This window comes from Misgurnus anguillicaudatus, chromosome 23 (assembly GCF_027580225.2).
Source record: "Misgurnus anguillicaudatus chromosome 23, ASM2758022v2, whole genome shotgun sequence".
Classification (NCBI taxonomy): Eukaryota; Metazoa; Chordata; class Actinopteri; order Cypriniformes; family Cobitidae; genus Misgurnus; species Misgurnus anguillicaudatus.
Window position 1 is genome coordinate 35,456,506 of NC_073359.2, and position 72,089 is coordinate 35,528,594.

At 35.5% G+C, this 72,089-nt stretch overlaps 2 protein-coding genes, 1 long non-coding RNA gene and 1 pseudogene across 3 annotated transcripts in view; 2 read left to right on the top strand and 2 right to left on the bottom strand.

Annotated features, from left to right (window-relative positions):
• Positions 1 to 5,084: 5,084 nt before the first annotated feature.
• Positions 5,085 to 9,772, bottom strand: LOC141359536 (pregnancy-specific glycoprotein 22-like). Its single transcript, XM_073862150.1, has 6 exons — positions 9,614 to 9,772; positions 8,769 to 9,098; positions 8,511 to 8,555; positions 6,862 to 7,191; positions 6,644 to 6,664; positions 5,085 to 5,952 (listed from the first exon to the last, which is right to left on the bottom strand). Exons 1-6 carry the CDS (start codon positions 9,654 to 9,656, stop codon positions 5,597 to 5,599), a joined length of 1,125 nt encoding a protein of 374 aa, XP_073718251.1. The 5' UTR covers positions 9,657 to 9,772; the 3' UTR covers positions 5,085 to 5,596.
• An 8,680-nt stretch (positions 9,773 to 18,452) lies between these two features.
• LOC129453610 (contactin-3-like) lies at positions 18,453 to 24,120 on the top strand. Its single transcript, XM_073862123.1, has 6 exons — positions 18,453 to 18,551; positions 18,628 to 18,699; positions 20,325 to 20,529; positions 22,487 to 22,602; positions 22,766 to 23,068; positions 23,181 to 24,120. The coding sequence occupies exons 2-6, from the start codon at positions 18,657 to 18,659 to the stop codon at positions 23,264 to 23,266; spliced, it is 753 nt and encodes a 250-aa protein (XP_073718224.1). The 5' UTR covers positions 18,453 to 18,551; positions 18,628 to 18,656; the 3' UTR covers positions 23,267 to 24,120.
• A 33,946-nt stretch (positions 24,121 to 58,066) lies between these two features.
• On the bottom strand, positions 58,067 to 58,183 carry LOC129454356 (5S ribosomal RNA; annotated as a pseudogene).
• A 7,352-nt stretch (positions 58,184 to 65,535) lies between these two features.
• LOC129453609 (uncharacterized) overlaps positions 65,536 to 72,089 on the top strand; it is a 14,275-nt gene continuing 7,721 nt past the window's right edge. Inside the window, exon 1 of the long non-coding RNA XR_012365938.1 lies at positions 65,536 to 65,641. This is a non-coding gene — a long non-coding RNA (uncharacterized lncRNA). The remainder of the gene's footprint in view (positions 65,642 to 72,089) is intronic.

Here is a 72,089-nt window from a genome sequence, read left to right on the forward strand (position 1 = left end):
TTAGTGTCACCTAACGGTATGTTATATGTGCACCCTCTTGTGTTCTGAAAGAGAATTACACAGATAAAATGGGGAGCTATCTAGAAGGGATACCAGGTTTGAAAACCACACTCGGGACGGCCAACGCGGTTCTATGAGGAACAGCTGCGCCTATGCCGCTGGACCCTCTCCAGAACTCCTGGGAGCAGAGCAATTAGGGAAAAACACACCAGAGGCCCTCAGGCCCTTTCTGTGTCGGGCATCTAGCCCGAGAGGGACTGGGTGAAAGAGAGAAAACCAAAGAGTACAATGTGAATTCTTCTGAATTGAAAACAGCTCAGCTTTTCGTTGGCTGAACCTGAACCACGTGTGGGAAAAGTCTTCATTCCCTGAGCTCAACGCCTGCCTCAACAGAACGTCTACTCCATGTGGACTTACATAGATTTTGACCTTATAGTCTTCCATAGCCACTTCCCAGCCTTAGAGGGATGCATCTGTCGTAAACCTGATGTGATGACCCTGGGCCCAAATATTGGCTTTCTTGGGAAAGGAACCATGGTTTCTTGCATAATACTAAGGCACAAATCATCTGCGTGTGACTTTGATCATGAGAACGAGTAGGAGACAACCGTGCCTGCAGTCCTTGAAATCATAGAAACACTGATCATTAATCCACAGACCTCAATCTGCTCCTGACTGTTAAAGAAAACACGACAAAAACTAATGAACCAAAAAAACTGAACCGGTCAAACGTACCAAAGCAGATGTTAAAATGAGGAAAAAGAGATGTGAGAGAAAGGTCAGATGAAGATCTGGGTGGAACATTAACTGAAAAACTGAGACGACTGAACCTCTCACCTTTATTTTAGTTTATATGTTTGTGGTCAATGTCAGTTTTTAATCTCCACAGATCTTGTCGTGTTGTTTGTCACTGAATATTTTATCACTCTGAAGTCCTGCATGTTTCTCAGTAATTGTGAAACTGTGACTTTTATCACTATAAACACTTCGTGCCACCATGAGTTTAATCATTAAATATAAATGACAGTTTTATTGAAATTATATTTTGTCTTTTTGATCATAAAGACTTTTACAGCATCTTTATCTTTAATAAAACTAATAATTGTGTTCAGTTATAATTTAATCAGATATGTTTAATTCTTAAGTATTTTTATAAGTTTGTTGTACTTTAGTAGTTTATCATACAAGAGCTTTAACACATGCAATATCACACTGTCAATCATTTACATGAATACATTTGACAGAAAGGATAAACTGAAGGCTGCATCTGTCACGATGGGCAGGGGCGGACTGGCCATCGGGAGTTCCGGGAGCAATCCCGAACGGCCGGTCCATTTCAGGCCGAACCGGCCGGAGGTCAAAAAGTTTTTTTTTTTTAATCCCTAACCAGGCGCTCAGCTGCAGCGGAACGCTGTGTCTGTTTCAGACCGGGCCAAACCAATTCTTCAAATCTTGAGGGGGGATAAGAGCGGCCCCTCCCAACTTGGACTGATTCTCGTTTTTCCTCACATCCGATTGGCTCAAAGGCGCCGATCAAAAGAGGCAGCTAAATGCGCCAAATTAACAGACCTTTTTCGCAGTTAAAAGGACGCTGTGGCAGGAAGTGCAGATGAGGAAGGACCAGCAGCATGGACAGGACAGGTGCACAATTAGTGATGCATCTATTATACACTGAAATCATTTATATTTGCATTTAAATATAGGCATATATAAGCGCGAATACAACCCCGACAGGCTTATCAGGACCCCACGCAAAGCGGAGCTTGAATCAGCTGTACGGTGTTGTATTCGCTATAAGAACCGCCTCGCTCTACATTATCCCGCTTATGAAATTGATGAAATAGCCTGCGTGCACATTTTGGCAACAGGAGTGGTGTTGTTCCCCAGTGGTTTTAACGTGTTAGCAACTCAGTAAGTTTATCAAAACAGTTTCCCAGCATCAAAATGTCTGGTAATTGCGTTTGGTTGCACTAATAATATACTTTATATTTGGCCATCTGCTAACGTCTTCTATTCACTCCACTATAGTACACGGATCTGGTAGCTGTGTTGAAAAACTTGATAAAGTCAACTTTTAAATATAACTTTCTCTGTCTGTGTTGCTTCACTGCTGATTCTTGCCATACTTCCATTGCCAACATGCGCGTTCATACGTTTCCACGTCATCATTGTGTTCAAACAGTAAAATGGTCTAAGGAATCCCTGTATGTCTGTATATTAGCTGTTAAGGTCACTGATGGAGAGAGACAGGTTGATGATGACCCTTGCAGTCATATTGATGAGGAAGAGGAAGGAAAGCAGAACAAGAGGAGGAGGAGAATGGAACCAGTACAAAAACAGTGATGGGGCAGTGTGCAGGGCTGGGTAGGCAATCATATTACCCTGCTGGAAAAACCAGCAAGACCAGCATATGTTGTGTTTTGGTGCTTTTATGCTGGTGACCACCAGCTAAACCAGCATCAAACCAGCATAGACCAGCATAATTCCCATGCTGGTTTGATGCTGTTTTTTCAGCAGGGTAGGCATATCAATCAACCAATCAATCAAAGGTTTATTAAGGACACACAAATAGAAAAATACAGTACAATATTACATATTTACATATAGGATAAAATGCAATAGTTCCACTTACTAGATTATAACCTGACTAAAGCACAGATTGAATTAAAAAAAAGGAATTATTCTTAGTCATATTTATTACTGATGTTCTTTCATGCACATGTAGCTGTACAATCAGTAAGCAGAGGCAGGGTCCAGCACAGGGGAAGTGGAGTCAGGGAGAGTTGAAAGTGAGTACGTACACACACAATCTCTATTTTATGGGACTGTATTGTAGTTTTTGATTATCTGAGTGGGTATGTGTGAGTATTTGTAACAATTTTATCACTCCAACTGACTGTACACATGACATGCTGGTAGTTAGCAGTATACTGTGACTTATGTGTTCGAGATTGGGTTTTGCTGACCTGGTTGTGTTTAGTGCAGTGGTGACTTGCTTATACAACCTGAGGAGGCAGGTGTTATCCTAAAGTTTCTTTAAGGTCTTCAGCATAATCTGATTCTCTTTATACCATAAAAACACTACTAGAATTAAAATAACTGCAAAAAATCCTGCTCGTGCACCAAGGGCACTCGCGTAAAAGGCCTCTCCATCTTAAAGTCCCCTCCATCTTAAAGTCCCGGGCTGAATTTCAGTCCCAGTACGTCCCTGACGATGGGTTACAGGAATCAGGACACACACGCAGGGTTCACATGAAATAAATAACATTTAATATAAAACAGGAAACAAAACACGAGTAACATCCAAGACAGGAAGAGACAGTGAAGTAATGACAATGATCCGGCAAGTGCACATACAACAGGCAGGGGTATATATACAAACAGACTAACGATACACAGGTGTGATGAGGCAGGTAATTAATCAATGACAGTCCAGGTGACAACAATTGGAACAGAGACAAGACATGAGACGGATTAACCGTGACAGCATCCGCCGGAGGTCACATATGAAGCAGTGTCGGCGCCAGTGAATACAGAATGAGGGGGCCTCCTGTTTCAGTGGGGGGGCACCTGGTTCATCTTATTATTATTTTTTTATCTCCACCGGGCCACGCTCCCTAGGGCCCGCTCGTGGCGCCGACACTGATATGAAAGCTGCATACGTCATCACGCCTGGTTTATTTAATGAGCATTACATTCGCAAGTTATAAGCATATAACAACAATTACGATTAACTAAGAATAATTGTCAACTTTATAATTGTTAATATTCTGAAATAAGACAGTCTTAATGAACTATATGTGACCTAGAACCTCCAGAGGCTGCAGTCTTCGGATTGAGAAATGGCCATAGTTCATTTAAATATGAATTTGTGTCAAAGCATCAGTGAAGTGAAACCGCACTACTGGATTTACTGCCATCTTCTGGATTGTGTTTGTATTGAAACAAATTGATAATTTTGGCAGATGAGCGGCTTCAGGACCCTGTTTTTCAGTGACATTGCCACACCTACATTAGACTTTATCAGGGGCAGCTGGTGCTTTCTTAAGAGTTTGTCTGCTTATACATAAAAACATGACAGCTTTTAATGAATGTAAAACATAAAGGAATGAGCAAACATTCAGGAGTGTGACACAAACATATAAACCTAAACAATAACTGATAACTAAAAGAAACAAACGTTAACAAGACACAACTGGACAAAGAACTCCAAAACACAACAGGTAGTGCCATAAAAATTCAAAATGAAAAACAAAACCATAAACTAAACTGGTTTCAGTAATGTGGGCAAAACTCAAAAAATAATGAACCACATCCAACATGAAGCTGTCTGACAGAGATAGGGGTGACTATAAGTGCCATTTTCCCAGGACACATCATTTCAGGTGCATCTTCCGGAAGTTGTATTTGATGACCTCATACATCATCGAGGTTCTCACATTTTAGTTAAAAACAAAAACAGTCATTGTAGTTTCATTCTTACCTTAACTTAAAACAATAAACCTCAATGATGATGCAACGATGAAGACACACCCGAAATCCTGGCCTGGTACGTATGGTCACCCTAGACAGAGATGTGCGGATACTAACTGTATCAAAAATAACAAAACCACAGCTTCACAAATCACTTCAGAATTAAATGTGCACCACAACTCTCATGTTTTATCATCTTCACCTTAATATTATGTTAATGGCCATAAACCAATATTCTATACTGTAACAAAGAGTGAACACAAAGCAGAATGAAGATAAATGAGATAAAGGAAGTGAAATCACACATCTTCAATAAACACAACAATGGAAAAAAGAGACGTCTGGTCAACAGGACCTGTAGTATTTACTATAATAAACTGTACTAAAGTGTATTATACTGAAGTGCATTATAGTTTAAAGTGGTATTATTAACTATAGTCAATTAATAAACTGTACTGTAGTGTGCTGTAATGTTTAGTATAGTAAAGTTAAAAAACACTACACTATTGGAAATTTATTATAGTTTACTAGATTTAGAGAAAGATATCTGAGAGGAACTTTTCTTACAAAAAATGAACTCCATCTTATTAAATTAAATCACAATGGCATAATGAAATTAAGAATCAATTTAATTATAGTTTTATTCAAAATAACACAATACTACATATAAATATAATGAATATCATCTTCTGATGTCTCACATTTACTGCAGTTTCCTCATCTCACCACTAGAGGTCACAATCACACAATTAATCGTGAATTTATTAACCTATTCATATCCAGAGATTTAATATTAAATATACAACAAACATTGTGTTGGTGTGGTGAAAACTCAAACTGATAAAATACATTAACATTCAGGATCACAACAAACTCAACAAAACCACTAAATGATATAATACATAAATGAAATGAAAACACATAAAATACATTATTGGTAAGGTAAGAGAGGAGTTTGATCTGTTTTAATGGTGTAAAATGTGTAAACGACTTCTGTTATTTCAGATGTCTGTAAGAAAACACAAAAGAGATAAACTCAATCATGAGAATTACGCGCATTTAAATAAATAGCTTATCGATTTATTGCTACTGCAGCACCGAATATAAATATAAATAGCAAATATCAACAATGTTCAGTATGGTACTCACCATAAACAGTAACATTGAATCTCTTCATTGTCTCTTGATGTCCATTAATATTATATAGTGTATAAAGTTCAGTGTGTTCAGATCTGATGTTTATGATGGTGAGATCTCCAGTTTGATTGTTCATCTTCAGTCTGTCTATGATTCTCTGAGTCTTATCATTATTATCATATATAGGATTGAGGTGAAGTTTTCTCTTGATTCTGGCAACGCGGATCTTTTCAAACATCCACTCAATCTTATCATCTCTCTGTATTTCAGTAATATCAGTGTGTAGAGTAACAGAATCTCCCTCCATCACTGACACTGACTTCACTTCAGCACCAAACACACCTGAACACAAAAAATGATTAATCAAATAATCTTTAATGTATTAATTATTTACAAAATGGTTTATGACTTTTCATACTATAGTCACAGCGTGTACAAATACCAAGTCATGTAAGACAAAGCCATCTTTTGACCGTATACATACTGAAAACTATATTCTCAGAAGGCGATGCACTTGGGTGGAGTGATGTATACTGTTAAAAGATAACTGTGTCTCATATGACCTTGTTATTTGTACATGCTGTGACTATACAAATCACAACATATAAATAGGAAAATGTTGGCATTATTTTGTCACTTATTGGGAGCAGTATGCTAGCTGGAGCCATTTACTTCCAGTCTTTGTGCTAAGCTAAGCTATCGGAGGGTGTGTCAGCCAGAGTTACGGCACGCACAGAAATAAAAAAGATATGTATGGACTTATCTAACTCTGGGGGATACAGTGAATAATCAAAAGAGCCCCAAAAAGTTGGTGTGTTTTTTTTAAAGTTACAATTATGGTGATCCGTGTTTGTTTTAGCATGACTCTTGATTTTTAGCTTGTTTGTTTTATTTATGACTGCTATCACTTTGTGTGTTTAAAACATGTTTGTTGTGGCCAAATAATAAACAGTAGTGCAATTCTAGGATATAATGTCAAACAACACCATCTAAAAAACAGTGTGTGATGCTGATGGATTTTGTGGAGACTCACCAATACTGACAGTAGGAACAGCTGACAAATATAAAGAGAAACACAGAGAAGTGAATAAATGATCTGTTAATAAAAGGTTTGTTTTGTTTAAAAGTGTGAGATGTTTATTGTTTATTGTGATTTTGAAAAACAAAAATAAAGTCATTGTGAAATATTAGTAAAAGAGTTAAAAGGTATTTATTTCAACAGATCCTTAAATTATTCAGTACTGCACTCACCATTAACAGTAACATGGAATCTCTTGATTGTCTCTTGATTTCCTATCATATATAGTGTATAAAGTCCAGTGTGTTGAGTTGTGATGTTTGTGATGATGAGATCTGCAGTTTGATTGTTCAGCTTCACTCTGTCTCTGAATCTTTGAGTCTCATGAATATCTTTATATATAAGATTGATGTTGACTGATCTTTTGATTCTGGCGATGCGGATTTCTTCAAACCTCCACTCGATCTCATCATCTTTACTCTGTAGTTCAGTAATATCAGTGTGTAGAGTAACAGAATCTCCCTCCATCACTGACACTGACTTCACTTCAGCACCAAACACACCTGAACACACAAATCGATTAATCAAATAAACTCTTTAATGTCATTCCAAAGAATTTTGAAACAATGTACTTAAAAATTAACCAGTGTCTTATTTAAACAAACAAACATCAAGAATCAGAGTATAAATCTCAACAATGGTGACAAATAAAATAGTCAAAATGTTCATGATTTTTTTTCATGCCACAGTGCATTCTGGGAGTTCTGGATGAGATTTGTAATTTGTTGATTCCGTGCATGCATTGTAGCATAAAGCTTTTCATTTTATTGTCACCATTGTTGAGATCCATACTCGGATTCTTGATGTTGGTGTGTCTAAATTAGACAACAGTTAATTTTTAATGGTACAGCATTTCAAAATTCTTTAGAATGATAAACTGATATAATATAACATTATTGAAAGAAAAAATACTTCTGAGTAAGCAAACACTAATAAATAATTAGTTTAGATGGTGTTGTTTGACATTATCTCCTAACCACCACCATAGAATTGCACTACTGTTTCTTTTTTGGCTACAACAAATATGACAAAGTTAAAGCAGTCATAAAAAACAAACAAGCTATAAATCAACAGCCAAGAGTCCAATTTAAACAAACACAGATCACCATAATGGTGACTTTAAACAAAACAAAGCCAAGATCTAAACCTAAGTTAATAAATAACTACAAGATGTAAAATGCGAATTAGGTTACAAATAGAGATGGTGATAGAGAGTTTGTAGCTTTAAACACTGCTTTGGTGTTACATTTTAACAAATCATTTACTTAACATTTATAATAAAACTGACCCAAAATTATTGAAACACAGTAGCCACTGATTCATATGTTCATTTTTAGATCAACACCCCATAGTGGTGAACCATCAGAGTTTCGTTTCTAAATGTTTTGAGACATAACAAAGCCTCATTTGCTAAAATCACAGCCACTTTGAAACACACTTCGATCCAAAGATTTGTAAAGGTTTCGAAGCCTCACAAAGCGAAAGCGACCATCACTAACTGTGACTGTCAAAAAGTGTTTGTGTTTGCTTGTTCTGTTCATCATTTATACCATCAGTATACCATCATTCATCAACTCTGTGTTTGGATCAGTGTTACGTTTAATAAACCACCAGTTTGCTTTTACCTCCTTGTCTTTGTATTGTAGCACATAATATAATTCACGTAGTTGTTTTAGATGTTTGTGACTGGTGCTTTTTGACACCCAAATATTTTAAGGACAGAATATTTAAAGAAAAACAACAGGGCTAAAACATCTTTAGTTGCTAACAGCTGGTTATATTTGGTGTTAAGTGTTATACAACATGAACACATTGTTTATACCTGATGGATTTTGTGTTGACTCAGTAATGCTGAGAGTAGAAGAAACTGAAAAAGATTAAGAAAATGTGCATAATCAACTGTTAACAAAAATATTGTTTTGTTTGTCAGCACAAGATGTAAGAGTTTATTGTGATTTTTGAAAACTAAAAATAAAGTGAAATATTATTAGTTGTATAGTTTTGACAAAGAGTTTGGAATTTTATTCAAAACTGAATACAAATAGCAAATATCAACAACTTTTAGTAATATTGTACTCACCATAAACAGTAACATTGAATCTCTTGACTGCCGGTTTATTTCCTATATAAATATATAGTTGATAAAGTCCAGTGTGTTGAGTTGTGATGTTTGCAATGGTAAGATCTGCAGTTTGATTGTTCATCTTCAATCTGTCTCTGAATCTCTGAGTCTTATCATTATCATAATATATAGGATAGATGTCGAATGATCTCTTGATTCTGGCGATGCGGATTTCTTTAAACCACCACTCGATCTTATATTTACTCTGTATTTCAGTAATATCAGCGTATAGAGTAACAGAATCTCCCTCCATCACAAACACTGACTTCACTTCATCACCAAACACACCTGATGACACAAATAGAATAATCAAATTACTCTTAAATGCTTTAATTATTTACAAAAAGTTTTACTTTTGACACTATAGTCACAAGTTGTGTGCTAAAGGTTACAATTATGGTGATCCGTGTTTGTTTTAGTAGGAATATTGACTCTTAGGTTTTTTGATTATTCATTTTATTTATGACTGATATCACTTTGTGTGTTTAAAACATGTTTGTTGTGGCCAAAAAGAAAGAGTAGTGCAATTTTGCACTAATAATAACTAATAGTTAACATGCACTAATAAACTGCTAACTTTCACTGTAACTATACAAAGTATTGATTAAAAACAGCAGTAACTTTTTTGTAGTGACTGACTCAAGTACCAGTTAATATTAACACTTTATAAGTTTAATAATTTATTCAGTTAGTTTGTGATTATCTGTGCCCACTGTAGTAAAGTTTACTTTGTTGTTTAAATGGATCATTTGAATATTCACACAACAAAACAAAAAAGAAAAGAAGAAACAAGGTTAACTTACCAACCAGAGTCCACAAACACAATACAAGAGATGTATAAAACATTTTCTTAATATTTAACACTAAAACCCTCCACACACATTAAAAGACTAAAAGTGAACTGAAATAAACACAATACAAATGTGGTGTTACTCCAGTTAAGGACCACCTAATAAAACATCATGCTGTTTCTTGACCAAAGTTTACAGGGGGTGGAGCATTTTCAGCACACAATTAGTGTCAATAAATACAAAGTTTATAGAAGTGACGTCCTAAACAAAACATAAACTATTATATATAGCCTACAATAAACACAATACAATTATACATTATGTAAAAATTGTGTAGAAATAATAAAGTTTGTTTGGATTTACTACTAAGTGTATTATTCCTGACATAACCATAGTTTTGGCATATTGATTACCATTCATGCACGCATGGTTTCAGTTAAACAAGCTTAAAACAAACAGATATTACAGTCACTGTCTTCAACAATGTGCTGCTCATCATCATCATACATTTATTCTGATATTTAGAAAAAAATTGTATAACACATTTTACTAAAATTGACAATTATGTGTTTGTATTTTAATGTCACTGTTCTTACAGGAGTTCTGTCATTTTCACTTCTAAGTGATTTAAAACATAAGAATTTTATTAGATGTACTGCTTGTTTTCATTTTTTAAGTTAAGTTTCAGATGGGCTGGTGTTTTTACACCTTTTTCTCTACACATTCACACATTTCTATCAATAAATCGGTAAAAGTTTTTGTCACGCGAGTTCCTTTGCTTCAGTTTGCTGTTTTATTTCAGCATACAGTACAGACGTTGAACACATTAACCACAAATAAGCAGCAAAAGTTAATCTTTCTTTGCTTCTATTTTGTATTTCTTTAATGTAAGCCTGGCAAACTTCAACATGTTTCATAATGATCCATATACATTTTGCACACTTGGCAGATCTTTGAGAGTGGTTAACTTAAAATAAATAACAGTAGAACTAACAGAGGCACAGCACTGCATGTTGAATGTTTGTTAATCATTGTGGTAATAAGGTTGTTGACCCAACAGACTCCATAAATTTGTTACAATGTTGTTAATGATAAAAACAAAGTTGTGACTGCTGAGTTAGCGCTTTATGCTAGTTAATGCTATATGCTAGTTAATGCTATATGCTAGTTAATTCTATATACTAGTTAATGCTATATGCTAGTTAATGCTATATGCTAACGTTTAGGCAGAAGTTCTACTCTTGACAATAAAATTAGTTTTGCAGGTCCATACTAAAAAAAAAACACAAACTTACCACTCAGAAACGTCCATTAATAAACTCCAAACAATTGATTATTCCTCGAAATCTGATAGAGACTCAAACATAACATCTGTCTACACACACACAGAGCTACTGAAGAAGAAACAGCCAATCAGAGCAGAGCTCAACATTATTATGTTCTCAACATTATTTCATTATAAAGACAAATCCTAGAGTTATAAATGGACATGAAAAACTGACCCTGGATCATTTTTGCACGTAATAAAGACACAAACCTTCTGTGTTGGTATCAGAGAACAATTTTTTACAGATTATTAACATGCATTCTTTAGCACTTTTAAAGGATTTTCTCTCTCTTTGTACAGGAATTTTACGACTTCCAGAGAACGTTTACATATGTCACAAATGATGAATGTGGGTTCCTTATAAAACATCTCAAACATGCTTTACATGTAAAGACATGCACTGCAAAATCCCGGGAGTTAAATTAACACTGCTCAGTGTTTATATAGGTCCACTCTCCAGAGTGCCAAAAAAGCAACACCGGAGAGAGCCAAAAGCAGCAATCTGTGACTTTATCCTCTCTATCACCATCTCTGTTTGAAAACTTAAATTGCATTTTAGATCTTACTTGTAGAGTTATTTCCTTAACTTAGGATTAGATGTTGTCTGTTTCGTTTAAAGTCACCATTATTGTGATCAGTGGTTGTTTTAGTTGGACTCTTGAGTCTTAGTCTCAGCTTTTCAGCTCTTTTTTTGGCTCTTATAATTGCATGTTTTAAAAACATGTTTTGTGGCCAAAGAGGAGGCACTAGTGCATTTCCATGATTATAATGGTTGTTAGGATATACTTTCAAATAACATTCTTAAAAAGTAATTTATTTAGTGTCTTCTTACTAGAAGTGTTTATTTCTGTCAATAATATGATATTGTAGTATGAAATCCATCTCATAGCAGTTTTTCATTCTGAACCATTTTTAAACACTGACACTTACAGATTAACTGCAGTCTAGTGTAGACACTTAAACATCAAGAATCAGAGTATGAATCACAATGATGGTGACAATAAAGTGAAAAGCTTCATGCTGCAATGCATGCTGGGTATTAACACATTACAAATCTCATCCAGAACTCCCATAATGCACTGCGGCATGAATAAATAATGAACTTTTTTACCATATTCTTTGTCACCATTGTTGAGATTCATACTCCGATTCTTGATGTCTTTGTATCTACATTGTTCAGCGGTTAATGTTTTTGTGCACACTGTCAAAATCCTTCAGAATGTCAAACTGCTATGAGAGTTCAGGACCTTAAACTGTAGTGATTTATTATTAATAGAAAATGATGCTTTTGATGAGGGAGGAAAAAACTATATTAATAAATCTGTTCATTAAAAGATTATGTTTGACATTTTGTTTTATTCAATCACACAGTAACCTTTTCTTTGCTATAACAATGTGTTTTAAACACACTAAGATATAGCAGTTAGAAAAAACTAACAAGCTAATAGTCAAGAGTCAAGTCCAACTAAAACAACCACTGATCACAATAATGGTGACTTTAAATGAAACAGCCAACATCTAATCCTAAGATAAGAAAATATCTCTACAAGTAAGATGTAAAATGCAATTTTAGGTTTCAAACAGAGATGGTGATAGAGAGGATAAAGTCACAGATTGCTGCTTTTAACTCTCTCTGGTGTTACTTTTTTAACACTCTGGGGAGTGGACCTATATAAACACTGAGCAGTGTTAATTTAACTCCCGGGATTTTGCAGTGTGGGAGGGCTGCGGGAAAGATTTTTTGAAGTCTTTCGAAATCGCTCATTCCTACCGTTTTTTTCTCAGATTGAAGTCTGGCTTGATCGTAATAACATAATGGATCGTGTGTTATTCTACTGTTTTGTATTGGTCTTGGATGGTGAGTAAGATATAAAAGACAAGAATTTTATAAAGGTTATATGTGTTACAAAAGTGTTTTCATTGTACCCGCTGAGGCATTGTATCTCTGCGATAAAGCGGGAAATGGAAATATCCCTTATTAAAATTAACCATGGTTTTACTGCAGGTACAAAAAAACATTTATGAGCCAGTCTGTGTTTGGGGTTTGGCTCAGTTTTGATAAATTTTCCTACATCTTTATTAGGTCAGATAATAAACTCAACATCAATCTATATATACAGGTTATACACACAATCATATTGAAGACTCTTTAATTCTTTGCTGTTTTTACCTCTCCACAATGAGTCATATTTTGTATTCTGGTTCATGAACACGCTTGATCTTTGTGGGCTTAAGATTGATCAGTTCAATCGGTTTACTCTGGTTCACTTCTTGTGTTACAGTCATTACGTTTAGAGTTAAATTCAAGTTTAATTTATTACTTAAAAAACATGGCAATAAATAAACGGTTTGAAGTATATTAGGCTTCAGATCCAGATCCTGTCCATGATGAGAGATTTAGAGGCAGACTGAATATGCATGTGTCTGGATCTCTCTACATCATGAAGTTCAAAACTGAAGACTCTGGACAATATGATGTAAACATCAAAAGCAGCAATCACATCATTCACAAGAGATTCAGTCTTAGTGAATGTGTGCATTTAAATGTGTGCTCTGTGTGATGTGAAATCAAGACACGTGTGTATTTGCTAAGATATCAAACAGAGGATCATGTGAAGATGTCTTCTTTGACTATTGCAGGATCCAGTTCAAGGTCCCACCAGGTGATGATTGGTCCAGGATTATTTGTAGTAGTGATCATGTTGGTGATAGTCCTGCTATATTATGCTATAGGAGGTGTAAGTAACATGAATATAGAAATATGTTATATTTAATTCAATTATACTTTTATAAATAAAATAAACAAGCATACAATAAATCCCTCTGTACAACTACAGCCAGACTATTGAAATGTTGCTCACCTCACACTTCTGGCCATGTGTGTTAGTGTAGAACGGGGCTAGTTGTCACATTGTCTCCAAATGAAAGATTGAACTGTAAGTGTGTTTGTTGGATTTAGGAGTTTTACATTGTGTCAAAACATGCAGCTATAGGCGGCTTAATTACATGTCGATTGTGACAGCATGCCCCACTATAAAGATAACATGATAAATAAGCTTTTCCTGGGGCACTTCAAGCTCAAACCAGTGCACAATGTTTTGATGTTTCCGGATTGACAACATGGGTTTAAGATGTTTTCTCTTGTTTGGTGGGTGTGTCAAAAATGCCAGCCCAATCAGCAGCAACATGATATAAACCAAGAGGTATTAAAGAGACAATGAGTCCAAATAAAGTCGTTTACAAATGTGTTATCTTTTATTCTGGACAGCAAGGGCAGTGACTGTAACATTGAGCATATTTTACAATATTAAACCCGTATTTATTATTGACTTCTAAGCCTCTGTAGTTACAATTCTTACATCATCAAAACAGGGTGTTCAACGCACCACCGTTTCTGTTTTAAAAATGTTTTCTAACACTGAAGAAATGTCAACATAATAATGTACCAATACCACAAAGAAATAAGAAATGGATTTTACAATAAATGAAAATCAGTCTGTAAGGTAGATTTTAATTTACAATGCTGTATATGAATTTTATGTGATGCAATGAAGCTCTTTACATTATAGTGCAAAACATTTACAACATACAATCATGAATCAAAATGTGAAAACTGATCACATGACTGCTAACAGCTGTTATTCTCTTTCTGTTTTCTTGTAGAAAAATGAAAGAATGAGATCCATGAACATTAAAATTAAGTCGACCTCCAACAGCAATGGTGCAGAGTAACTAAATACTTTTTTTCAAATAGTTGAGATTATAAAATGTGATATAATCATTTGCTTTTGGTGGCTTACACTGTGTGCATGAAAAATAAAGCAGTCAAAATCAATACTCAGTTCCCATTAGGGTTGCAAAGGGGCAGAAAGTTTTCGGTAATTTGAGAAATATATACAAAATATGTATGCATGATGACACACATATATATATTGCATGTTTAAGAAGGACACTCACATAATATTGTATCAGCTGTTTATTACAGTAGTATGGCACATTGAAGAAGATTGCAGCACAGAAGAGCTCGAAGACAAAGAACAAGAAAAAGGATTTATAGAAGAATATTAAAAATGTTCCTGGGAAGTGTAATGTTTTAGGGAAATCTGGCAACGTGTCTATAAAAGAATTAAGTTAATTAGATTCTGAACCCATTCCAAATCTTCGGTCAGCCTAAAGCGTTTGCTTTGATTTGGGTTGTTCGCTTGAATTTTTCTTTTTTACTTGATTTTGGAAAATATCTAATTTTAAAACTACCAAATTGTATTGATAAAATTATTTTTATTAAAGACAAGAACAGGCCTGCTGCTTCTTCACTGCAAAAAAAGACTCTTATTTTTTTGTCTTGTTTTCAATACAAAATCTAAAAATTCTTAAATCAATATGCATTTTCTCAATGAGCAAAAGAATAAGTCTAGCTTTTAGACAAAAATATAAAATTTAAGTGATTTTGTGCATAAAACAAGCAAAAAAAATCTGCCAATGGGGTAAGCAAATTTTTTTTAGAATTTTTCTTGAATTTAGTGTTTAAGAAAAATTTTCAAAAAAAAATTCTTACCCCATTGGCAGATTTTTTGCTTGATTTATCCACAAAATCACATAAATTAGATATTTTTAGTCTAAAAACTAGACTTATTTTCTTGGGTCATTTTGCTCATCAAGAAAAAGCATCTTAATTTAAGAATTTTTAGATATTTTTACTGAAAACAAGACAAAAATACTAAGAATTTTTTTTCTTGTAAATTATTTTTTGCAGTGCAATTCATAACAATTTATAGTTGCAGAATACTGAAGTATACATTGAACCATCTGTTGGCTCAAATGTCGGAAAACCAATCGGCCTGGTGAAGAGTCCTTATGTCTTTTCCGGCGCTCACTGATGACGTTTTAGCGTTACGTAATTTAGGTAGATTTATCTGACTCCAAAAGAAAAAATCTCGTTATTCATTATATGAATCAAATAAATAATTGTGGGATTTGGAGAAATGTTTCTATTTTAAATCATTATTATTAACTCGTTCAATTGATTCTCAATTGTTGCTTAGAATGCTTGCATCAGCAGCTGCAGGTTCATAATCACAAACTCGACCATGCAACCAGACCTCATATTTTATGTAAGTAGATACGCCAATGTTCAACTCTGGTTTTGTCAGATAAGTTGCCAAGTAATTAAAGGCAGTCAATCCACCAATGCTTAACCCTGTAGCTAAAATCAAGTCTTTGTCAAACAAATGATGTCAGAACAAATGAATAAAATGAAAAGACAGACGACGCACCAAATTTAGCCCTATTGATTAAGAGTAAGTTGTTCATCAGAGCAAATAAATAAAATGAAAAGGCAGACATACGCCTACTATTTCCTGATCTTATATTTTATAATATAATTTATTAACCAGGTAGGAAAATCATAATTCACATTCCAGTTCAAATACAAAGCATAAATTAATAAACAGTTGTAATCAAATAACATTGCATACCTGGTAAAACAGTGTAGGAGATCTGGCTACAGACTCTTCATGTAAAATAAAAAAACACAACAAAAGGCACAACTTCATGAGGTTCATTTCTACTAATCATAATTCTTGAATCATCGATAGCAGAAAGTTGAAGACAAAGTTCAGACTCGATAGGTGGTAATGCGGGCTCGTTCATCTCAACCACTAGTGGCCACTATATTTTGAAATTGCAGCGAGTACTCCACAGCCGAAGATGTGCGTAAATATAAGTGCAAAGAGTAAATCTCCATAGTAACTTAATGTCAGTGCTAAATTTAGACAAGATAACTGGAAAATCCCAACTTAATCCCTTATCTTGCTTTTGGGCAATATCCCTCACAAGTTAGCCTTCTCAGAGTTTTTTTTCAAAATAAAAGTAAATCAGGTTTAAATGTCAGGAGTTCCTGTCGGGACGAAAGTAAAACTTGTTACTTTTGTCCCGCTGCTTATACTGTTGCATTGCTACCCAGTCTCACGAGGTTTCATGATTTAGTCACGTAATTTTTTTATTCTTTTTTTTGTGATATTATTACAAAATTTCGCGTTTTTTCGTGATCGTATAACAAATTCCTGTTTTCGTGTGATTGTCGCGTATTGGTTGCTCGGCTGCTTTTTCCTATTTTTAAACCATTGTCGCTTTGGTCTAGGGTTAGATTTGGTGCTTGCATTGAAATGTTACTTTATATATTGGTTCATACTATTTTTTTCAGATTTTTTAGTCGCCTGGAGTTAGGGTTATGGTGTGTTTACACCAACCGCGTTTCAGGCGTCAAAAACGCGTCTACCGCGCCTGGGTAATAATAATAATAATAATAATAATACATTTTATTTATAATGCACTTTACATCACAGATCTCAAAGTGCTACAGGGTAGGGATGTCATGTTATGTAAATCTAACCCTAAACCGAAGCGACAATGGTAAGAAAATAGGACAAAACAGTTGAGTAACAAGTACGTGATAATCACACGAAAACTGGAATTCGTTTACGAAAAACATGGAAATTTGTGATAATGCCACGAAGAAAGTTATCTAAAAATGATGTGACTGTATAGCCAAATTTCGTGAGACTGGGCTGTGAATTATGTTGAATCCTGTTTGATATCCCAAACAGGATATCCCAAAACAGGATCCCAAACAGTGTCACCAGATGGAATTCCAAATACCTCTTTGGTGGACTAGAAGTCTTTTATAGAGTAGGAACGTCTCATCCTGATGCCAGATGGATTCGGCCCAGAGCATCGCTTTGACAGTGAGTAACAAGATGATAAAGGTAATCTTGCTGCAATCTGTTGGGAAACAAGTTGGTTGCATTTCAAACATCAATGAACATTGTAATAGAAAACCCTTACATTCCTCGACTGTGCCAGAGTACTGTTACTACTGTACGGTAGCACATTGTCCGTTGCTGTGACTTGTGTGTGTGTGTGGGTTGAAGTTCCTTGTAAGCAGAAGCTTGAAAAAACATGTTAGGCACTTTTATTGGTTCGGTCTTCTGTCATGTAAAGAAGACTAAACAAGTATCTCCTATTTGGATCTTTAATCTCCTCTTATTAATGACATACATAAACATGTTAACCAAATAATTTGCTCTGTGAAGAGATCCTTTTCAAAGATGAGGTAAATTAAGAACCAACCCGACGTCAGACCTTCTCCTCATAGCCAAAGAGAAAGACATCCAAGTAAAATCATAAACATCTTCAAGCACATGACTCACAGAAGATTACTGTTGTAACTAGTTTTAAAGAAACCCTGAATATCTATATATTATCTATATAACTGTCATTAATAGTGAATAAATATAAAGCTTTTGAGATGATGTGCTATTTATTTAGGGGATGCCCTCATTCACATTCAGCACATGCCACTCAAAAGGTCTGTGTACGGCCCTGCTAGGGTTGTAAATGGACATGTAAAACTATCTCTGGATCATTTTTGCACTTAATAAAGCCACAAACCTTTTGTGTAGATATCAGAGAACAATTTATTTCTATGCATTCTTTAGCACCTTTAAAGGATTTTCTTTCTCTCTCTCTCTCTTTGCACGGGAATTTTACGACTTCCAGAGAACGTTTCCATATGTTGCACATGGTGACTTAAGGTTCCTTGGAAAACATGCCACATGTTTTCATGTAAGGACATGTGGTTTGTCTTTACCAGATTTTTCAAAGCGCTATAAAATCGCTCATTCCTACGTTTTTTTCTCAGATTGAAGTCTGGCTTGATCGTGAAACGTGATGGATCGTGTGATATTCTTCTGTTTTGTATTGCTCTTGGATGGTGAGTAAGAATTTTATAAATGTTGTATGTTTTACAAAAGGTCAGATTAACCCTTAAAAGAGATTACAGAATGGCAGATTATCTGTACACAGATATAAAAACTGACTTTTTATACTTAATGTTACATTAGGGGAGTGTGGGGGCTAAAGTACAAATTTTTCAGATTTTCTTTTTTGTTATTATTGTTTTAACAAATATACCTGACTATGACCTTGTTAGTATATTATTCCAAACATATTTTGTCATTTACCTTTGCAAAAAATAATTAAATACATTTTCATTTTAAATGTTAGTTTCAGCAAATGTTTTTAAAGCAATCCGATTTGATTTGTTGAGAATAAAATTAGCATAATATAAATTCTGAAAATAATGCAGTATTAGCAGCAGGACAAGTGTTACTTTCGTCCCGACAGGAACTACTGACATTTAACTCATTCCTCGCCAGCCTTTTTTGAAAAGTTGCCCACCAGCATTTTTGTGATTTTCACAAAAGTTTAAATAAAATTAATAAACATACAAATATATGAAAGAACAGACCTCTGCTTTTAAACAAACAATAAACAAACAAACAAAACGGGGAGAAAATGTTTCATCCTATTTATATTTTTTTCTCTGCTTATAAACTTTTAAATATGGATATTTTTCTTCAAAATACATTTTTTAGCAAAAAATCTGAAATAATTGAATTTTTGTGAAGGAATTTTGTTCAAAGATCAGATTCAGAATGATCATCGAAACATACAAGGAGTGTAAAATAAATAAATATTTTTTTGCTTCAGTTTTTGTATAAATTGGGAAGAGCGCCATCTAGTGGATAATCGTGGTGTTACTGACAACCATAAAAACTCATCAGTAAAACTTTTTTTTAATGCAAATATTTTCTCTTAAATGATGAGAAATCTCGTCAATGGCGGGGAAAGAATTAAACCCGGCTTACTTTTATTATGAAAAACGTATTATGTGAAGCATAGTTTGCGCATAGTTAGGCGCATTTTGAGTTAACTCGCTTCATTTGCGCATCAAGTTTGTGTCATTCACGCGTAAAATTCAGATGCGAGTTCGCTCAGTTTGCCGATTTTAGCTAGCTTGTAGTCTCAATATGTATCTGAAATTGAGTAAAGAGCGTTTTTACAACTTACCAGATTGTCTGAACTCCTCACTCACTTTCTTCCAGGCTAAATCCTTTTTATCCCTTATCTATAAAAGTATGAAGATGTGTCCGGGTGTCCACATACAGCGACAATGATTTTGTCCTACTTTTTTGTTTTGTATTTCTGCCTCCACTTCCAATGTCATAATCATGTCACTACTAGAACAAGCTCCTGATTGGTTAATGCAGCGTGAATATCCCCCAAAGTTACGATTTTTTTACTCACGCAATTCGTCATTCGTGCAAATTGCAAATCGCATTTATTTACATTTAGGCATTTAACAGATGCTTTTATCCAAAGCAACTTACAAAGATAAGGAAACCATCAAGCGATTTGTCATAGGGAGGCATTAATACAAGAGGTGCTTATACCAAGTTACAAGTTTTCACACTTCAGAGAGTTAAAGTTTAGTTAAAGTTTTTTTATATAGTTGATCTATGATTAAATAAAGGCTTTGTGTTTGTGTGTTTGCAGGTGCGTTTGGTGCTGATGTTTCAGTGTCAGTGATGAAGAGAGATGACGTTACTCTTCCCGTTAAAAGTGATGAAATAAAGGGAGCTTCTAAACTGGAGTGGAAGTTTAATGATAACATTATAGCAAGTTCTAATGTACAATTGAACATTCAGACTGAAGCACAATACCCTGATGGGAGATTTAAAGACAGACTGTATCTGCAGAGGTGGGTAGAGTACTCAAAATACTAAAGTACTTATACAAAAATGTACTCAAGTAAAAGTAACAATCAAATTATTTACTTGAATAAGAGTAAAAAAGTATTAGATGAAAAAACTACTCAAGCAGTAAGTTACTAGTTACTTCCGATCTGATAGAGATGAAGCGTACATACCTTTTTCATCTCTGTGGGTGCCGTTACTCTGTCTGACACACCCACCGCTAGCCTAGCTTAGCACAAAAACTGGAAGTAATGGTGCTAGCTGGAGCCATTTGCTTCCGGTCTTTGTGCTGAGCTGGGCTGGCGGTGGGTGTGTCGGACAGAGTTGCGGGAGGCACAGAGATGAAAAGGGTATGTATGCATCTAACTCTGGGGGATGCAGTGAATAAGCTAAAATCCCAAAAAATCTGCGTGTTCCTTTAACATCACATAACGTGTCAATTGAGAAAAAAATCTCAAACACACAGATGTTTTTCTGACAGTTAATTGTGTCTTTATTTTCACGTTCACAACACAAACTTCTCAGCATCTGCATTTAAACAAGCTAACAGTAAACAAAAAAGAATGTGTGTGTCTGTTTTTATATGAACAGGTTATTATCATTGCCATTAAAGTGCAATTACTGAACATAAAGATAGGAGCTTGAGAAAAATGATCGTTTTAGAATTATTTTGCAAATCAACTCTACATTTATTAGAATATATAATAAATGTTCATTTAAAAACATACTTTATTCTTTTATTTTTATAAGTATATGCATTCTTTAGGAAGAATTTAAATAGAATACAATCCCGTTTTTGTGTATTTTCTAATATATAGTGAGGTGTCCGTATTTGTGTTTAAATGCAAGACGTCACATTATTCTGTTCAGTTTGTTTAGTTTTGTGAGGAAAGGATCTGGAAATGTGCAGATGTGAAGGTGTGTTGTTTGTAAGTTTTACAGGAATTGTCACTGCTTCCACAAAAGCGCATATGACAAAAACACTCGGACAGTGTGTGAAATAGTATTACAATAAGGTAAAAGTGCCCATAATGACCAATAATAGTGTTGAAATCACGGTGACACTTAACTTACCGCTAAGTGTTGTTTCAGGTTGGAGCTTGGTTCCTTTACGCTGAGATGTCATTTCGTTTTGGTGCACAAAGCATGATCGCGTTATGAAACTTTTCTTTTAGACCTTTTGAAGTGAAAACATAGAGCGAACTTGAGGCCACGCGTGATCTGCGTCCAATAGCTTACAAATTTGTTTTTATCTACGCGCATCTCTGACGCGCGCTAAAGTAGCCACCTCTCGCAATGCACGCAGCCTCTCCAACGTATCGCGAGACTTTCGAACAATGCATATAAACTAGTGCTGGGCAGGGATTGATCGCGATTGATCGCATACAAAATAAAAGTGAATTTTGCATAATATATGTGCGTGTACTGTGTCTAATTATTGTGTATATTTAACCACACACACATTCATATATTCATTTCAGAATTGTTTTACTTATATATAATTTTTTAAAATTTATTTTTAACATAGAATATATAAAAATATAAATAAATATATATAAAAATGTAAATGTTTCTTAAATTCAGAATGTGTGTGTATTTATTTATACATAATAATTACACACAGCGCATACTCATGTAGTATGCCAAAAGCCACTTTTGTTTTGTATGCGATTAATCGCGATTGGTCTTTGCCCAGCACTAATATAAACTTTTTTGTTATATTAATATTCATTAATTATTACCCTTTGACAGAAGCGGAGTAACGCCACCAAATGTAGCAAAGTAAAAGTACAGTTTTTTCCCTAGAAATGTACGTGAGTAAAAATAGTAAGAGTGAGTAAGAGTAAAAGTACCCATCTTGAAATTTTACTTTAAAAGTACTAGTTACCCAAACATTTTACTCAAGTAAATGTAACGAAGTAAATGTAATTTGTTACTACCCACCTCTGTGTATCTGCAGAGTTGGACTGGATCTCTCCAAATCAACCGAATCCAAACTGAAGACACTGGACTATATAAACTGGAGATCAAGAGCAGTGGAGGATCAAAATACAAGACATTTAATGTTACTGTCAGCGGTGAGTACTTCATGTCATCATCCTTATATGGGTTCAGTGTCTAGTATTTATATTCTTCTTCTTCTTCTTATTATTATTATATGTTTATTGTGCAATAATAAGCTCTACAAGTAAAGAAATCTGAGATGAAGTTTATAAAGTGATGTGTTTGTTTCTGTGACAGATAAAGTGGAGTCAGTATCAGCATTGGAGGGAGAAACTGTCCGTCTGGAAACTCGATCAAGTCCACATTCAGATGATGTGACCGAGTGGAGGTTTGAAGGATCTCTCATATTTAAAGAGGAAAGAATGCTTGATCCCCATCCAGATTATTATCATGATGAGAGATTCAGAGACAGACTTGATATGCATTCGTCCGGATCTCTCATTATCAAGAAGTTCAAATCTGAAGACTCTGGATTTTATGATGTAAACATCAAAAGCAAATATGGCATCCTTCACAAGAGATTCAGTCTTACTGTCACTGGTGAGCAGTTTTTTAGATAAAGTTTGCTAAGATATTAAACAGAAGATTAGGTGAAGATGTGTAACTGTTTTAATCTTTGACATGAACATCATGTCTTCTTTGACTATTGCAGGATCCAGTCCGAGGTCACACCAGGTGAAGATTGGTCCAGGATTGTTTGTAGTAGTGATCATGTTGGTCATAGTCTTGGTATATTAGCCTGCTATAGGAGGTGTAAGTAACACGAATATAGAAAAATGAATGAGATCCATGAACATTAAAACAAGTCGACCTCATACAGTATATAACTTCAAACACAGCTTATGATCTACAGCTGAAGTTATCAGTTATTAATCTATAAAACTAAAGATGTGAGATTTTTTCAAATAGATTTTATTATAAATATTAGTCATTTGGTTTTGGGACCATGTATGGTGTAGGGCAAGAGTGTGCAACGGTTTCAAAGTTTTTAAATCCAGGTGAAGGGAACTATGTGCATGAAAAATAAAGCAGTCAAAATCAATACTCAGTTCCCATTAGGGTTGCAAAGGGGCAGAAAGTTTCCGGTGAATTGAGAAATATATACAAAATATGTATGCATGATGACAAATGTATAGTGCATGTTTAAGAAGGACACTTAATGCATTAGCAGTTTATTAGAGTAGAGAGGAAAAAAATATGTATTTGAAAAAATCATGAACTTAACCTGTAAAAGATATGAAAGAATGTGTTATCATCAAGGTGGGATGACTTATAGGCATATTAAAGAAGACTGCGGCGCAGAAGAGCTTGAAGACGAAGAACAAAGGCATGGGAAAGATTTTATAGAGACCATTAAAGACGTTTCCTGAGAAATGTAATGTTTCAGGGAAATCTGGCAACATGTGGATGAACTTAATTAGATTCTGGATCCATTCCAAATCTCTAATGCCGTTCAGCCTGAAGCATTTGCTTTGATTTGAGTTGTTAGCTGTAGACCTTGTGTTTTATTTTTTGACTTGATTTTGAAGAGATCTAATTGTAATACTACCAAATTGTATTAATAAAAATTATACTTATAAAAGACAATAACAGGTCTGCTGCTTTAACACTGCAAAAATTACTTTCTTATTTACTATTTTTTTGTCTTGTTTTAAAGGGATACTTCACCGATTTAGCATTCAGCTTTGTATCTGTAGAAACCCGGCAGTATTACTGAATGACCATGTTTCCCTCCATCATTTCCCCCTGAGAGGAGAGATATCTGCATTTTGGTTCTGCAAAAAAGTCCTCCGATGATGCAAAAATCGTCATATTACATCATCGGAGGACTTTTTTGCAGAACCAAAATGCAGATATCTCTCCTCTCAGGGGGAAATGAGGGAGGGAAACATGGTCATTCAGTAATACTGCCGGGTTTCTACAGATACAAAGCTGAATGCTAAATCGGTGAAGTATCCCTTTAAGTACAAATATATAAAAATTCTTGAATCACGATGCACTTTCTTGATGACTTTTTTCTTAAACACTAATTTGCTTACCACATTGGCATTGTCATGGTAGAGAACGGAGGCTAAAAACATTTCTATACAGTGGCTAAAAGTGGTGCTTCTAACTACCCATCAAATGAAAGAAAATATTAAAAAAAATACATGGATATAAATATATAAAATGGACTAAAGTTTTGTGTGGGACACAATTAATTGGAAAAAACAAACTACATTATATAGGTTTTATTGGAATATACAAACATGCAAACAAAAAGAAAAATCTCAAAGGAAATTTTGTTGTATTTATTCTCCTGGGCCTTGACGCAGTAAGCTATGCACATGTATTGTTGTGTGTAATTTTTTTGCCAAACCTCTTTAAATTCTTTCCAATTTTGAGCTTTAGTTTACAATGCAAACCTAACGATGCAACATGAATACAAAAAATACATCTTTTAAAAAATATATATTTAATTAAATAATAGTACAGACATTAATTGCTAAACTTTGGCAACATTTTAGGGCAGGACTATATGTATATAAAGTGTATGCATCTAAAAACAGAAGAAAGCTAATAAACATGAATAAAGTTAACTGTTATTTAGGAATCTAATTCTTTAGATGTCGTTGGTGTTTGTTTTCTCTTCTGTTCATCTCTTCTAGATTTGATAGACTGACAGAAACACTGAATGTCTTGTATTTTGTCTCTCTGTTGCTGCTGATCGTCAGTTTATAAATCCTAGCGTTTCAGTTTATTATGTTTGTGATGGTGAGATCTCCAGTCTGATCGTCCAGCTTCAGTCTGACATTGAATCTCTCATCATTACTACATGAGATCTTATTGTCCTCCATATCACATTTAGCTATGAGAACACTTTTATCTCCAAATCTCCACAGTATCAGATCACCTCTCTGTGTTTGTAACAGATTCACCCTCCATCACTGAAAATGACTTCACATCAATTTCGTCCAACATCAGTAACACGAGAAGACTCTACAAGAAAAAGTTGCACAAACAGAGATAAAACATATAAAAGTCAGCTAATCTACATGACAGTGTTTCAGTGCATACGATACATAAGAGATCTTGGCATCATGAAAACATCCTGCAAATTTCATCGTTTAATATCTCCTCCTTATCTTCAAAAAAGCATTTATATAATCACGCTCCAAAAAAAGTCTAAAATTGTTGGATCTGTGATGTCACAAGTGCCGATTTAAGCAAGATATTGTTGGCTCCGCCCACTCTGGCATTCAGTGTAAACATAGGATATAAATGAATAAATATTTAAAGCAAACATGGGATACGGACCCAAAATGTTTGCCTTATAATTAAAGGTAAAGTATAGATATAGAGAGCCGGGACAGATAAAAAATGCTATGCTTTAGTGTTCTGTGTAATTTTTATTAATGTTTTAAAATATTTAGTTTAAATTTGGTGTTAGATTAACATGCAGGACACTTTGCTTAATAATAAAGTGTATTTTAGAGTTAGTTTCCTTGTATTTTTATATTGTATAATGACCTGGGGACAGAAATGGCACTGGTTCAGTGGAATGACCCACAAATCAAGGAACTAATTTTAAGTTACATGGATCCAGAGAAAACTGAAATTACTTTGTAAACGGTTATGCAAAGCTAACGTGTTGCAAACTGGATGCTTACCAGAATACCTGATAGAATACCTGTTGAAAATCAGACTTTGTTTGTACTTAGCATAGTTCCTGAAGGAGCTGTACAAATATATAGAGATTTTAGTCTATATTTGTTGTCTGATCTCGTTTTGTTTTTATATACGCAATAATTATTTAATAATTTATTCGTTCATTGTTGACACAGAATTCGATGGAATGGCTTTTATTTTGAAAAAACATATTACCGTAATGTGTAGTTTATGCGCGCACACGACAATATATCGTGCTGTTTTTCCGTATTAACCCGATGGATCGTTTATTCGTCTTCTGCTTTCTATTGATCATGGACGGTGAGTAAAATATGAGTTAGGAGATGAGAATTTAATGATGTTTGAATGTGTTACAATTACAAATGTGTTTTTATTGTACTCTACTGAGAGCCTAATAATTTAGGCGTGCAAAAGTGCAGCTCTTTATGTTTTTTGTACAAAATTGGCAACACAAACTTATAAGGCGCTCTTCTTGTAGGAAAGTATATTTAGTTCCGTGTAGAAGTAAAAAAATGCGTTTCAACATTATGGTTAGTATTTTGTATGTGTTTAACTTACGCAGTCTGCGTGGGCGGCGGCTCAGTTTCGTTCTCTAGTTTGAATTATTTGCATATCTTTGTTTTTCAGTCAGACTCAGATAATAAACTCAACATCAATATATGCAGGCTATAAACACATACGTATCAATAACTTGTTCTTTATAACTGTACATAATGAGTCATGTTCCGGGTTATTAATTCTTCACTTTCGATTTCTTACCGCACAAAAAGCGGGAATCCCGATAATCTTATGCCACAGTGGTGTAAGGTTCAAAGTTTTAAATTTAATGTATTTTTTGATGTAGCATAAATTCTGTAAACATGACACAAACATCACACTAATAACAGTCCATCCCTTACGAAAATTAACCATGGTTTTACTACAGTTAAGACCAAAAAACCATGGTTACTGTAGTAAAACCATAGTTACCATAAAATAACCATGGTTTTGACAATTGACCAAAAAAACATGGTAACTACACTTTTACCACAATAAAACCATGGTTAATTTTCGTAAGGGATAAACAATACACACAACACTTTCACAGGTTTAAACGTCTTACAGCAGTAGGTGAAATGGATAGGTGTTATGTTGGATAAAGTTAAAGTTGAATAATGTTAAAATTTGAGTGGTGTGAAACACAGTAGGCAGTCCGAGATGATGTATTTATTAAAGAAAAGCACTCAATGGTTGATGTCTGATTTACTGAAGACTGTTTGGGAATGCATATGTGTGTGGGTTCTGAAGTGAATTAAATAATAAACTTAGTGAGATAAATATACAAATGTTTTATAATAAACATTAAAACTAAATAACACACAAAATAAATGTAACAAAAACAAATATTATAAAGCACGGGTGCTTATGCTCGAATGCCCACAAGAGGGCAACATTAATCCATGAAGTCAGCTTAACATGTCTGGACATATACTAAAGATATGAGTGCAACGTGCACCCATCATAATAAATACTAAATTGCAATAATAACATAATGTACAATATATATTTCAAAATATCTTACAACAAAAAAAATCAATATCCGTAAATACACTGAATCATGTAGGTAGAATAAAAAGTGGGGTGACACAGTGGCTCACAGCAAGATTGTTGCAGGTTCGAGTCCCAGCTGGGTCAGGTGGTCTTACTGTGTGGAATTTGCCGTTCGTTCTTACATAATGTACAATATATATTTCTGAATATCAAACAACAAAAATATCAATAACCGTGAATACACTGAATAGTATATGTCCAGACATGACACAGAATGTTCTCTTTTGTCAGCATGGGTTTACTCTGGGTTTCCTGTAACAGGCCAAAAGCATCATCCCTCCCTCAGCCTGTGTCTAGATAAACATGTGTGGATTAACCGGTTTTCGTCATGAATATAGCCATATGTGCTGGAATGGCTTGAAGAATAATAAAAGAGAGAAAAAACAGTGCTATAGAATCATTCACAACTACTCAAAGACAAGTGAGGCGTTTTGTACAGTAGAAAGAAAAGAAAATCTGGTTATTTTAAGGTTTAGGCATACTATAACCTAAACCTGAAGGAAGCATTTAAAACGCACGAAACAGCAGATGAGTATGATCTCCAAATCTTTCTGTAAGGCTACGTTTACACGGAAGCGATCTGAAGAGAAAATGCAAAAGTGGCGTTGCGTTATCACTTTTTATTCCGCGTTTACGGTAAAACTTCAAATAATAGCCCGGGCTTTTATTTTCCCAAACCTATCATCACACCAGGCGTCTAAAAGAGACAGGCGTCTATAAGAGACAGGCTTTTAATTTAATTGTTCCAGCATGACAGCAGGAGGTTACCACATCCCACTAAACATGAGACGTCCGCTCGACGTGCAGAATATGTCTATATTAGGTCGGTTGGTCCAGGCCCTTATCTGTACGTCTATACAACGTGCAGATCTGGTACAGTATCTGGACGTCTGACTATGACCCCTCTTGGACGTCAGGTAGACGTCCAAAAGGGGTTCGGGAAATCAATACAAAAATATTTTATACAAATGTGGTAAATGAGTTCTGAGTCAAAAAACATAAACATCATGTGTATTTTTGAAGAATATTTTGTTAAGCTGATAAAATAATTTAATCTTTATATATGAATGAGTGTTCAAAAACATAGCGCTGCTCATAGATAAAGTTCCACCTTAAATGCTCTCTCTCTCACTCTTTCTCTCTCTCTCTCTCTCTCTCTCTTTAATTAACAGAGATGTATATGCTGACGTTTAATTGAAAATGTTTTGTCACCATAATGACGATCAGTGATTCCTTTAGTTGGGTAGTTTGACTCTTTGACTTTTCATAGTAGTGTTTGGTTTTTGTAAGAGTGTTTGCTAAAGCATGTTATTTGCTGCAAAGAAAATTTGTTAAAAACAAAACTCACATGTGGATCTAACCCAACTTTACCAAGAGTAATACCACATATGTAAAGTCTGTAAATTCATTTTTTAAACCATGTAGAATTGTCTCAATTTCTCAATTGATTTGAGGTGTCACATCCAACTTATTAATTAGGTTCATACCACCACTGGGAAGCGCTTATATACAATTAAAAGTCCAGATTTCAGTGTCACATATGCAGACACCAAGAATCAGCCCACGAATCACAACAGTGGTGACACTCTCTGGACTCATGAGTTTTATAATACGCTGGTGCAATGCATTGCAACATTTAGAAAACTCACCATCGTTGTGATTCATGGGCTGATTCTTGATGTCTGCATCTGTGTCAAGGAGTCTAGACTTTAGATTTTTGATTACAGCCACGAGGTTCCATGTTTTGTTACAGTAGGCAGCAGTATGCACTGAAGTATGTTGATTGCAGCTCCAAACAAAACTGAGATAGAGGTTTACTTCTAAACTCAATTTATGATGCCTTATCTGTGTTGTTAGTTCAGTTATGTTATATTATACCACCACTTCTGACCATCACTGTAATTACTGGGAAGCCACAAGTAAGTTGCATTGGTAACTAACACTTGGTGCAATAATAATGTGTTTTCAAAAACACCATCATCAAGCACATGCACTTCAATACAAAAACAAAGAGTCAAACTACCCAACTAAAGGAAACACTGATCACCACGACGGCGACAAAACATGTCCAACAAAACATCAGAATCTTGTAAATTCTCAAAAACGAGCAGGTAGAAATGACAAAAAATAGAGTGAATTTGGTTTGTTTAGTCAGTATGGTCCTACTTCAAAACAATGCTTTGTTAAAACAACTGTTTGTAATGGTGATGACATTGCTATAGAGAATGTACATGTAACAATTATCCAGCGAGAGCAAGTGTGGGAGGGAGAGTGAAGTTCACGTCACTTCACTTCAATTATTGAACGAGAGAGAGAGAGAGAGAGAGAGAGAGAGAGAGAGAGAGAGAGAGAGAGCAAGACAGTTAAGGTGGAACTGGTATATTTGGGAATTATCTATAAGCAAAAAATTTTAACATTTATTCATATATAAAGATTATATAAACAAATATAATGTTTAAAAAGGCCACATTTTAAATAGTTTTACTTTGCATGGAGGTCCCCTTGACATCAATCTTGGATGTTCAGAACAGGTCATAAAAAGACGTCATAAAAACTTTCATTCTGGCTCCTCATGGGACGTCGAAATGACGTCTTTTTATGACGCTTTGCTCAGTGGGATATTACGTTTTATTTTTAATTTGAATGTGTTTAACAAATTAGTTCGTGTAATAACAACAGTCTTAAATTATTGCCAGTATAAATAAAGCAAACAATGATATGTTTTTTTATTGGTTGTTGCGTGAAATCTTACCCAGATACAACAGTGCTATTTTCTGATTGGCTATTGTGTAGCCTCTTTCTTTTTTTGTATTGGCTCGCTCGACTAGAACTCTAGGGAAGACGGGCTTGATAGAGAGAGAGAGCAGTGCGGCCAGATACATTTTAGGCGCTGCAGCATATTAAATATGATAAATAGTGTTTCCGCGTGCACTGAAAAAAAAAAACTTGTAAAATTTACTTAAAAAAATCCTCGTAACAATTTGCACGAACTTTTTTTAAGTAAAATTTACTGCTTTTTTATAAGTAAAACTTACCTACTAAAATCAAATAAAATTTACTTAAAATTGCATGATAAAACATATGTTAAATAATTAATTAAATGTTACTTAATTATTTTATTTAGAAGTTAGATTTATTTCAATCGTTTAGGTAAAGTATATTAGGTTTTTTTTTAAATTTAAGCATTGATGTCCTAATAATATTAAATAAATCGTATTTTCTGTTTGTTATTTTATTTAACATATTAATATGGACCTAGTTCTTTTAAGTGTTATAAATGGCATTATAACACACAATTCATGACTGACAACAAGTCAGTCATTGAATAAACTTGATTTGGAACAGAAACGCACACAAACTGTGTTTCTGACATGCATTATCAGCACTGTGGAGAGAATTACAATACACTGTTCTGAACAGGGTTCATGTAAAGAAACACTGATCACCTGAACGGTGACTTCACAAAATTATTATTTACAACAAAACAACATCAATAATATAAGAGCTTAAACCTTTATGACATTTTGCTAACAAATATTTAAGTAGTTAAAGTTCTTATCAGTTCTTATTCTGTGATAAAGCTTAAAAAATAAAAATATTCAGGCGCAAAGAATTGTGGGTATTCCTTACAACATGTGCAAATAAATGTAAGCAAATTTTACTTAGATTTTTTACTTGAATCTGATAAAGTTTTTGATTAAAATTTACTTAATTATTTTAGGACAATGTGCAGTGACTAAAACAGTTAAATAATACAAGAAAATATCTAATAAGACTTACTATTCCCACACAGTTCATTTTTTACATGAATTAATTGTGTATTTATCATCATTTTACTTAGGAAAATCTAGTTTTCAATAAATGTTAATATTATTATGTAGAAATTATGAGAGTTAATCTAATAAATATTACTACACCAAAAAGTTCGTTTTTTCAGTGTACTCCAGCTCATGGTTAAATGACAGGAGAGGAACTGGTCCACACACTGAAAAAACGAACTTTTTGGTGTAGTAATATTTATGAGATTAACTCTCATAATTTCTACATAATAATATTAACATTTATTGAGAACTAGATTTTCCTAAGTAAAATGATGATAAATACACAATTAATTCATGTAAAAAATGAACTGTGTGGGAATAGTAAGTCTTATTAGATATTTTCTTGTATTATTTAACTGTTTTGGTGAGTTGACTTCCTGCTCTGCTACTGTTCGGACGCTTTTGCTTACTGCTCTGCGCTTTGCTCTATCGCTTTTATATTTTATCTTATAATTTTAACTTCAGCAAATCAGCATAGTGCTCAAACAACAAAGCTTGGCATCAACGTCAATTTACAAACTTTCGGGACTGGAGGATTACAAAAAAGTGGAATTTTTCATCCGTCTAGCCTCCCACCGCCATCAGCTTACATTCCAGAAGGAAAAACACAGCTGCCTTCATTGAAAAGGATAAGAAAAAGAATGCCTCATCAACAATCTACTTGCTGCACAAACTGCCACAGACTTTTACAAAGGATTGCTGTTCTTGAAACAAAGTTACTTACAGGACTACCAAACCAGACGGAACACACAACAGAGCTTCGTCATCATGGACGCCCTCAGCAAACAGCCGGTGAGTCCCATAAATCTAATGATCAACACACTAATCAATGGTACAAACAGGGAGCAAGACCCAAAATCACTCAAGAAATCAGACTGTCACGAGCATCACATTTTGCCGCAGTAGCTTCCTCTACCCCAGATACAGCTAGGACAAGGATTGCAAACACTGACTTTCTACCACCACCTATACATCTTGAGAACAGATTTGAAGTATTATTGAATATGAGTGAGGAATCCCCAAATGTGATAAATGTGACTAAACACCGATCAAATCAGCCAGCAGCTAACACTGATGCTACCTGCCGCTCAAGATCGAGCAGACAGCGGCACTCAGCGCAGAGCGCATCCGAGCCCAGAACTCTGATATTAGGTGACTCAATAATCAGAAACTATAGCAACAGAGACTCAACTACGTGCTGCCTTCCACAAGCAACCGTTTCTGATGTAAACAGGGAACTTAAGAACATTCTGATGAAACATAAGACTGTAAATCGAGTTGTCATTCATGTAGGGAAGAATGATATTCACAAAGAGCAATCTGAACTCCTTAAGAGGGATTTCAACAAACTTTTTGAAACACTCAGAACAGTAAAAGCTCAGCCGTTCATCAGTGGACCACTTCCAGCAAGAGGAACAAATAGGTTTTCACGTTTGCTTGGACTTAATACATGGCTGCAAAAAACCTGCAACATAAAAGGATTGAACTTTATCAACAACTTCAATCTTTTCTGGAATCAGAGACAACTATTTAAACAGGATGGCATCCACCCAAACAGGCTGGGTGCAAGAGTTCTAAAGGACAACATCTATTTCTCCCTTCATCATCCTTCAGCAGTGTGTGCCAATCCACTCAACCTGAATGGCACACACACACCTGGACAGAGTATGAATGACCACAGGACTTCTTTCCAGCACCTGAATGGACATGATGTTGACATATCCCACAAGGACAGAGATAACACCACTCAGCCACAACAACCACTGCTCATGGACACAATCTCAGCTGAGTCATGCCCACAGAGCTTACTACAGTCAGACTGTGTCAGATTAGAAGGGCTCCAAGATTCAGCACCCAAGGACGACTTTCTGGAAAACAGCCAGGGAAACCAGGACAACATATCACAGCCTCCGGTCACATCAGAACAACAGGACTCCTCACTAGATATGTCATTCCTCTCTCCAGCATCCCCGCTTTTGACCTTCTCCGGAAAAATGGAGGAACTGGTTTATGCTGGAACTAAACTATCCCACTCTATTGCTGCAAGCCCACAGATTTCAACCAGAAAACAGCAAGCCCCAAAACCACCAAAGCCAGTGGGCCCAGTTCCCCCTCCTCGTCCTGTGAGAGCTCTTCGGTCTCTGACACAACGCCAAGGCACACACCCTCCTCCATCTGCTGTAGGTGAACCAAAAACAACTGATAATGGCTCTCAGTGATGTGTGTCGGGTTCCTGCTATGAGAATACTAATACTTTTATCAAATGTTTACAAAAGCAGGAACTCAGTGTGCCTATATCTTTCTCTATTTCTGTTTTAGTACATGATAGAAAGTGTAAGGCTAGATCAAATCGTGTGGCAAATCAATCTAATCTGCTGCCTGTGACTTGTCAAACTAAGATCTCTGTTAGGGAAAAAAATTGTACTATTAAGTTAGCACTTTTAAATATCTGTTCACTTAAAAACAAATCACTTCTAGTCAGCGACTTAATAGCCACAAACAACCTGGATTTTATGTTTCTAAATGAAACATGGCTAGAAGAAAGCTACAGTGCAACAGTCCTTAATGAAACAGCCCCTCCTAACTTTACCTATTTGAGTTTTTGCAGAGCTGCTAGGAGGGGTGGAGGTCTTGCTGCTCTTTTTAAAGATGTCTATCAATGTAAGCAAGTGTCATTTGGGAATTACCCGTCTTTTGAACATCTAGGTATTGTGTTGAAAGGTACCCCACGCATTCTACTGATCATTATTTACAGGCCCCCAAAATACTCTCCAGCATTTGTTGAGGACTTTACAGAACTGTTATCAATGATTTCCTCAGAGTTTGACTGTTTTGCTATTGCTGGAGATTTTAACATTCACATAGATAAGCCAGAAAGCATTATGACAAAAGATGTCACAGCTGTTTTAAATACTTTTGATCTGACTCAACATGTACATGGACCCACACACAATCGTGGACACACTCTAGATTTAATTATCAGTAAGGGTGTAAACATTTCATCAGTTGTTATTAAGGATGTAGCACTGTCTGATCATTTCTGTATTTTCTTTGATATATTAATCTCTCCTACTATTGAAACTAGATCTGTGTCTGTCAAAAAGAGATCCTTAAATGAGAACACCAGTGTGCTATTTATGAAGGCTATATCTTTAACACCAAGCATATCTGCAGACTCTGTTGATTTTCTCCTTGATTCCTTTAATTCGAAAGTTAAGAGTGTAATCGATGATATTGCTCCTGTAAAAGTCAGGAAGAAGAATGGCAGGCAAAAATCACCTTGGAGAAATTCAACAGAGGTGCAGAATATGAAGAGACAATGCAGAAAAGCTGAGCGCATGTGGCGGAAGACAAAACTTGTAGTCCATTATAATATCTATAAAGACAGCCTTCGTGCTTTCAGTGTGGAACTAGGCAAAGCTAGACAGACTTTCTTTTCAAATATTATAAACAAAAACATAAATAACACACGCACTCTGTTTGCTACTATAGAGAGACTAACAACCCCCCCAAGTCACATTCCAAGTGAAATGCTCTCAGACAGCAAATGTAGTGAGTTTGCTAACTTCTTCTCTGAGAAAATCAATAATATCAGAAAGGTGATCAGCACATCCTTAAGCTGCGCCGGGGTCAGACAAATCAGACCACAACATCAGAAAGTAGTTACGATGTCTGATTTCGAAGCAGTTGATGGTAAAATTTTGGAAGAAACAGTACAGCATCTTAAAACATCAACCTGTGCCCTTGACACACTCCCAACATCTTTTTTCAAAAGTGTCTTTAACTGTTTAGAAGCAGATCTCCTAAAAGTGGTAAATTCATCACTTCACTCTGGGACTTTTCCAAAGTCCCTTAAAACTGCAGTTGTTAAGCCCCTCCTGAAAAAGAGCAACCTAGATAACACTGTATTGAGCAACTACAGACCAATCTCAAATCTTCCTTTCATAGGCAAGATCATTGAAAAAGTTGTTTTCAATCAGCTGAACAAATTCTTAATTTCTAATGGTTACTTTGACATTTTTCAATCTGGTTTCAGACCACACCACAGTACAGAGACAGCGCTCATAAAGATAATAAATGATATTCGCCTCAACACAGACACAGGCAAACTATCAGTGCTGGTGCTACTCGACCTCAGTGCTGCTTTTGACACTGTCGATCACAACATACTTCTTGACAGGCTGGAAAACTGGGTCGGACTTTCTGGGGTGGTCCTGAAATGGTTCAAGTCATACTTAGAAGGGAGAGGTTATTATGTAAGTATAGGTGGCCATAAATCTGAGTGGACATCCATGACATGCGGAGTCCCGCAAGGCTCAATTCTTGCGCCACTCCTGTTCAAGCTGTATATGCTTCCTCTAAGACAAATAATTAGAGATAAAAAAATTGCATATCACAGTTATGCAGACGACACCCAGATCTACTTAGCTCTATCCCCTAACGACTATAGCCCCATTGACTCCCTGTGCAAATGCATTGATGAAGTTAACAGTTGGATGTGCCAAAACTTTCTTCAGTTAAACAAAGAGAAAACTGAAGTAATTGCGTTTGGAAACAAAGATGAAGTTCTCAAGGTGAATGCATACCTTGACGCTAGGGGTCAAACAACTAAAAATCAAGTCAGGAATCTTGGTGTGATTCTGGAGTCTGACCTTAGTTTCAGCAGTCATGTCAAAGCAATAACTAAATCAGCATACTATCATCTCAAAAATATCGCAAGAATTAGATGCTTTGTTTCCAGACAAGACTTAGAGAAACTTGTGCATGCTTTCATCACCAGCAGGGTGGATTATTGTAATGGCCTCCTCACTGGCCTTCCCAAAAAGACCATTAGACAGCTCCAGCTCATTCACAACGCTGCTGCCAGGATTCTGAGCAGAACCAGAAAATATGAACATATCACACCAGTCCTCAGGTCGCTACACTGGCTACCAGTTACATTTAGGATTGATTTTAAAGTATTATTAATGGTATATAAATCACTCATTGGACTAGGACCTCAATACATTGCTGATATGCTCATTGAATACAAACCTATCAGATCACTCAGATCATTAGGATCACATCAGCTAGAAATACCAAGGGTTCACTCAAAGCAAGGAGAGTCAGCTTTTAGCTATTATGCCAGTCGCAGCTGGAACCAGCTTCCAGAAGAGATCAGATGTGCTCCAACAGTAGCCACATTCAAATCCAGACTCAAAACACATCTGTTTAGCTATGCATTTACTGAATGAGCACTATGCTGCGTCCGAACTGATTGCACTATATTATATATGCACTATTTTAATTATTTTCTATTTCTCTTGTTTTTATTCTTATTTTTAACTGTTTTATACTTTTATTCCTGTTTTATTCTTTTTCACACATTTAAACAGTTTTTATTAAAATCACATTTATTTTCTTTTAATTGATATTTCAAATTCATGTAGCTTTGATTTTTGTTTTCTCATTTCTATGTAAAGCACTTTGAATGACCTTTGTGTATGAAATGTGCTATACAAATAAACTTTGCCTTGCCTTGTTTTATAGTCACTGCACATAGTCCTAAAATAATTAAGTAAATTTTAATCAAAAACTTTAGCTTATCTTAGTTCATTTTACTTAAAAATATTAAATCCATTACACTAAAAAAATCTAAGTAAAATTTACTTACATTTATTTGCACATGTTGTAAGAAATACCCACAATTCTTTGCGCCTGAATATTTTTATTTTTTAAGCTTTATCACAGAATAAGAACTGATAAGAACTTTAACTACTTAAATATTTGTTAGCAAAATGTCATAAAGGTTTAAGCTCTTATATTATTAATGTTGTTTTGTTGTAAATAATAATTTTGTGAAGTCACCGTTCAGGTGATCAGTGTTTCTTTACATGAACCCTGTTCAGAACAGTGTATTGTAATTCTTTCCACAGTGCTAATAATGCATGTCAGAAACACAGTTTGTATACGTTTCTCTTCAGAATCAAGTTTATTCAATGACTGACTTCTTGTCAGTCATGAATTTTGTGTTATAATGCCATTTATAACACTTAAAAGAACTATGTCCATATTAATATGTTAAAGAAAATAACAAACAGAAAATACTATTTATTTAATATTATTAGGACAGCAATGCTTCAATTAAAAAAAAAAAAACCTAATAGACTTTACCTAAACTATTAAAATAAATCTAACTTCTAAATAAAATAATTAAGTAACATTTAATTAATTATTTAACATATGTTTTATCAAGCAATTTTAAGTAAATTTTATTTGATTTTAGTAGGTAAGTTTTACTTATAAAAAAGCAGTAAATTTTACTTAAAAAAAGTTCGTGCAAATTGTTACGAGGATTTTTTTAAGTAAATTTTACTAGTTGTTTTTTTCAGTGTAATCACAGGTTTAAATGGACGCGAAACTAATATGTCAGAGTCCAATGCTTATGTTTTAAGTAAACGTTACATGTCCGTGTATATGTAAGAGCTTCCTCTGATATTGGTGAAATAAGATCGCACAACTTTCACACGCTTGTAAAATGAAACGAAAGACGCGCAGATCAGCGGCGTTTTATCAATGAAAGGCTAAAAATAGCGCTGTCACCGTGTGTTTGTGCTAGAGGTCAGAAAATATGAAAAACATTTATCTCAGTACCTCAGATTACATAAATGGGCGGAGAGACGGCGTGTGGCTGTTTGAACCACATGCTTGTTTACACTAACTGCATAATATGCTATAGTTAGCCAAAGAACTATAAAACTTCAAGTTTACAACATAGACTGTATAGATGTAAACGAATATGCTGAATTACCTGTGGTGAAAATAGAAAGTAGCAACTTCATTGTCCATATTGAGGCTCATCTTGGAAAACTAACTCCAATATGACTTTGGTCTTGATGTTTTCCCGTCCCGTTGTCGTTTAAAATCCCCGTTTCGCTTCCTTGGCGACTTGTTTTAATGTCCTCGAGAATATGTCTTCAACAGGCTTTCAAATCAAAGCATTAGATCGCAGGTTTATCACGGCGTGCGGCCGAAGGATTCAGTCTACGCAGGTCGCAGGCTGCATACGCCATTAAGCCTGGTTTATTTAAATTAACTGAGCATTATATTCGCAAGTCATAAGCATATTACATCAATTTACAATTAACTAAGAATAATTGTCAGCTTTATAATTGTTAACATTCTGAAATAAGTTTGTCTTGATGACGTATACCGCCTACACATGCAACCTCCGTAGGCTTCAGCTCGCGGCCAGCTTGAGTGTAGTCTGAAAGCGCGAAAGGCGGAGCTTGAATTTCAGGAATGTCCCTCGTCTGCGAATGTATTTCAAAGATGGAGGCACAACATGAATTCAGCCAGAGAGCGCTACAGCGGTATGTATTTTAAATAGCAGATTCTACACTTACGAGAATACTTTGATTAGTGGGGTGGGCGTAATTACACATGAATGAGCACATACTTTTGAAAGAAAACATGGGTTTTTGCTAAGAATTAACTAAAAATAGTACACAGTGGAGCTTTAAATCTGTCTATAAACAAAAAGTTGGCATAATGGTAGCGTTATCAGTCTGAAGGATGAATGTTTTATGAACTTCCATAAAAAACTGACCAGAGTTCACCTAACACTGGTCATTTGTGATCATCTCTACCAAGTTGTGAACCATCTGTTATATAAAACATTTCGAAACAGTTATGATGTAATGAAGCCTTGTTTGCTAAAATCATGTGTCTTGGCCAGTTTGAAGCATGCTCCGAACCAATGATTCCAAACAAAATATTTGTAAATGTTTCGAGTAGGGGTGTGACGAGATCTAGTGCGACAAGATTTTACGAGAATAAATATGTATCGCAAAACTAAATATGTCACAAGATTTCTTGTGGAAGTGAAATGCTGCCCGTTTCTCTTAACAAAAGGCTGCATCCTTTGGAGTTCACATTTGTATGGTGCAAACTTCAAACAGACTTTAGTCTTTAAAGAGTATTAACAAATATAAAGTTTACAATTATATTTAATCATAAATTGTTGTAATATGCTTATGATTTGCGTATGTAATGTTCAGTTAACTGAAATAAACCAAGGTTGATGACGTATGCATCCTGCATATGTGACCTCCGGAGGATGCAGCCTTCTTTTTGAGAAACGCCACTGAGCATAAAGTTACGTTTCTGGGCAAACCTTTTCCAGTGCAATGTGCATGCATAATAACCTTTTAACTGTGTGTGCTTTTTTGTTTGGGTTTCCAAATGTTCGTCTGAGACGCGTTGTGATTATCTGTTGATCAGTGTCCGATGTGAAGTGTTTTAGTAGATTAAACCTGACTTTACATGATTTTATCTTTGCATGTTCTTGCTCAAGAATGACAGTGGCTGTATCATTTCAATTGTAAAGAATTGGAAAAATATTAAAGATTTAAATAGATGAAACTAACAGAAGCAGGTCCTTTAGCGCCCCCTGCAATCATTTGTTATAATACAAAATGCTGTTTTTTTATTACAAAGGGTACATATTACTGTAATGTGTTTACTTGGTTTAATACTTTATTTGAACCAATTATTATTGAATCGTCATTATTATGCCATTTTAAAGGTTATTGCTCACTTGGGTGTATTTTTATTACCAAAAAATATCTGCTTACGTCACGAGTCATTTTTTGGACCCACCATCCAATAGGAAAATTCAGCTGCGGTAGCCACCGTTCAACCTGAAGAGGGCAGCATTCAGACGTTTTTACACCATATATTGTAGTATTGAAATACTTTATATCCAAATGTCAAAAAACTTACTAAAATTAATGAACAACATTAATAAACCCCCATTCTTAAAAGTTGGTTTAGGGTTTAGTTACCCTTTAAATAAAGAATTTGTGTGTCTGCTGGTGTGGTTGGAGCTGATGTTACAGTGTCAGTGATGAAGGGAGATCCTGTTACTCTGCCTGTTAATGCTGGTGGAATAAGGGGAAATGAATGGCTACAGTGGAAGTTTAAAGAGAAGAATATAGCAAATATTGATTTAGAAGTGCCAACTAGCAAACTAAACTACCTTGATGAGAGATTCAGAAACAGACTGAATCTGGACCATACGACTGGATCTCTCACCATCAGCAACATCACAACTGAAGACAATGGAGAATATCAGCTGGAGGTCAAGGGCATCAGCGATCAAGACTACAAGACATTAAAGACATTCAGTGTTACTGTCACTGGTAAGATGTTTAAGTATTTTAATGACCAGGGGCGCCGTTAGGGGGGGGGTTCAGAGTATGCCAGGCATATGGGCCCATAAGTATGCTAGGGGGCCCCACCGTCATCACTTTTCCGTTTTTTTATTGTACACGTAAATAATAACACTGCAGTAAAATGTAAAGTAAATTAATATAAAACTTCTGTGAATGACTTTGTGTTAAGTAAAAGTGAGACACTTTAAAAAAAAACAGCGTGCAAGCATGACGATGCAATTACATATTTGTCGGTTCTGGTGGTTTTTAATTTGATTGTGCGGGTATGGATATGGGTGAGTAGGCAACATTTTGGTTTGGGATCAGTTTGGTGGGTTTGCTATGCAAAGTTACCACAAATAGTCGACAGCCCTACAGTTTGACATTTCAAGGGGTGCGTTCACACGACAAAATTTCGGGAGTGACAACCGTATTTACTTACAGGTGTGAGTCTGGAAGTGTCCTGTTCAGACAGCAAATTAAAGACACAAATAGAACACTGCCTGTATGAACGAGCAACCGACCTCAAACCCGTATGCTAGTTACACGCGCCGCCTGTAACCATAGTGACGGACGTAAATATATAAAAAAGTATTATTTATGCAATGGGGAAAACTTTATTTATGTAATTAACAAAAACAGCTGGCTGGTTTAACGCTTACCATTATGCAGAGAAAAATAAACAAGGGTGGTTCCTTCTTAAAGTTTTAATTTCCAAAATGAATGAACATAAACTCAGTTTCAGCAACTGGACGTTTTACCAAAGCAGATATATACAATATAAAAGTAATCAAATGACTTATGAAGCAAATCGATCAGTTTTTGCAAGAAATCGAACTTTATTTAAAGCATTAACGCAGCCAAATAGGAAGTGCTCTTACGCTCCCGCTCTGTAGGTGGCGCAGAGAGTATGGTTTACCCACCGCAGGCAAAACCAGCCTCTTAGCGCCACCTAAAGAGCGGGAGTGTAAAAAGCGCATTTTATATGTTACCACAGTTCTGTATGGACGCTAAAAATGTTGTAAATAACATTCAATATCCTGCAAAAACCGACCGATTTGCTTCACAAGCAGCAAAAAATGTCACCAGGAGTCATGGAGATTACTTTTGTATTGGATATATTTGCTTTTTGACCTCTCAAAGTGACGCATCTTTTGCCTTGCATTATATGAATCACAGATGGGTTTTTTTGCAAAATATCTTCTTTATTGCTCTACTGAAGATAAAAGGTGAGTAAATAAACAGCTAATTTTTATATCCCTTTTATTGTACAGTTAACATTATATTAATCGTACGCTTTTAAAGTTTACACTTTATAAATCTCACTTACTTTGCTGCACGCAATTTTATGCGTAATGTAATATGTTCTGTGGCATCTATGAAGTTAATATAATATCACATTAACCTTATGGAGCAATTCTGGTGCGTAGCTTGCAGTCATTTTCATGCACTGTAACGTTATCTTAACACAAGAGCAACGAATGACGTGACAGACAACTGGTTGTGCAGTCCGATTCCGTTCACACACCACAGCTTCTCGGTAAATACGGTTGTGAAACCCGAAAAGTTGCGGGTGTGAAGTCGGTTATAGAATGCGGTTGTCAAACCCGTAAATAACCGAACTGCGTGTGAACGGAACCGTCTTAAGGACTCAAATACGGGTTTGACAACCGTATTATGGTACCGTGTGAACGCAGCCAAGGTAAGATCTCACATGCCACTAAAAAGCGTTCATGCTGATCCCAAACTGTATGTTTCATGAAAAATGAAAAATATTTGTGTTAATACAATATTAGCATAGCGACTGCTGACACCTATTGCATTTTTAAGACGGACAATAACTTAATAGGCGTAGTTAACCTCTTAAACCCTGAGGACCCAGTCCCGGGTACAAAATTTCGTATTTTGACTCAAATAAAATATTCTTTTAATCTTTAATGGTCCATCATGGACCCCAGTAACACATATGAGATACTGTTTGAAAGCTTAGACTCTCTACTTTCTCCAGATATGCATCACTTTGAGAAATCTTTTACTGTAAGAAAGTTATTTACACTTAATTTACACTATCACCCCCCCCCCCATAATTTTTTATATGATTTAATATTCACATATTTCATATTTTTCAAGTATGACAAACATGGGCAAGTCTTATATCAAATGAAAGCTCTCATTCTCAGGAATAAGGCTACAGCGTTATTTTTGTTCTATTATCAACACATAACCAACAATAGTTGAATGAATAATAAGGTAAAAAATCGTCTTTTGTAAACATATGGGAAAATTGAGTGTGGACTGCCTCAGATAGCACATATAGCCACAAATGATACACCATCTTTTCTCTTAGGTCCTACTCTAAAAAATGAGTCCATTCACAGCATTTTCTTAGGTTGTGTGCATGAATAATCCCTTGTTATTTATTATATGTCCAAAACAAAAAATTAATATTTATATGAAAAATGTATTTTCGGACACTTCAGTAAAATGAAAATAACTTTTGAATGCGACATGCTAAAGAGATCATTCTTTTTTTGGGTGTTTACTGTCTGCTGCTGGTAACAACCAGAACTGTCTGCAGTCTGCTAGAGCACACAGAACCAGAGTTATACACTATCAGAGGCAGTATTTACAACATATAAAAAGAAAATTTGGTGTTTCATCAAATGAAAAACAACATAAATAACACTATTTGTCACAAACAGCAGCTTTTTATGTAACTTCAAAGGGTTTTCTTTAAAATTATATAAAGCAATTGCATTTATTCCACTGTATGTGGTTATGGGAGCACTTCAAATGTTTTTAGGCAGAAATTGTATAAAAAAAGGGTATTATTCCTCCCATCAGTTGGAGTAAAATAACTTTTGCATAGATTATGATAGAGAAAAAAATCTTTTTTCCTCTGTAAGCTGGCAATTGCTGGAATCAAACAAAACTGTCTGCAGGGAGCTGAGGCACTCAGGGCCAGAGTTATACACTTTTAAATAAAAACTTTAGAAAAAAAAACATCAAAAAGCGCCTATTTATTTTTGTGTTCATTAGAGGACTGACATCACATACAACCATGTTTAGCACTTTCAACAGTGTTTTATGTAATTTCAAAGGGTTTCCTGTAAAATGATACCAAACATTTGTATGTAAACCTCTGCATGTGGGTATGGGAAGCTTTTGAAATTGGGTAGGCCAAATCCAGGCGAAAATCCCCAAAATAGCTTCAGGGTGGAAGAAGTTAAAAATAGTATTTTCTAAATAAACATAAAATAGGAGAATTGTCTAAGCCATAATTGAGTTGAATTTTAAATGACTAAAAGCAGGTTTTAATGTGACAGCGCATGAAAGTGATTCATTTTTATTCAGGTTTGCAACGGAGGTTTTGCCCAAAATAGTAAGTGCAGCTATAATAAACGCTATATCAGATTGTTTTTAACATGTATCCTAATAGAGAATGTCTGTTTTATATTTATGTTTGAGTATTGTTGTGTTTAAATATTGTTGTAATGTTGTTAATGTTTTGTTTTAATTTAATTCGCCATGGGCGTTGTAATGGATTGAAGGCTAATATGACGATACAAATGGGGTTATAAGACATAATTTTAAGTTTAAATTAACTTTTGTTTGCTTCAAACGTTTGCTTCAAATGAATTTCGTTTAATATAATTTGTCTCTTAATTTTAATCAATGTTTTGTTGATAAGTGTTGTGAATATTAAAGAAAAAGAACATTAAAAAGAACACCGTGCATCTCACTACGTTACAAATAAACTACTGCAATATAGTACGAAATGCCAAAACATGCAGTATTAGCCTATCTTTAATCGCTTTTCAAAAAACAGCCTTCAGTGCACAGAAATTAAATTTGCATGCCCAGCACATTTGATTGCAGCATGCTTTTGACTTTTAAAAATCAACGTCATATTTAAAACTTTAGCCGATTGTGCTTTTTGCAATTTCTGTGTCAGCAAAGGGCGTGCGAAGCGCATACTCTTAAAGATCAACGTAATATTAATTTAAATTTTGCCGGCCACGCTTTTTTGTCATGAGCGGAGGACGGAATACCACACATACATACAGAGAACAGCAACATAAAGAGAATTTAAGTTATTTTGTGTTTTTCTGACGAATACGGTCAGTTCGTAAGAAAATTTTTAAATGGACTAGGCTATATAAGATCATCAATATGAACTCTGAAGAATGAACTATTATAGGCTAAACATAATTGTACACATTTAGCTTCTAAAACCGCGCAGAAAACTCGACTGCCGCGACTTTCAAAGCACCTTCCATAGATTTCCATAAATTCAGAAATGCCTCTCCATTCATTATTCTTCTTTTAGTGATCTATTTAAAATCACATGAATGTTTTCTGCCTTTCCAGATTAAAATGGTATTCGTTTTTCGAATAAATCTTTTTTTTGCTTCATTCATTTATTTTAAGTTGCAAATGCGACCTATAAAATTAAATAAATGCACTCAACTGAGTAATTTTATATAGCTACACATTATGGTATGAAAATCAAACATTCATCTAAAGGAAGGGGCCCAAAATTCTGTCTTGCATACCCCCATTGAAACTGTTCATTGCGCCCCTGTTAATGACATCATTATCTGTCAGTACACAGTACAGTCTCTACACTCTAAAAAAATAATCCATAAAAAACGGATAATGTCTTGGCAGAAAATTACCGGTACGTTTTTCGTTATTTCACAGACATTTCTGTTTATTCAAAAACAAAACATTCTGTAGATTTACAGAACATTGTCCGTAGGCTTTAGGGACACTTCAATCTGCCTATGAAACGCAACAATGGGGACAATCAACAACAAAGCTTTATGCCGCAATGCATGCTGGGTATCAGGATTGTAGAAAACTCTTTCTTACCATTTACTCCCACCATTGTTGAGATTTGTATCTAAAATATTGATATTTCTCTGTGAAGCAAAATATCCAACTGATGCCTTACCTCAATGTTATTCAATACCATGTCTTATTAAATTAGCATAGCGTGTCACTCTTATACACTTCAGTTTTTTATTCTTATTTTGTCACTTCATAATGATAATTTAATGCTAGGCAGCATAACATAAAAACAACCAAGCTCAGATGACATAATAGACGCATTACCTTACTCAAGCAACAAACAAGTTGTAATTGCTTAAAGCAAAAACACTGTTGCAATGTTAATAGAGCAGAGTCAGTTCTGGAAGATCAAGGGACAAAAGCCTAACTAAAGGGAACACTAATCACCATAGTGGTGACTTCAAATGAATCTAAAACAAACACAAACTTTAGATTTAATGTGATAAATGTTGTGGTAAATATCCATTTGACTTACACATCAAGTCAGAAAGAAGATTTGTCTACTAAATCACATGTGTGGATGCTGGAATAGTTTAACACTTGTATCTTGTTCTGACAGCATTTGTTTAGAAGTTAAACATCATCCATGTAATGGTGCATTTACACCAACCGCGCTAGAGGCGTGAAGCGCGAGTGATTTCAATGTTCATGGTACGTTTACACCAACCGCGGTAGAGGCGTGAAGCGCGAGTGATTTCAATGTTAAGTCAATGTGCAGACGCGTTGACACGCGTCAGGAGGTCCCGCGGAATAGGCGTTCGTCGCGGAGCGGAAGACGCGTTTCCGCCTCATTCGCGCGTGAAGCTCGCGCAAAAGGCGCGAATTGAGTGTTGTGCGCGGTACGCGCGAATGGTGCTTTTGTGCATTTTGCGGTTCACGCGAATTTGCGGCTGACGCCCGAGTTGAAAAATTTGAACTTTGGCGGAATTTCGCGCCGCGTTAACCAATCAGGAGCCTGCCTGCTGCTGTGGTGGCAGCCCCGCCCGGAGTCACTCATTCAAGCAGTCACTCGGAGCTATATGACACAAGTTCTTATTTCTATAGGATACAGGAATAAAAAGGACCTCGCTTTGAAGAGTGTCAGTAAGGACTTTGGGCAACCTGGTAAGTTGTAATACACACTTTACTTTTGAGTTAGGTTACGTTTATCGACCCGCGCCGTTTATTTTCCCCCTATAGTAAGGTTACCCAATACAAACTGGTAACTCTCTTGATAAATGCACAATCAACATCAGTCATCTTGCAAACAGACACTCGCACAGCAGTTGCCCCTCCCACAAGAAGCGGATTTTGCCTCGGACACGCGTCAAATGCTTGCTTTTTCCGCGCGTCAACTCCGCTCTACACGCGCGAATGCATTCAAAGTGTTTAAGCTGCAAACTAGGCGCGGTAGACATGATTTTGACGCCCAAAACGCGTTTGGTGTAAACCCTGCATTAGACAATAACTCTGCAAGCAAGTTGTAATTTTAGGTTTCAAACAGAGATGGTGATAGAGAGGCAAAAGTGAAAGATTGCAGCAGGAGTTATTGCACCCATAATGCAACATGTTATAAAAAAAAACAGATAAATGCCTGTAAAACATAAATACGGAAAATTCCTTCATATTTACACAGTACTTTGTGTGTTTTTTAATGGATTTTTTTAGAGTGTAGTAATGCTTGTAAATTACCATGAATACACCAGAATGAATTTACTAGTAAATACAAAAATGTGCTGTTCACACATGCACTGACTTTCTGTCTTTTTTACCAGTAAGATATAATTTACACATCAGTACTAAAATACAGATAAAGTGAAAAAGGTGTGAGAAAGCAGATGTCACCTATGCCAATATGATTGGCCCGAAGCCAGGGCTGGACTGGGACAAAAAATCGGCCATTGTTTTATCAAAAGGATATCTACGACAGTGTTTTAAAAGCAGTTCTGCTTACCGCACGTCAACTCAGTTCTCATTTGTCTCTTATTTTGACATACGCACACTGAAGCTGCATGTCTATTAAAAAAAAAGTTTTTATGATCTGATTGTTTAAGCCAAATGTCAGCGGATCAGGTGTCTCATGGGCTGGTCTGTCCGGAAAAAAACTAACAAACATCTTTCGCTAACTTTTTTGGAAAATGCAATACATTGCCTTTTAGCACCATTAATGAATTATGTAAAAACAGAAACAAAGAAAGAAAGCAACGTGTAGCAATGTACAAGTGTTATGGGCTTGTTAGACAAAAATAGTATGAGATGTATCGGCCCAAAAAGTATGTCAGCCCATCGGGAAATTGCCTGATCTGCCAGATGGCCAGTCCGCCCCTGCCCAAAGCTGTCAGCGCGGCCAGACGTTGTCTGTTTTAAATGCCGGTAATCTTTATTTTTTGTTCACACAAAGCGCTTACCGGTAAATTACTGATAATCTTATAATAATAATAATAAGTTTATTTGAACATGTAATAAAAATACAAAAATATACATATATATAATAATAAAGTATTTATCAGAGGTGTAAAGAGTATAGCTGAAAGCCATACTTGAGTAAAAGTACAGATTCCTTACTGTAAAAATTACTCCACTACAAGTTACAAGTCACCAATTTAAATACAACTTGAGTAAAAGTATTAAAGTAACCCAATTTAAAAGTACTTAAGTATTTTTACTCGTACCGAATGTTGGCTCAAAGATGCACTAGTCCTCAACACAAAGAGACATTGTAGGTCAGTAAAAACCAAGAAAGTTTATTTATGAGGTTTTACTTCCTAATATAGAAAAGAAATCTAACACCTCAAAATTTTGACCTGGCAGAACAAACACAGATTAAACATACTCATAGTCTTTTGACTAAAATTTCATTTAGTTATTTTTGTCATCTGAATTCATTTAGTTTTAGTCTAATTTTATTCAACTAAATGCCATGAGATTTTAGTCTACATTAAATTTAATTTAAACCCATATAATTTTAGTCTAGTGTCATTGTGGACTTGAATGTGCCATGCTGACAAATATATAGCCTAACTGTTGTTATATAAATATGGTAACACTTTACAATAAGGTTCATTAGTTAACATTAGTTAGCTACATGAGTTAACATGAACTAATAATGAACTGCACTCTAAAAAAAATCCGTAAAAAAACGGACAAAGTACTGTGTAAATATGAAGGAATTTTCCGTATTTATGTTTTACAGGCATTTATCCGTTTTTTTTTTTATAACATGTTGCATTATGGGTGCAATAACCCCTGCTGCAATGTTTCACTTTTGCCTCTCTATCACCATCTCTGTTTGAAACCTGAAATTACAACTTGCTTCTAAACAAATGCTGTCAGAACAAGATACAAATGCTCAACTATTACAGCAGTGACACATGTGATTTAGTAGACAAATCTTCTTTTTTACGTGACGTGTAAGTCAAATGGATATTTACCACAACATTTATCACATTAAATCTCCAGTTTGTGTTTGTTTTAGATTCATTTGAAGTCACCACTATGGTGATTAGTGTTCCCTTTAGTTAGGCTTTTGTCCCTTTACCTTCATAGAACTGATTCTGCTCTTTCAACATTGCAACAGTGTTTTTGCTTGTAGCAATTACAACTTGTTTGTTGCTTTAGAAAGGAGAATTGTCTGTAATGTCATATAAGCTTAGTTGTTTTTATGTTATGCTACCTAACATTTAAATATGAATTGATAAAAAAAGAATAAAGAACTGAAATGTATTAAAGAGACGCTCTATGCTGATCTAAAAACACACAGTCTTGAATAAGATGGCTGCAAATGTGTCATCTGTGGTTTTTGCTTCAGAGATATCAATACTTTGGATACAAATCTCAACAATGGTGAGAGTAAATGTTAAGAGAGTTTTCTACAATCCTGGTACCCAGCATGCATTGCGGCATGAAGCTTTGTGGTTGATTGTCACCATTGTTGCGTTTCATAGGCAGATTGAAGTGTCCCTTAAGGCTACGGAAAATGTTCCGTAAATCTACGGAAAGTGTTCTATAAATCTACAGAATGTTCAGTTTTTAAATAAACGGATATTTTGTAAACATAACGGAAAAGGTGCCGGTAATTTTCTGCCAGGACATTATCCGTTTTTTTACGGATTATTTTTTTAGAGTGTGCACTTATACAGCATTTATTAATCTTTGTTAATGTTAATTTCAACAATTACTAATACTTTATTAAAATCTTGTTAACATTAGTTAATGCACTCTGAAGTCTGAACTAACATGAACAAACAATTAAAGCTTAACTTTTTATTAAGTAACATTAACAAAGATGAATAAATACTGTAACAAATGTATTGCTCATGGTTTGTTCAAGTTAGTTAATACATTAGCTAATGTTAACTAATCAACCTTATTGTAAAGTGTTACCAAATATTCTTATAGGCCAATCCTAAAAAAGTTATAATCTAAATATATCAAAAATTCCAGTATTAGAGTAGGTTGTTACAGTTAATATACAGTAACAGAAATGTGCATATTAAAAACGTGAAGGTGTTCATTTGAAAGATTAATTGAAAACACATGTAGTAGACGTAACAGCACCATCTCACATTAAGTGCACTACATTTCTTCAGTCATGCATCCCTCTTTACAGTAAATACATACAGCATACTTGAGGACAGTGAAATTGTACACTTATTATCAATCTTAGGCAATCAGTACAGGACATCGCTGGTTTATTTTGGCTTATATAGTAAGTTATATCAACCAGCTCAGGTTAGCTGATACAGTAGCGTCAGAGTATATAAAACATTTGTGCTTGCCTTTGAGGTGCGGGATGGCCCTCCTGCAATCGCGCATCACTTTTGTTTTCATTGCAGCATCACAAGTTTAACAAAGGGTCCCTTGACAGAAGCAAATGTGATATGCATCCATATTTGCGCTTTATCTCTTCTCTCAGATAAGTCGCTAACTTTTCTCTACAGTTTAAGACATACGCAGCACGCAGATGTCCCGCTACGGTGGCTCAACGCAAGCCATTCAGCGTTTGACATCAAAGTACCGCGAGACCAGACTTCTCCATATGCATTTGATTCGCTCTCGCAGTACTTTGATTCATACGATTGCCCTGCGTGGCGCCACATGAGGTCCCTCAGTTGTGTGTGTGCGTGTAACCTCGCGACCACAGATTCTATCCATCATCACCCTCTGACACTTTCGTCTCATTTTTATTTGACGAATAAACAATGTAGCGAGTAACGGTAAGTGTCATTTCAAATGTAGTGGAGTAAAGAGTACAAATACCCAATCAAAAATGTAATTGAGTAGAGAGTAAAAGTTGCTTATATTTTTGATACTCAGTACAAGTACAAAGTAGCCCAAAAAATACTTAAGTACAGTAGCGAAGTACATTTACTTGAGTACTTTACACCTCTGGTATTTATACTGTGTATACATACATACAAAACAAACAAAAAAATAAAAATAAAAATGACAGATAAATAAGGACATGTACTTCTCAGCACTTTCAACCAAAATTATTATAAATAATAAATAATTCAAAAACACAAATATATGCCCATGTTCAAAAGGAGTAGTTCATAAACTTTTCAAATCCCACCCCCTTTCTCTAGTTTTATCAATTAGATAAATACACAAGGATTCCACACAATTCTTATTTACATAAATATTCACCTCATATCTACCTACCTACAGCTCACATATACCCATACATACATAGACCACAGACAGATGCAAACATGCATACATACCTACAACACTATTTTCATTTCTTTCAATATACCATACTATAACCTCAAGTCCTTTTTACAGCCATTCAATACATGATTTTTAAACAATCTCTTGAATTTACTAATTGTTGTACATGATTTCATCTTGTCACTGCAGCTATTCCATACATTAACTCCTTTAGTTGTAACACAGTGATATTTGGCATTTGTTCTAATATGTTTCTTTTGAAAAACTGACTCTCCTCTTAAGTTATGCTTGCTATCTCTCATTTGAAACAGCTCTTGGATACTGTTCGATAGCCGATGATTTTTTACTTTGTACATAATTTGTGCAGTTTTAAACTCAACCATATCTCTAAATTTTAGAACTTTTAATTACACATCTTACAACCTCTCTTACTGGTAAATTGGCAGAAAGGTTCTGTTAACACGACCTGTTAACTGCAGTTTACCAGTAGAGAATTGCATAAGTTTTTCGTATTTATACACATTTGAAGTTCTCATGAAACTTTCAGTGTAATTCATACATGTGTACACACATGAATTTGTTCTTATACTTGTTCTCGTGTTTTCACAATACTGGAATTTAACGAACTAATTTCGATACTACACTGTAAAAATTGCTGTTAAAAACAGCCAAATTTAACAGTATAGTTCTGTTTTTTAACAAAAACAGAAGTATACTGTTAAATTTTGCATTCTGTAAAAAAACAGTTTTCAGAATAATGTGAATTTACGGCCCTGAGAGTCCACCGTTTAAGACTGCATCCCAAATCACACCCTACACCCTCATTCACTATTCCCTACATTAGTTTCCTAATGATCCACCTGAAATCAAGTCAATAAGTTCAGATACTGAAGCATTAATGATGGACACCTGCTGCTAATAAACAGAATCACTAAAGAAAAGATAAATAAAAAAAGAGAAGAGATGAGCAGAAACACTTACAGACACAAAGACTTTAGCCGTTTCTCAATATGCGTTCTTATCTGTACTTGTGTTCTTGTGGACTTGTGAAACGTCATCAGTCGCGGCCCAAGTCCAATTCAAAGTTCGCATCAAGCCCAAGTTCACATAAAATCCCCGGATGTGTTCTTGATCCGCCCATTTTATTGAGGATGCATCAGAGGAGACTTGTGTGGACTTATGACAGCGAAGTTTCCCAGAATGCATTTCGCGTCAGGAGTTCGTTCTTCTGAGTCTGAACTTGCAAGTTCGAACTACGAAGGACACAAGTCCGAGTTTGGCGTACTTGGTATTGAGAAACGGCTCCCGAAGAACATCAACTGAAAATAACACAACACAATAAATCTCTCCATATATCACCAGATGAGAATTAAACATTTACACAAACACCATTACCACCATCTTCACTTATAAACCACTTTGACTTTATTTCTGTTATACATCTACAAAAGTTCTTACTGAGAACAAACAGGTGTTTACTAGACTTTACAAGCATTTTCTTTAAAGTCACCATTATGGTGATCACTGTTTCCATTAGTTGGGCTCTTGACTTGTTTTTCAGTCTGTTTGCCATAACTGTGTCTTTATGATGCACGTTTGTTATGGCAAAGAAAACCAAGAGATCATAGACTCTTGTGAGGTTGGATGTCTGATTATTGATCAGTATTTTATCTTACCAGCCTTATAAAGCTGAATCATAACAATTAGTAGTATTTAGGGATGTTTATGACTTAGTATTTACATATTTGAATCAGAATCGATATAACAATTATTGAATTAACAGTAATCTGATATCTTGACAGAATTGTATACATATGGACTTTTGTGAACTTGAAGCTAGTCCTCAGCTGACACTCACAGACATCAAGAAACAGCCTATGATTCTCAACTAGGGTGACAAAAGAAAATGGAAAAACAGTTCATCTGCATAATTTATTCATGCTGCAATGCATGCTGGGAGTCATGAATGAGTTTTTTACTATGCTGATACCCAACTTGCATTGCAGCATGAAGCTTTTCATTTGATAGTCACCATTGTTGAGATTCATAGCCTGATTCTTCATGTCTGTATGTGTAGTTTGCTTGTGTTTTTTTAGTTCATTTATTCCCAATGTTTTTAAGTGTGCTCTGGCTTCATCAACACTCAGTTTGTGTCACGTTATAAGACTACTATAAGGGCTTGCCACCCATCTAATCACTTATGAGCTTCTGTTTAAAGTCAGTAATTTATATTAAACTCATGACACTAACATCATAATGGTCATAAGTCAGTGATAATAATGTAGTTATACTTTTGTTCCATATCCAATGTCTTCCAAATCACATTGAAATAGCATGAATAGATGTAACACCATAGGGCTGAACCAAAGATCAAGAGTCCTACTAAAGCAAACACAGATCACGAGAATGGTAACTATTATTTAGGGATTACACTATTAGACTAGAGCTGTCCAAACTCTGTGTTTGCTTCAACTCTGTGTTTGCTCAAAACAACTTGCACTGACATATCTTAAAATACACCAATGCCCTTTCCCTGCAAGTAAGCTTACGATGGGCCTGTATGGGCATAGCCTAAGGGCCCCGCACAGGTTTGCTCACTGGCGAAACGTTGGCCCCTTAGCGCTGGCCCCTCATCATATAAAAACGTATGTATTAATTTATTCTTTGCACACTTAACAGAAGGATCTTTCTCTGACAATGTGATACTATAGTATGAGATCCGGCTCTCTCTTAGCGGTTTGTCTTTCTGAAGAGTTTTGAAACACTGACACCCAAAATTAACCGCTCCACAATGTAGACACACAAACACCAAGAATCAGAGCATGAATCACAACGATGGCGACAATAAAACGAAAAGCTTCATGCTGCAATGCATGCTGGGTATCAACAAATTACAAATCTCATCCAGAACTCCCAGAATGCACTGCGGCATGAATACATAATGACCTTTTTTTACCATTTTCTTTGTCACCATCGTTGAGATTCATACTCTGATTCTTGATGTCTGTGCATCTACATTGTTCAGCGGTTAATGTTTATGTGCAAACTATCAAAATCCTTCAGAATGATAAACTGCTATGAGAGTTCTGGACCTTACACTGAAGTATTTCATTATTAACAGAAAATTATGCTTCTGATGAGGGGGGAAAACTATTTTAATAAATCTGTTCATTAAATGATTATGTTTGACAATGTTTATGTATCAACCAGCAATATTCAACTACTACTGCCTTTTCTTTGCTATAACATGTGTTTTAAACACACTTAGATATAGCAGTTAGAAAACACTAACAAGCCAATGGTCAAGAGTCAAAGTCCAATTAAAACAACCACTGATCACAATTATGGTGACTTTAAATGAAACAGCCAACATCTTAACATAAGTTAAAGGGGTCATATGATGAAAATGTTGGCATTGCCACTTTGTAGGTGTGAGCAAAAACAGGTCATTGAAATTTGGCTTTCATTATGATGTCATAAGGATATCTTATTAGAATAATACCGCCTCCTTAATCTGAACTCTGAAAGAGAGAGAAAAGAAGGACTTGACAGCACAATTGAGTTTGAATTACAACAAACCACCATCATTGTGATCAGTGTTTGCACTTTATCCGCTCATTTGCATTTTAAAAAACACACCCAAAACGACACATTTTTGGACTTGACAGCACAATAGAGTTTCAATTACAATAAACCACCATCATTGTGATCAGTGTTTGCACTTCATCCGCTCATTTGCATTTTAAAAAACACACCCAAAACGACACATTTTTGCTCAAACCTACAACGTGGCAATGCTAACATTTTCATCATATGACCCCTTTAAGAAAATGACTCTACAAGTAAGATGCAAAATGCAACTCTATTTTTCAGACAGAGATGTTGAGAAAGAGGACAACAAAGCTTTCAATTCTGCTTCATTGCTACTCCTCAACACTCTGCAAGATGGGACAACACACACATCCAGCAGTGTTCATCCAACTCTGGGGACCCCTCCGCATGAGGGCCCCCCGGGGGCCAAGCGAGGGCCGCCCGCGCAGGGCCAGCGCCAAAGGGCCAACGCCCCGCCAATGAGCAAACCTGCGCGGGGCCCCTAGATTAGCCCTAAGTGGGCCCATAAAGGGCCATTGTAGGCCTACTTGCAGGGTTGTTTTAATGTTTTTAGGTATGCATGTTTGTTAAAACTGGTTATATTTCCTAATTAAACTATTCCTTGTTTAAGATAATCCCTGTTCAGGAAACCACACCTTATGATTTATTTCTCAGTAAGAGCTAATGTACATATAAAATAAAATCTAACTGGTTTGTAATTAGTGAAGATGTTAATGCTGAGTAAGTTTGAGTCTCTTCTAAGTCTGTAAGTTGAGTTTCTGCTTGTTTTTTTCTTTAATTCGGTTCTTGTTCATCTTTCATTCTGTGATTGTGTTTGTTAACAGCAGCTGTTCATCATTAATCACTCAATCAGGGTCGGACTGGGAACAAAATTCGGCCCTGGCAATTTCCTCGTGGAACGGCCCACACTCTAAAAAAAATCCGTAAAAAAACAGACAAAGTACTGTGTAAATATGAAGGAATTTTCCGTATTTATGTTTTACGGGCATTTATCTGTTTTTTTTTTAACATGTTGCATTATGGGTGCAATAACTCCTCACTCTAAAAAAAATCCGTAAAAAAACGGACAAAGTACTGTGTAAATATGAAGGAATTTTCCGTAGTTATGTTTTACAGGCATTTATCCGTTTTTTAAAAATAACATGTTGCATTATGGGTGCAATAACCCCTGCTGCAATCTTTCACTTTTGCCTCTCTATCCCCATCTCTGTTTGAAACCTAAAATTACAACTTGCTTGCAGAGTTATTTTCTAACATGGATGATGTTTAACTTCTAAAAATGCTGTCAGAACAAGATACAAGTGTTCAACTATTCCAGCATCCACACATGTGATTTAGTAGACATATCTTCTTTCTTACGTGACGTGTAAGTCAAATGGATATTTACCACAACATTTATCACATTAAATCTCCAGTTTGTGTTTGTTTTAGATTGATTTGAAGTCACCACTATGGTGATTAGTGTTCCCTTTAGTTAGGCTTTTGTCCCTTGACCTTCACTGATCTAACTCTGCTCTTTCAGCATTGCAACAGTGTTTTTGCTTATAGCAATTACAACTTGTTTGTTGCTTTAGGAAGGAGAATTGTTTATAATGTCATATGAGCTTAATTGTTTTTATGTTATGCTACCTAACATTTAAATATGAATTGATTAAAAAAGAATAATGAACTGAAATGTATAAGTGTGACACTCTATGCTGATCTAAAAACACACTGTATTTAATAAGATTGCTGCAAATGTGTCATCTGTGGTTTTTGCTTCAGAGACATCAATACTTTGGATACAAATCTCAACAATGGTGAGAGTAAATGTTAAGAGAGTTTTCGACAATCCTGGTACCCAGCATGCATTTCGGCATGAAGCTTTGTGGTTGATTGTCACCATTGTTGCGTTTCATAGGCAGATTGAAGTGTCCCTTAAGGCTACGGAAAATGTTCTGTAAATCTACGGAAAGTGTTCTATAAATCTACAGAATGTTCAGTTTTTAAATAAACAGAAATTTTGTAAACATAACGGAAAAGGTGCCGGTAATTTTCTGCCAGGACATTATCCGTTTTTTTACGGATTATTTTTTTAGAGTGCTGCTGCAATCTTTCACTTTTGCCTCTCTATCACCATCTCTGTTTGAAACCTAAAATTACAACTTGCTTGCAGAGTTATTTTCTAACATGGATGATGATGATTAACTTCTAAACAAATGCTGTCAGAACAAGATACAAGTGTTCAACTATTCCAGCATCAACACAAGTGATTTAGTAGACAAATCTTCTTTCTGACGTGACGTGTAAGTCAAATGGATATTTACCACAACATTTATCACATTAAATCTCCAGTTTGTGTTTGTTTTAGATTCATTTGAAGTCACCACTATGGTGATTAGTGTTCCCTTTAGTTAGGCTTTTGTCCCTTGACCTTACAGAACCGACTCTGCTCTTTTAACATTGCAACAGTGTTTTTGCTAGTAGCAATTACACCCTAACCCTAAATCCTGGGAGGTGTGCCAAGTAAACACTGCTATAGTGCATTAAATCTGGCTCCACTACTGGCCGGGACACACTGATTGCAGTTGATTCACATTCCCATTCTACCGTAACCAATCACACTGGGTTTGCCATTGCTGTAGGAAATTACATATTTTTTCTTTCCTATCTCAGTCTCTCTTTGCTTGCACCTGTATCTGTACCATTGATATAATAAAAAAAATAAAACCTTACATTTATATAGCACTTTTCTCAGTGCTCAAAGCGCTTTACATATGAACGGGGGAATCTCCTCAACCACCACCAATGTGCAGCATCCACCTGGATGATGCGACAGCAGCCATATTGCGCCAGACCGCTCACCACACACCAGCTTATTAGTGGAGAGGGGACCGAGTGATATAGCCAATTAGTATGAGGGATGATTAGTAGGCCAATGGGCAAGTTTTGGCCAGGATGCCAGGGCACACCCCTACTCTTTTCAAAGGACATCCTGGGATTTTTAATGACCACAGAGAGTCAGGACCTCAGTTTAACGTCTCATCCGAAGGACGGTGCTTTTTTGACAGTATAGTATATAGTATATAGTATATAGTATATACTGGGGTGTTAGGACCCACACAGACCACAGGGTGAGCACCCCCTGCTGGTCTCACTAACACCATTACCAGCAGCAACCTGGTTTTCCCAGGTGGTCTCCCATCCAAGTACTGACCAGGCTCAGCCCTGCTTAGCTTCAGTGGGCAAGCTGTCTTGGGCTACAGGGTGATATGGCTGCTGGTATCTCTTGATGGTCCTTCCTCTGTCTCCTCTTTCCTCACTCAGGGTTTCCCGCAGCACTTTTCAGTTCAGGCTGCCTGCCTAAGCTGGGAAACCCTACCACCTTGACTAGTATGGAGCGAGATATGTTTCTTTACTACATGCGATAAATTAAATGATCTGAGAGAAATAAAACTATTTGAAAGAAAAAGTTATCACACTGATAGCAAAGAAGCATTTCATGAGAAAAAAAAGAATATTTGAGAGAAAAAGTTTTAATACCAATAGCAAAAAATAATAATATTTGAGACTAAAAAAAAGATTTGAGAGAAAGTATTTTCTCATGATAGAACATAAAAAATATAAATTTGAATTTTTTTTTATTATTTCTGAGAAAAAAAATCTCTCAAGTATATGTTTTTTGCTATTAGTGTGAAAACATTTTCTCAAAAAAAAGTGTTTCTATCAAAACGCTTTTTCTCGATGCAATTTCTTGCTCTCGTGTCAGGATTTTGCTTTCTCTGTGAAAATTGTGTCATGGGCGGGGCCACGTTCCTATTGGCCAGTCGGGTAAGCATCGTATTGTCTTGGGAATCGAACTGAATCGTTACACAGTTGTTCGGTTCACCTAGATAGATGCCGTCTCTGCTTTTAGTTGAGCACGGACACTCTTATGTTTGAGTAAGATGATGACACACAACTCGATGGATAGCTGGCTGAGCAAGTTCACAGCACTGAAGATTAAACATTAGAATAATGAAATGGTACTCTTATTCATGAATGAATGTGTATTATATTATTAGCTTGCTAATCGCTAATTAGCCATCATGCTAGGTAAACTTGCAAATGCCAAATGAATGTTTTGATTCACTCCTTATTTAGTGAGTAATGATCTAGTTTCTAGCTTTGCAGTTGCTAGCCTCAAAGCACCTGAAGAGTAACTGCTTGTTCATCATATACAACCTCCTGTATAACTTTCAACCAACGTTAGTGTGCATGGAAGGTGGCAATGCCACCCGTCCCGTGAAACACGGAATCGTCCCGTATTTACAGGCAAAATGACGCGTATCAAATCAATACGGGACGCGTTTTGTCCCGTATTTTACATACACTCTTAAAACGAATGTGTTAAATTGAGATATCTTTCTTATAAGGACAACACATCTAGGGATGGTTTCCCAGACAGGGATTAGTTTAAACCAGGACTAGGTCTTAGTTTAATTAGGAAATATAACTAGTTTTAACAGACATGCCTTAAATAGATTACCTGTGTGCATTTTAAGGCAAAACAAAGGGCAATGATGTATTTTAAGAAATGTCAGTGCAACTTGTTTTCAGTTTGGACAGCTCTTACATTTATTTTAGTCTAGGACTAGTCTAATCCCTGTCCGGGAAACCGCCCCCTAGTTAGAGTAATGTTACATTTTACCATTTTTAAACGTTATGATAATGTCATGTTTTAATGTTCACACAATGTTTAAAACAACAACTGTTTATTATATTGACTTGTTTGACTGTTATGTAAATGATAGAGAAACATTGCATTTTATTATTTAATAAAACATTATTTCTGAATGTTCAGTAAATATATTGCTGTAGAAAACTCAATTCACTTACTAGGTTTAGATGTTGATGTTTCATTTTAAGTCACCCTTATTGTGATTAGTGTTTGTTTTAGTTGGTCTCTTGACACTTGACTTTTTGCCTACTAGTTTCTTCCTGGTTGCGTTAACTTTGTGTTAATGCACCACATTTGTTATGAACATGCCAAGTTAATAGTGTAATTATGTAGTTGTTGGTACATAGTGGTAAAGTACCAACTACCAAAACACACTTATAGCCAATCAAATCAAATCAAATGCTGGGTTGCGTATGTGTGGGGCGGGTCTATCAACAGAAGGTCCAGATTCTATTGGGGTAGGGGCGTGTTTGTTTAGGTGATTTCAAATATCAACATTGGCTTTCAAACATCATGGACTCCGCCTTTAAGCTTCTGATTGCAAAGCAGTTGGGGAGTTTTTGAATAAATCAAGTCCAAGTGAATGACATCAGAGGAGCGCACGGAAAATTCGAGACAGCTATAAACTTGACAGAGAACCTTCCTGCGCCTCGTCCATTAAAGGGGTCATATGATGAAAATGTTAGCATTGCCACTTTGTAGGTTTGAGCAAAAATGTGTCGTTTTGGGTGTGTTTTTTAAAATGCAAATGAGCGGATGAAGTGCAAACACTGATCACAATGATGGTGGTTTGTTGTAATTGAAACTCTATTGTGCTGTCAAGTCCAAAAATGTGTCGTTTTGGGTGTGTTTTTTTAAATGCAAATGAGCGGATAAAGTGCAAACACTGATCACAATGATGGTGGTTTGTAGTAATTCAAACTCAATTGTGCTGTCAAGTCGTCCTTTTCTCTCCCTTTCTCTCTGCACTAAACGGCAGTGCAGTGGTTGGAGAGTTCAGATTAAGGAGGCGGTATTATTCTGATAAGATATCCTTATGACATCATAATGAAAGCCAAATTTCAATGACCTATTTTTGCTCAAACCTACAAAGTGGCAATGCTAACATTTTCATCATATGACCCCTTTAATTGTATCCCAGCTAGAAATAAAAAGTTCTAAGAACGTTCCCTGAAAGTTCCCGAATGTTCCCAAAAACATTCTGCCAACGTTAAAAGCGGCTAGTTTTTTTTAAGTTCTAGGAACGTTTCTGTTGTCTGAACGTTAGAGTAATGTTACATTTTACCATTTTTAAACGTTATGACAATGTCATGTTTTAATGTTCACACAATGTTTAAAACAACAGCTGTTTATTATATTGACTTGTTTAATTGTTATGTAAATGATAGAGAAACATTGCATTTTATTATTTTATAAAACATTATTTCTGAATGTTCAGTAAATATATTGCTGTAGAAAACACAATTCACTTACTAGGTTTAGATGTTGATGTTTGTTTCATTTTAAGTCACCCTTATTGTGATTAGTGTTTGTTTTAGTTGGTCTCTTGACACTTGACTTTTTGCTTGCTAGTTTTTTTCCTGGTTGTGTTAGCTTTGTGTTAATGCACCACATTTGATATGAACATGCCAAGTTAATAGTGTTATTCTGCGGTTGTTGGTACATAATGATAAAGATCATCACCTAATTCATTAACTATTCAAAACTTTATTTTCTGTCAAAATTGTAAATGAGATCCAGCTCTTTCACATCAGTTTGTCATTAAGGAGTTTTAGAAAATTTGGACAAAAATTATCCGCTGTATAATTGGGATGCACAAACATCAAGAATCAGACTATGAATCTCAATCATGGTGACAATTAAATGAAAAACTTCATGCTGCAATGCATGCTGGGTATTAACAAATTAAAAACCTCATTCAGGACTCCCAGCATGCACTGCAGCATGGATAAATAAGGATTTTTTTAACAATTTTAATTGTCACCATGGTTGAGATTAATAGTCTGATTCTTGATGTTTGTGCATCCCAATTATACAGCGGATATTTTTTGTCCAAAGTTTCTAAAACTCCTTAATGACAAACTGCTGTGAAAGAGTTGGATCTAATATACAATATTGGCAGAAAATAAACTTTTGATTAGTAAATGAACTAGGTGATGATCTTTACCATTATGTACCAACAACCACAGAAATACACTATTAACTTTTAATAACAAATGTGGTGCATTAACACAAAGTTAACACAACCAGGAAAAAACTAGTAGGCAAAAAGTCAAGTGTCAAGAGACCAACCAAAACAAACACGAATCACAACAAGGGTGACTTAAAATGAAACATCAACATCCAAACCCAGCAATATATTTACTGAACATTCAGAAATAATGTTTTCTAAAATAATAAAATGCAATGTTTCTCCATCATCTACACAACAACCAAACAAGTCAATACAACAAACAGCCGTTGTTCCAAACATTGTGTAAACACCAAAACATGACACCGTCACAACGTCCAAAAATGGCAAAATGCAACACCACTCCAACGTTCAGACAACAGAAACGTTCCTAGAACTTAAAAAAAACTAGCCGCTTTTAACGTTGGCAGAATGTTTTTGGGAACATTCGGGAACTTTCAGGGAACGTTCTTAGAACTTTTTATTTCTAGCTGGGATATAGCAGGAAAAGGAAGTCTTCTCAGTGTGAGAAATACAAGGTGTGTGACCATGTGAACTGACTGAAATGCGTGTGTCTCACTGTGAATGCGTGAGACTTGAGTATTTTTTCCCCAATACTTTTTTGAGTATCAAAGCATATGTTTAATCTATAATTACTAAGTTATGGATCTGTTAATTTAATAAGTTAATAAAAATATGGTTCACATCTCACAAGTTCCTCAAAAGCTTATTTTTTGTGGTGGTGGTTGAGGAGATTCCCCCTTTTATATGTAAAGCGCTGTGAGTGTTGCAGAAAAGCGCTAAATAAGTGTAACAAATTATTATTATTATTATTATTATTATTATTATTATTATTATTATTATTACCCTATTTATTATTGTCATAGCTGTGTATTGATATTGAGAGACTGAGTGCATCTGTTCACACTGATTTCAATCTTATTATAATGGTATCAATGTTAATATTTTTATGAAAACAAAAAAACACATTTAAGTTATGATATACCACCACTGGCACGTACGCCATCGGGACTGTGGTCACTGTAGCCCCGACGTGTGTGTTATTTTTCTGTACTTCCTCCATGCACACTAACGTTGGTTGAAAGTTGTACAGGAGGTTGTATATGATGAACAAGCAGTTACTCTTCAGGTGCTTTGAGGCTAGCAACTGCAAAGCTAGAAACTAGATCACTACTCACTAAAAAAGGAGTGAATCAAAACATTCATTTGGCATTTGCAAGTTTACCTAGCATGATGGCTAATTAGCGATTAGCAAGCTAATAATATAATACACATTCATTCATTCATGAATAAAAGTACCATTTCATTTTTTAATGTTTAATCTTCAGTGCTGTGAACTTGCTCAGCCAGCTATCCATCGAGTTGTGTGTCATCATCTTACTCAAACATTAGTGTTCGTGCTCAACTAAAAGCAGAGACGGCATCTATCTAGGTAAACCGAACAACTGTGTAACGATTCAGTGCGATTCCCAAGACAAGACGATGCTTTCCCGACTGGCCAATAGGAACGTGGCCCCGCCCATGACACAATTTTCACAGAGAAAGCAAAATCCTGACACGAGAGCAATAAATTGCATCGAGAGCAAAGAAAAGCGTTTTGATAGAAACACTTTTTTTTAGAGAAAATGTTTTCACACTAATAGCAAAAAACATATACTTAAGAGATTTTTTTTCACAGAAATAATTTTAAAAAATTCAAATTTATATTTTTTATGTTCTATCATGAGAAAATACTTTCTCTCAAAACTTTTTTTAGTCTCAAATATTATTATTTTTTGCTATTGGTATGAAAACTTTTTCTCTCAAATATTCTTTTTTTTCTCATGAAATGCTTCTTTACTATCAGTGTAATAACTTTTTCTTTCAAATAGTTTTATTTCTCTCAGATCATTTAATTTATCGCATGTAATAAAGAAACATATCTCGCTCCATAGACTAGGTCGTCCAAAAAAAAAAAAAACAATCACTGCACAAAAGGCCGTTGAGTGCATCTCGGAGATTATGAACTACTGTAATTGGATGCCAGTCTCCTTAATATGTTGATCAGCATTCAGGAGGTGATTTGCATTGACTATTAATGGTTAAAAATGGGCATGTATAGGGCGGGATATGAGGCAGATTCACCTACGCACACTTTCAGGTGATCTGTGATTAATAAAAGGAACATTGCTTGCTGGTGTGCGTACACGTGGTTTTATAAATCTGAATATTTTTTGGCTTTTGTGCATACATAGATTTTAGTAAGGATCCTATGCACAGTTTTATAAATGAGGCCACAGAACTGAGCACACACAAACCTTAAAATGACACGTAAGACAATGACATGTAAGACAGCCTCTACGCTAATAGGATCTTGTTTTGTTTTGTTTTGTTTGCTTGTCTTATCCTCCGTTTCCCAGAAATATTAAACTCCATAGTGCCATGTTGTAGTAGAAATCTTTAGTTCAATAACTGTTTATTAAAATGACTTGCATGACGTTAATTTCTGTGGTGTTCTGTATGTGTTTGTCTCTGTCACTGAAGTGGAGTCAGTATCAGTGATGGAGGGCGGTTCTGTCTATCTGGACACTAAAACCAAAACACAGTCAGATGATGTGATCGAGCTGAAGTTTAAAAACACACTCATAGCTAAATTGGACAGAAGAATCCATCCCCAGCCAGATCCTGTCCTTGATAAGAGATTCAAAGGCAGAGTGCATGTGGATTTGTTTGGTTATCTCATCATTACACACATCAAAACTAATGAGTCTGGACTTTATGATGTAAACATCACTAACAGCAAACACATCATTCAGAAGAGATTCAGAGTTACTGTCACCGGTGAGTATCTTGTTTTTCATATCAATCTGTGCTGTACGTCTGAAGTACATGATATGAAATAAACACACCTTTGTATTTGATTTATTTGAACTATTACTGAGATATTAAACTGAGGTTCTGTCGCTCAGATGATCATCATCTCTCAGCAGTAAAACATCATCTGACACATTAAAGATCCAAATAACTGAAGTACAGACTATTGTGGATAGGATATTTACACTTCAGGACATCATATGGGATTATTACTCTGTCTACTGACAGCTTTATTGTACCTGAAACATGTGGAAACATTTGATGTGAACAAATGAATATATCCAGAGCAGCTCTGAGAGAATTTAATGAGTATTTTTTTCATTTTATTTAAAATAATCAAATTAAAAGAATAAAAAAACATTAAGAATCAAAGTTTACTTTTTCAAAAGTGTATTTTTTCCCAAAAAGTTTGATATAATAAACCATATGTTCAACCCAAAACCCCTATCTGTTTTTTTTTATTAATTTAAGGGTCATTGTAGCTAATGATAATAATAATAATAATAATAAAGTGTTTAATACCGGCAAACCGCAAAACTGTGATAGTTTCTGCTTGAGGCAATAAAAGAGTCTAGAAACATTTAAACAAGATCATTTGTGTAAATTTGGTTATTTTGTCAGGTGAAATATATGCAAAAATACTAAATAGTTTTAGTTTTATGATCACTCTTTAAAAAAAAAATGATTATAAACCTTGCAGATTCTGTGAGAGGATGTAACATGTATATTAGAAAGAAAAATGATGGAAACATATTTAGTAAATTAAGATCTGTTTTACACTGAAATTTACACATAACAAAATTAATTTCATGTTCTGATTTAAATGAGTTTAACAAGAAGAGTTCAACTATGTCTCTCTTTTAGCCATTACAGAATCCACTTCGAGGTCACGTTGGGAGACAGCTGGTCCAATAGTAGTCAGCTTGCTGGTGATAACTGTGATAGGCCTGTTGTCATATATAATATACACCAAGATACGTAAGTAATACTTTAAATTAATTTATTACATGAGAGTTCTAAAAAAAAAGAATAACAGTGTTTAGTGTAGTTGTGTTATTAAAAGTGTGCGTGTGTCTGCGTGTGTTAGGTTATGGAGTGTAGTAATAATAAGGTGAGTCAGACTACAATAATAAACACAAATTAACTGATGAATAAAGCAGATGAATAAAATAAATGCTACTCACATAACACTTTACAGCTCTCATATGTAAGGATACTGCAGGGATCTGACCCAGCTAACAGAAAAAAGTTCTAAGAACGTTCCCTGAAAGTTTTTAACGTTCCCAAAACCGTTCTGCCAACGTTAAAAGTGTCCGGTTTTCTTGACGTTCTGGGAGCGTTTTTGTGTTGTCTCAGCGTTGGAGGAATGTTGCATTTTGCCATTTTTGGACGCTATGACAATGTCATGTTCCAATGTTCACACAATGCTCAAAACAACAACTGTTTATTATATTGACTTCCCCGATTGCCATGTAAATGATAGAGAAACACCGCATTCCACCATATTTATTCTTTATATTTATATTATTTTTATTATATTTATTATATGTTATATATCTGTTGTGTGTGGGTTTGGATGTTGATGTTTCGTTTCATTTTGGGTCGCCATTGTTGTGGTTGGTGTTCGTTTTGGTTGGGCTCTTGGGCCTTGTCTTTTGCTTGCTGGTTTTTTCCCTGGTTGTGTTGACTTCTTGTTGGTACACCGCATTTGTTATGAACATGTTAAGTTAGTAGTGTAATTCTGTGGTGTGGTGGTTGGTACATAATGGTAAAAAATCATTCCTAATTAATTTACTAATCAAAAGTTTATTTTCTGTCAATAATGTAAATGAGATCCAGCACTTTCACAGCAGTTTGTCATTAAGGAGTTTAAGAAACTTTGGACAAAAATACCTACTGTATAATTGGGACGCACAAACATCAAGAATCAGACTATGAATCTCAACCATGGTGACAAAGAAAATTGGAAAAAAAATCTTTATATGGGAGTCCTGAATGAGATTTGTAAGTTGTTAATACCCAGCATGCATTGCAGCATGAAGTTTTTCATTTAATTGTCACCATGGTTGAGATTCATAGTCTGATTCTTGATGTTTGTACGTCCCAATTAAATAGCGGAGATTTTTTGTCCAAAGTTTCCAAAACTCCCCAACGACAAACTGCTGTGAAGGTGCTGGATCTCATTTGCATTATTGACAGAAAATACACTTTTGATTGGTGGATTGGTTGGGAATGATTTTTTGCCATTGTGTGCCAACCACCACACCACAGAATTGCACTACTAACTTAACATGTTCATAACAAATGTGGTGTATTAACAAAAAGTTAACACAACCAGGGAAAAAACTAGCAAGCAAAAGACAAGGCTCAAGAGCCCAACTAAAATGAACACTAATCACAATAATGGTGACTTAAAATGAAACAAAACATCAACGTCTAAACTTACATATAATAGATATATAATATATAATAAATATATAATATATAATAAATATAATAAAATAATATAAATATAAAAAATAAATATAATAAAATGCAATGTTTCTCTATCATTTACATAACAATCAAAGAAGTCAATATAATAAACAGTTGTTGTTTTAAACATTGTGTGAACATTAAAACATGACATTGTCATAACGTTTAAAAATGGTCAAATGTAACATTCCTCTAACGTTGAGACAACAAAAAAACGTTCTTAGAACGTCAAGAAAACTGGACACTTTTAACGTTGGCAGAACGTTTTTGGGAACGTTAAAAACTTTCAGGGAACGTTCTTAGAACTTTTTTCTGTTAGCTGGGGAAATCCTGTTCCTATATAGTAGATTTACTGTCATTTACTGTAGAGTTCAGCTCCAACACCAATTAAATACAGCTATGCAGACTCATTCCCCGCCAGCGTTTTAAAAAAAGTTGCCAGCCAGCGGGAGCATTTTTCATGATTTTCACAAAAGTTTAATGCCTTCCAGAAAATGTTCTTCTTTAAATATATAAACGTACAATATGTCAAACGAAAGAACACACCATTTAAAAAAAAAAAATGTTTCATCCTACCTTCATTAGTTCTTTTTTATCACCTCTCAAATATGGGTAGGTTTCTTTTTTGAAGGGCCTTTGATAGAGATCAGATGCAGAACGATCTTTAAAGTTCTCTTTCTCTCATGTGAGGCACTTCTTCCGGGTTTTATAAGTTGCGGAAGTGGATAATCCACCTGGTGGATAATAGCGGTATTGTGGAAAGCCGGAAATTCTCGTCATTGGCAGGGAAGCGTTTTTACTTAAAGGGGTCATATGATGAAAATGTTAGCATTGCCACTTTGTAGGTTTGAGCAAAAATGTGTCGTTTTGGGTGTGTTTTTTAAAATGCAAATGAGCGGATAAAGTGCAACCACTGATCACAATGATGGTGGTTTGTTGTAATTCAAACTCAATTGTGCTGTCAAGTCCTTCTTTTCTCTCTCTTTCAAAGTTCAGATTAAGGAGGCGGTATTATTCTAATAAGATATCCTTATGACATCATAATGAAAGCCAAATTTCAATGACCTGTTTTTGCTCACACCTACAAAGTGGCAATGCTAACATTTTCATCATATGACCCCTTTAATTGAGGAGTTATCTCGTCAATGGCGGCGAAAGAGTTAAGATGTTCGGGGTTTTTAAAAGTGACAGACAGGTTTGATGGCATAAGAAATGTCAAAAACAGTGTCTGAGTTGATAATGTGGTTTTATATTTTATACATGGCCAGAAACCTGTGTCATTATATTTTAACATTTTTTACCTAAATCAAGCTCGGAGGGAGCTAAAATGTTTGTTTGTTTTTCCCAGTGGATATCCATCATTAGAAAGAGTGCATCTGAAGTAGTAAATGCGGCAAAACATAAAACACTAAATGTAGCATAATGCATTACGACTGCGATATAAAACGGCCAAATTCAATACATACCTTATGAAGCATAAGCTACTAGGAAAGCAGATGAGTCCAGACTATAAATAAATTACATGTGTAGGCAAAGGAATTTAGATAGTAATATTAAAAGACTATATTCAAATTGGTCACTCAATTCTTAACTTGCGGACATTGACAGATAGTGCTCTCTTGCCCACCGACGGGGGTTCCTGTGAGGCTGTGAGGGATAGATGTCCGGATCATGCACTGTAAAACTATTGTTTTCTATCAGGATGCTGGTCATTCACACATTAAAACACAGAAAATGCATAATTTTACAAATGTGCCCCGTCACGGAAACCAGGGACACAAGTCGGCAGCACAACTTTCGAGAAAATGAGAAACAACGTTTTTTTTTTCAAAATTTGTGATTTTCGTTTTATTGCAGAATCTGTTAGTTGAGATCACGAAGAAGCTTCTCCATGTTTGAGATAGCAGTTTATGTATATTTAAAAGCGTACATTTTCCGGTTGAAATCGGCTTGTTTTTCCGGAGATTCTAGCGTGCAGCGGGGGGCGTCATTGTCTGTGTGCATTTACATACTGTATAAGCAGCTTGGTTTTCGCTCCCGCCCGCAAAGGGAACAGCGTGACTACTAAATAGGGATAGTTTGCCCAAAAATGAAAATAATGTAAGTAATGACTTACCCTTATGTCGTTCTAAACTCAAAAGACCTCAGTTCATCTTCGGAACACAGTTTAAGATGTTTTAACGTTAGATTTAGTCCAGAGCTTTTGGTCCCCTTCATTGAAAGTCTATGTACGGTTTCCATGTAAAGAAAGGTAATAAGAACATCATCAAAGAAGACCATGTGACATCAGTGGGTCAGTAAGATTGTGTTGAAGCATCGAAAATACAGTTTGGTCCAAAAATATCAAGAATTACGACTTTATTCAGCATTGTCTTCTCTTCCGGCTCGAGCGTGAAGTCACGTGACTGTAGTGACCCGGCTGCCCTCAGACATGTTTGCTAAGTTTTTATTTTTTTCAAACTTACAGCGTGCGTCTTCCCAGACTGTAAATGAAGCTCGGGCACACAAAACAAAAGAAAAATAAAAGAAGCTGGGGCGGAACAAATAACAGTCAGCCGCATCGTACGTCAGCCGCGTCACTGACTTTATGCGGCGCCGCAGTCAGATGACGTCAAAGTACCGCGAGAGCTCTTCAAGAAATCTTAAGTATTCGTTTAATTTCGACTCGCTCTCGCGGTACTTTGACGTCATCTCTCTGTCAGTTCTTGCAGCGCAGCATGAGTCCAAACACACATAAGTTACACAGAGATCGTTGAATTCGTTATATAATTGGCTTCATGTTTTGTCTATCAATATGTTCCAAGTCATTGGCTGATGGAGGAACGAGCGAGCGATTGGTAACATCCCTTAAAGGGGTCATATGATGAAAATGTTAGCATTGCCACTTTGTAGGTTTGAGCAAAAATGTGTCATTTTGGGTGTGTTTTTTAAAATGCAAATGAGCGGATGAAGTGCAAACACTGATCACAATGATGGTGGTTTATTGTAATTGAAACTCTATTGTGCTGTCAAGTCCAAAAATTTGTCGTTTTGGGTGTGTTTTTTAAAATGCAAATGAGCGGATAAAGTGCAAACACTGATCACAATGATGGTGGTTTGTTGTAATTCAAACTCAATTGTGCTGTCAAGTCCTTCTTTTCTCTCTCTTTCAGAGTTCAGATTAAGGAGGCGGTATTATTCTAATAAGATATCCTTATGACATCATAATGAAAGCCAAATTTCAATGACCTGTTTTTGCTCACACCTACAAAGTGGCAATGCCAACATTTTCATCATATGACCCCTTTAAGGACTTCACGTTTTCGACGGCGCTGTTTGGATTATCTATTATACTACCGCCCTATTTTAAATACAAACTTTGAAGGCGGGTTCATGTGTTTAACGGAGCGTAAATTACCGGTGTGTAATCTCATATACCCTTACATGCCACGATGTAAATAGTCCTCAGATTGTATATTATAATCTACTACCAGAAGCTCATGCGAAATCTGATATAGACCAGTGTTCTTCACTCCCAATCCTGGAGAGCCGGTGCCATGCAAAGTTTAGCTCCAACCTTAATCAAACACACCTACCTGTGATTTTCTAGAGATCATGAAGATATTGATTAGCTTGCTCAGGTGAGTTTGATTAAGGTTGGAGCTAAACTATCCAGGGTTGGGAGTGAAGAACACTGCAATAGACTATATATCTATATTTCACGGATTATACGCATTTGTGGACATAAATGGTAATTGGTTTTTCACACATCTGAAACAGACTGGATTCGACTTGTGATCCCCACAAAGGTAAAAGTCCTGTTTATTTTTGCATGTTGTCATCCGACTCCTGTCACAAAATACTACATATGATGCTAGAACACCTGTATCTCTTAACAGGGGGTATGGCTTAGCTAAATGAGATGTAAATGAGCCCTATTGTCTCTACCGTCAGGGAAAAGGGAAAAGTGTTAAAGGGGTCATGTGATGAAAATGTTAGCATTGCCACTTTGTAGGTTTGAGCAAAAATGTGTCGTTTTGGGTGTGTTTTTTAAAATGCAAATGAGCGGATAAAGTGCAAACACTGATCACAATGATGGTGGTTTGTTGTAATTCAAACTCAATTGTGCTGTCAAGTCCTTCTTTTCTCTCTCTTTCAGAGTTCAGATTAAGGAGGCGGTATTATTCTAATAAGATATCCTTATGACATCATAATGAAAGCCAAATTTCAATGACCTGTTTTTGCTCACACCCACAAAGTGGCAATGCTAACATTTTCATCATATGACCCCTTTAAAGGGGTCACATGATGAAAATGTTAGCATTGCCACTTTGTAGGTTTGAGCAAAAATGTGTCGTTTTGGGTGTGTTTTTTAAAATGCAAATGAGCGGATAAAGTGCAAACACTGATCACAATGATGGTGGTTTGTTGTAATTGAAACTCTATTGTGCTGTCAAGTCCAAAAATGTGTCGTTTTGGGTGTGTTTTTTAAAATGCAAATGAGCGGATAAAGTGCAACCACTGATCACAATGATGGTGGTTTGTTGTAATTCAAACTCAATTGTGCTGTCAAGTCCTTCTTTTCTCTCTCTTTCAGAGTTCAGATTAAGGAGGCGGTATTATTCTAATAAGATATCCTTATGACATCATAATGAAAGCCAAATTTCAATGACCTGTTTTTGCTCACACCTACAGGGTGGCAATGCTAACATTTTCATCATATGACCCCTTTAACTTTTTTCTTCCTCAAATTTCTCAGCATTCTCTTTCTTGAATGTGTTACATTCAAATGGCCACAACTTCTCCAAATCTTATCAGATCGGAATCTGTGAATAACTCAAAATGCCCGAGATCCGACTTGTGTCACTAGTTTCCGTGACTGGTCACAAATTTCCACAAGATAAAAATAGTCAGAAATCATGGATTGATAAAATTAGAAGGAAGATATTACCTAATTTTAAGATAAGAGCTG

What these genes read in the sequence shown, in the direction of transcription:
- LOC129453610 (XM_073862123.1), top strand. Translation starts at nt 18,657, where the DNA reads ATGGATCGTGTGATATTCTTCTGTTTTGTATTGCTCTTGGATG. An exon ending in ATTTAATGTTACTGTCAGCG is followed by an intron (nt 22,603 to 22,765) that starts GTGAGTACTTCA and finishes TTTCTGTGACAG; the next exon opens with ATAAAGTGGAGTCAGTATCA. An exon ending in ATTCAGTCTTACTGTCACTG is followed by an intron (nt 23,069 to 23,180) that starts GTGAGCAGTTTT and finishes TGACTATTGCAG; the next exon opens with GATCCAGTCCGAGGTCACAC.
- LOC141359536 (XM_073862150.1), bottom strand. Translation starts at nt 9,656, where the DNA reads ATGTTTTATACATCTCTTGTATTGTGTTTGTGGACTCTGGTTG. An exon ending in GTGTTTGTGGACTCTGGTTG is followed by an intron (nt 9,099 to 9,613) that starts GTAAGTTAACCT and finishes TTGTGTCATCAG; the next exon opens with GTGTGTTTGGTGATGAAGTG. An exon ending in TGTTCCTACTGTCAGTATTG is followed by an intron (nt 5,953 to 6,643) that starts GTGAGTCTCCAC and finishes TTTTGTGTTCAG; the next exon opens with GTGTGTTTGGTGCTGAAGTG.